The sequence below is a fragment of the Phyllobates terribilis genome, unplaced genomic scaffold, assembly GCF_046119375.1.
Source record: "Phyllobates terribilis strain yellow unplaced genomic scaffold, ASM4611937v1 Scaffold_4__5_contigs__length_816908805, whole genome shotgun sequence".
Lineage (NCBI taxonomy): Eukaryota > Metazoa > Chordata > Amphibia > Anura > Dendrobatidae > Phyllobates > Phyllobates terribilis.
Window position 1 is genome coordinate 337,290,783 of NW_027362764.1, and position 72,089 is coordinate 337,362,871.

The window sequence follows — 72,089 nt, forward strand, 5'->3', positions numbered from 1 at the left end:
AAATTCATGTCGCATGTCATAGGGGCCCCACGTGCATTCCGCATGACATGGGGGCCCCAAATGCATGCCGCATGTCATGGTGGCCCCACGTGCATGCCGCATGTAATGGGGGATTCAAATGCATGCCGCATGTCATGGGGGTCCCACATGCATGCCACATGTCATTGGGGCCCCGCAGGCATTCCGCATGTCATGGGGGACTCACGTGCATTCCGCATGTCATGTGGGCCCCACGTGCATGCTGCATGTCATTGTGGCACCATGTGCATGCCGCATGTCACGGGGGCCCCGCAGGCATTCCACATGTCATGGGGGCCCCAAATAAATGCCGCATTTCATGGGGGCCCCACATGCATGCCGCATGTCACGGGGTCCCCGCAGGCATTCAACATGTCATGGGGGCCCCAAATAAATGCCGCATTTCATGGGGACCCCATGTGCATGCCACATGTCTTGGGGCCCACAAATGCATGCCGCATGTCATAGGGGCCCCACATGCATGGCGCATTTCATGGGGGCCCCAAATGCGTGCCGCATATCATGGGGGCCCCAAATGCATGCAGCATGTCATGGGGGAACCAAATGCATGCCGCATGTCCTGGGGGCCCCACATGCATGACACATTTCATGGGGGACCCAAATGCATGCCGCATGTCATGGGGTCCCAAAATGCATGCCGCATGTCATGAGGGCCCCACGTGCATGCTGCATGTCATGGGGACCCCACTTGCATGCCGCATGTCATGGGGGCCCCACGTGCATGTCGCATGTCATGGGGGCCCAAAATGCATGCCGCATGTCATGAGGGTGCCGCATGCATGCCGCATGTCTTGGGGCCCACAAATGCATGCCGCATGTCATAGGGGCCCCACATGCATGGTGCATTTCATGAGGGCCCAAATGCATGCCGCATGTCATGGGAGCCCCACATGAATGTCGCATGTCAAGGGGGCCCAACGTGCATGCCGCATGTATTGGGGGCCCCAAATTCATGCCGCATATCATGAGGGCCCTGCATGCATGCCGCATGTACTGGGGGCCCCACGTGCATGCTGCATGTCATGGGGCCCCAAATGCATGCCGCATGTCATGGGGCCCCCCAAATGCATGCAGCATGTCTTGGGGCCCACAAATGCATGCCACATGTCATAGGGGTCCCACATGCATGGCACATTTCATGGGGGTCCCACATGCATTCGCATGTCATGGGGCCCCCAAATGCATGCCGCATATCATGGGGGCCCCAAATGCATGCCGCATGTCATAGGGGCCCCACATGCATGGCGCATGTCATGGGGGCCCCACATTCATACCGCATGTCATGGAGGCCCCAAATGCATGTCGCATGTAATGGGAGCCCCCATGCATGCCACCTGTCATGGGGGCCCCAAATGAATGTCGCATGTCAAGGGAGCCCCACGTGCATGCCGCATGTCATGGGGGCCCCAAATGCATGCCGCATGTTCAGGGGGCCCACGTGCATGCCGCATTTCATGGGGGACCCAAATGCATGCCGCATGTCATGGGGGCCATAAATGCATGCGGCATGTCATGGGGCCCCACGTGCATACCACATGTCATGGGGGCCCCAAATGCATGCCGCATGTCATGGGGGCCCCACATGCATGCCGCATGTCATGGGGGCACCACTTGCATGCAGCATGTAATGGGGGATCCAACTGCATGACGCATGTCATGGGGGTCCCACATGCATACCACATGTCATGGGGGAACCAAATGCATGCCGCATGTCCTGGGGGCCCCACATGCATGACACATTTCATGGGGGACCCAAATGCATGCCGCATGTCATGGGGGGGCAAATGCTTGCCGCATGTCATGAGGGCCATAAATGCATGCCGCATGTCATGGGAGCCCCACATGCATGCCACATGTCATGGGGGCCCCAAATGAATGTCGCATGTCAATGGGGCCCCAGGTGCATGCCGCATGTCATGGGTCCCCAAATGCATGCCGCATGTCATGGGGGCCGCAAATGCATGCCGCATGTCATGGGGCCCCCCAAATGCATGCAGCATGTCTTGGGGCCCACACATGCATGCCGCATGTCATAGGGGTCCCACATGCATGGCACATTTCATGGGGGTCCCACATGCATGGCGCATTTCATGGGGGCCCCAAATGTATACCGCATGTCATAGGGGCCCCACATGCATGGCGCATGTCATGGGGGCCCCACATTCATACCGCATGTCATGGAGGCCCCAACTGCATGCCGCATGTAATGGGAGCCCCCATGCATGCCACATGTCATGGGGGCCCCAAATGAATGTCGCATGTCAAGGGGGCCCCACGTGCATGCCGCATGTCATGGGGGCCCCAAATGCATGCCGCATGTACAGGGGGCCCCACGTGCATGCCGCATTTCATGGGGGACGCAAATGCATGCCGCATGTCATGGGGCCGCCAAATGCATGCAGCATGTCTTGGGGCCCACAAATGCATGCCACATGTCATAGGGGTCCCACGTGCATACTGCATGTCAAGGGGGTCCCACATGCATGCCACATGTCATAGGGGCCCCACATGCATGGCGCATGTCATGGGGGGCCCACATGCGTGCCGCATGTCATGGGGGCCCCAAATGCATGCCGCATGTCATGGGGGCCCAAATGCATGCCGCATGTCATGGGGGCCATAAATGCATGCCGCATGTCATGGGTGCCCAACGTGCATGCCGCATGTATTGGGGGCCCCAACTGCATGCCGCATATCATGGGGCCCCACATGCATGCCACATGTCATGGGGGCCCCACATGCATGCCGCATTTCATGGGGGGCCCAAATGCATGCTGCATGTTATGGGGGCCCCAAATGCATGCAGCATGTCATGGCGGCCCCAAATGCATGACTCATGTCATGGAGGCCCCACGTGCATGCCACATGTCATGGGGGATCCAAACTCATGCCGCATGTCATTGGGGCCCCAAGCGTATGCCGCATGTCATGGGGGCCCCATGTGCATGCCGCATGTCTCGGGCACACCAAATGCATGCAGCATGTCATGGGGGCCCCACGTGCATGCCGCATGTCATCGGGGCCCCAATTGCAAACCGCATGTCATAGGGGCCCCACATGCATGGCGCATGTCATGGTGTCCCACATGCATGCCGCATGTCATGGGGGCCCCAAATGCATGTCGAATGTCATGGGGGCCCTAAATGCATGCCGCATGTAATTGGGGCCCCACGTGCATGCCGCATGTCATGGGGGCCCCATGTGCATGCCGCATGTCATGGGGCCCCAAAATGCATGCCTAAAGTCATGGGGCCCCAAATGCATGCCGCATATCATGGGGCCCCACATGCATGCCGCATGTATTGGGGGCCCCAAATGCATGCCGCATGTCATGAGGGCGCCGCATGCATGCCGCATGTCATGTTGGCCCCAAATGCATGCCGCATTTCATGGGGGCCCCACGTGCATGCTGCATGTCATGGGGCCCCCCAAATGCATGCAGCATGTCTTAGGGCCCACAAATGCATGCCGCATGTCATTGGGGCCCCACATGCATGGCTCATTTCATGGGGGCCCCACATGCATGCCTCATGTCATGGGGGCCCCAAATGCGTGCCGCATATCATGGGGGCCACAAATGCATGCAGCATGTCATGGGGCACATGCATGCCACATGTCTTGGGGCCCACAAATGCATGCCGCATGTCATACGGGTCCCACATGCATGGCGCATTTCATGGGGGCCCAACGTACATGCTGCATGTCATTGGGGCCCCACGTGCTTGTCGCATGTCATGTGTCATGGGGGCCCCACGTGCATGCCTCATGTAACGGTGCCACAAATGTATGCCGCATTTCATGGGGTCCCCACTTGCATGCAGCATGTAATGGGGGATCCAAATGCATAACACATGTCATGGGGCCCGCAAATGCATGCCACATGTCATGGGGGCCCCACATGCATGCCGCATGTCATGGGGGCCCAAATGCATGCCGCATGTCATGGGGGCCATAAATGCATGCCACCTGTCATGGGTGCCCAACGTGCATGCCGCATGTATTGGGGGCCCCAACTGCATGCCGCATATCATGGGGCCCCACATGCATGCCACATGTCATGGGGGCCCCACATGCATGCCGCATTTCATGGGGGGCCCAAATGCATGCCTGATGTCATGGCGGCCCCAAATGCATGACTCATGTCATGGGGCCCCACGTGCATGCCACATGTCATGGGGGATCCAAACTCATGCCGCATGTAATATGGGCCCCACATGCATGGCGCATGTCATGGTGCCCCACATGTATGCCGCATGTCATGGGGCCCCCCAAATGCATGCCGCATGTCATAGGGGCCCAACATGCATGGAGCATGTCATGGGGGCCCCGCACGCATGCCGCATGTCATAGGGGCCCCACGTACATGGCGCATGTCATGGGTGCCCCACATGCATGCCGCTTGTCATCGGGGCCCCAATTGCATGCCGCATGTCATAGGGGCCCCACATGCATTGCGCATGTCATGGGTCCCCCCAAATGCATGCCGCATGTCATAGGGGCCCAACATGCATGGAGCATGTCATGGGGGTCCCAAATGCATGCGGCATGTCATAGGGGCCCAAAATGCATGCCTCAAGTCATGGGGCCCCAAATGCATGCCGCAAATCATGGGGGCCCGACGTGCATGCCGCATGTATTTGCCCCCCAAATGCATGTCGCATGTCATGAGGGCGTCACATGCATGCCGCATGTCATGGGGGCCCTAAATGCATGCCGCATGTCATGGGGCCCCAAATGCATGCCGCATTTCATGGGGGCCCCACGTGCATGCCGCATGTCATGGGGCCCCAATTGCATGCCGCATGTAATAGGGGCCCCACATGCATGGCGCATGTCATGGTGCCCCACATGTATGCCACATGTCATGGGGGCCCCAAATGCATGCCGCATGTCATGGGGGCCCCAAATGCATGCCGCATGTAATGGGGGCCCCACGTGCTTTCCGCATGTCATGGTGGCCATAAATGCATGCCGCATGTCATGGGTGCCCAACGTACATGCTGCATGTCATGGGGGCCCCACGTGCATGCCTCATGTCACGGGGGCCACAAATGTATGTGTCATGTCATGGGGGCCCCACGTGCATGCCGCATGTCATGGGGCCCCCCAAATGCATGCCGCATGTCATAGGGGCCCAACATGCATGGAGAATGTCATGGGGGCCCCGCACGCATGCCGCATGTCATAGGGGCCCCACGTACATGGCGCATGTCATGGGTGCCCCACATGCATGCCGCTTGTCATCGGGGCCCCAATTGCATGCCGCATGTCATAGGGGCCCCACATGCATTGCGCATGTCATGGGTCCCCCCAAATGCATGCCGCATGTCATAGGGGCCCAACATGCATGGAGCATGTCATGGGGGTCCCAAATGCATGCGGCATGTCATAGGGGCCCCACGTGCATAACACATGTCATGGGGCCCGCAAATGCATGCCACATGTCATGGGGGCCCCACATGCATGCCGCATGTAATGGGGGCCCCACGTGCATGCCGCATGTCATGGGGGCCCCATGTGCATGCCGCATGTCATGGGGGCACAAAATGCATGCCTCAAGTCATGGGGCCCCAAATGCATGCCGCATATCATGGGGGCCCCACGTGCATGCCGCATGTATTGGGGGCCCCAAATGCATGCCGCATGTCATGAGGGCGCCACATGCATGCCGCATGTCATGGGGGCCATAAATGCATGCCGCATGTCATGGGGGCCCCAAATGCATGCCGCATTTCATGGGGGCCCCACGTGCATGCTGCATGTCATGGGGCCCCCCAAATGCATGCAGCATATCTTGGGGCCCACAAATGCATGCCGCATGTCATAGGGGCCCCACATGCACGGCTCATTTCATGGGGGCCCCACATGCATGCCTCATGTCATGGGGGCCCCAAATGCGTGCCGCATATCATGGGGGCCCCAAATGCATGCAGCATGTCATAGGGGCCCCACATGCATGGTACATGTCATGGGGGCCCCACATGCTTGCCTCAAGTCATGGGGGCCAGAAATGCATGCCGCATGTCATGGGGGCCATAAATGCATGCCGCATGTCATGGGTGCCCAACGTACATGCTGCATGTCATTGGGGCCCCACGTGCTTGTCGCATGTCATGGGGGCCCCACGTGCATGCCTCATGTCACGGTGCCACAAATGTATGCGGCATGTCATGGGGGACCCACTTGCATAACACATGTCATGGGGCCCGCAAATGCGTGGCACATTTCATGGGGGCCCTACATGCATGTTTCATGTCATTGCGGCCCCACGTGCATGCCGCATGTCATGGGTGCCCACATGCATGCCACATGTCATGGGGGCCATAAATGCATGCCACATGTCATGGGTGCCCAACGTGCATGCCGCATGTATTGGGGGCCCCAACTGCATGCCGCATATCATGGGGCCCCACATGCATGCCACATGTCATGGGGGCCCCTCATGCATGCCGCATTTCATGGGGGGCCCAAATGCATGCCGCATGTTATGGGGGCCCCAAATGCATGCAGCATGTCATGGCGGCCCCAAATGCATGACTCATGTCATGGAGGCCCCACGTGCATGCCACATGTCATGGGGGATCCAAACTCATGCCGCATGTCATTGGGGCCACAAGCGTATGCCGCATGTCATGGGGGCCCCATGTGCATGCCGCATGTAATGGGGGCCCCAAATGCATGCGGCATGTCATAGGGGCCCCACGTGCATTCCGCATGTCTCGGACACAACAAATGCATGCAGCATGTCATGGGGGCCAAAGCCAAACGTGCATGCCGCATGTCATCGGGGCCCCAATTGCAAGCCGCATGTCATAGGGGCCCCACATGCATGGCGCATGTCATGGGGGCCCACATGCATGCCGCATGTCATGGGGGCCCCAAATGCATGTCGCATGTCATGGGGGCCCTAAATGCATGCCACATGTAATGGGGGCCCCACGTGCATGCCGCATGTCATGGGGGCCCCATGTGCATGCCGCATGTCATGGGGGCCCAAAATGCATGCCTCAACTCATGGGGCCCCAAAAGAATGCCGCATATCATGGGGGCCCCACGTGCATGCCTCATGTATTGGGGGCCCCAAATGCATGCCGCATTTCATGAGGGCGCCGCATGCATGCCGCATGTCATGGGGGCCCTAAATGCATGCCGCATGTCATGGGGGCCCCAAATGCATGCCACATTTCATGGGGGCCCCACGTGCATGCTGCATGTCATGGGGCCCCCCAAATGCATGCAGCATGTCTTATGGCCCACAAATGCATGCCACATGTCATAGGGGCCCCACATGCATGGCTCATTTCATGGGGGCCCCACATGCATGCCTCATGTCATGGGGCCCCCAAATGCATGCCTCAAGTCTTGGGGGCCCCAAATGCATGCAGCATGTCATAGGGGCCCCACATGCATGGTGCATGTCATGGGGGCCCCACATGCTTGCCTCAAGTCATGGGGGCCCCAAATGCATGCCGCATGTCATGGGGGCCATAAATGCATGCCGCATGTCATGGGTGCCCAACGTACATGCTGCATGTCATTGGGGCCCCACGTGCTTGTTGCATGTCATGGGGGCCCCGCGTGCATGCCTCATGTCACGGTGCCACAAATGTATGTGGCATGTCATGGGGGCCCCACTTGCATGCAGCATGTAATGGGGGATCCAAATGCATAACGCATGTCATAGGGGCCCCACGTGCATAACACATGTCATGGGGCCCGCAAATGCATGCCACATGTCATGGGGGCCCCACATGCATGCCGCATGTCATGGGGACCCAAATGCATGCCACATGTCATGGGGGCCCAACGTGCATGCCGCATGTATTGGGGCCCCAAATTCATGCCGCATGTCATGGGGGCCCCACAGGCATTCCGCATGTCATGGGGGCCCCAAATGCATGCCGCATGTCATGGGGGCCCCACGTGCATGCCGCATGTAATGGGGGCCCCAAATGCATGCCGCATGTCATAGTGGCCCCAAATGCATGCTGCATGTCATGAGGTCCCCACGTGCATGCCGCATGTCATGGGGCCCCCAAATGCATGCCGCATGTCATGGGGGCCCAAAAGGCATGCCGCATGTCTCAGGTACCCCAAATGCATGCAGCATGTTATGCAGGCCCCAAATGCATGCCGCATGTCATGGGGGCCCAAATGCATGCCGCATGTCATGGGACCCACATTCATGCCGCATGTCATGGGGGCCCCCAATGCATGCCACATGTCATGGGGACCCAAATGCATGCCACATGTCATGGGGGCCTCAAATTCATGCCGCATGTCATGAGGGCCCCGCATGCATGCCGCATGTCATGGGGGCCCCGCAGGCATTCCGCATGTCATGGGGGCCCCAAATGCATGCCGCATGTCATGGGGGCCCCACGTGCATCCGTCATGTAATGGGGGATTCAAATGCATGCTGCATGTCATGGGGGCCCCACATGCATGCCGCATGTCACGGGGGCCCCAAATGTATGCTGCATGTCATGGGGGCCCCACAAGCATGCCGCATGTTATAGAGGCCCCACATGCATGCAGCATGTCTTGGGGCCATCAAATGCATGTCGCATGTCATAGGGGCCCCACGTGCATGCCACATGTCTTGGGGCCTACAAATACATGCCGCATGTCATAGGTGCCAAACATGCATGGCACATTTCATGGGGGCCCTACATGCATGCCGCATGTCATGGGGGCCCCACATGCATGCTTCATGTCATTGGGGGCCCACGTGCATGCCGCATGTCATAGGGGCACCACGAACATGGCACATGTCATGGGTGCCCCACATGCATGCCGCATGTCATCGGGGCCCCAATTGCATGCCGCATGTCACGGGGGCCCCAAATGCATGCCGCATGTCATGGGGGCCCTAAATGCATGCCGCATTTAATGGGGGCCCCACGTGCATGCCGCATGTCTTGGGGGCCCCATGTGCATGCCGCATGTCATGGGGGCCCAAAATGCATGCCTCAATCATGGGGGCCCCAAATGCATGTCGCATATCATGGGGGCCCCACGTGCATGCCGCATGTCTTGGGGCCCACAAATGCATGCCGCATGTCATAGGGGCACCACATGCATGGCACATTTCTTGGGGGCCCTACATGCATGCCGCATGTCATGGGGGCCCCAAATGCATGCCTCAAGTCATGGGGGCCCCAAATGTATGCAGCATGTCATAGGGGCCCCAAATGCATGCAGCATGTCATAGGGGCCCCACATGCATGGTGCATGTCATGGGGGCCCCACATGCATGCCTCAAGTCATGGGGGCCCCAAATACATGCCGCATGACATGGGGGCCATAAATGCATGCCGCATGTCATGGGTGCCCAACGTACATGCTGCATGTCATTGGGGCCCCACGTGCTTGTCGCATGTCATGGGGGCCCCACGTGCATGCCTCATGTCACGGGGGCCACAAATGTATGCGGCATGTCATGGGGGCCCCACATGCATGCCGCATGTCATGGGGGCCCCACGTGCATGCCGCATGTCAAGGGGGTCCCACATGCATGCCGCATGTCATAGGGGCCCCACATGCATGGCGCATGTCATGGGGGGCCCACATGCGTGCCGCATGTCATGGGGGCCCCACTTGCATGCAGCATGTAATGGGGGATCCAATTGCATGACGCATGTCATGGGGGTCTCACATGTATGCCGCATGTCATGATGGCCCAAATGCGTGCCGCATGTCATGGGGGCCATAAATGCATGCCGCATGTCATGGTTGCCCAACGTGCATGCCACATGTATTGGGGGCCCCAACTGCATGCCGCATATCATGGGGCCCCACATGCATGCCACATGTCATGGGGGCCCCACATGCATGCCGCATTTCATGGGGGGCCCAAATGCATGCCGCATGTTATGGGGGCCCCAAATGCATGCAGAATGTCATGGCGGGCCCAAATGCATGACTCATGTCATGGAGGCCCCACGTGCATGCCACATGTCATGGGGGATCCAAACTCATGCCGCATGTCATTGGGGCCCCAAGCGTATGCCGCATGTCATGGGGGCCCCATGTGCATGCCGCATGTAATGGGGGCCCCAAATGCATGTGGCATGTCATAGGGGCCCCACGTGCATGCCGCATGTCTCGGGCACACCAAATGCATGCAGCATGTCATGGGGGCCCCACGTGCATGCCGCGTGTCATCGGGGCCCAATTGCAAACCGCATGTCATAGGGGCCCCACATGCATGGCGCATGTCTTGGTGTCCCACATGCATGCCGCATGTCATGGGGGCCCGAAATGCATGTCGAATGTCATGGGGGCCCTAAATGCATGCCGCATGTAATTGGGGCCCCACGTGCATGCCGCATGTCATGGGGGCCCCATGTGCATGCCGCATGTCATGGGGGCCCAAAATGCATGCCTCAAGTCATGGGGCCCCAAATGCATGCCGCATATCATGCGGGCCACACATGCATGCCGCATGTATTGGGGGCCCCAAATGCATGCCGCATGTCATGAGTGCGCTGCATGCATGCCACATGTCATGGGGGCCCCAAATGCATGCCGCATTTCATGGGGGCCCCACGTGCATGCTGCATGTCATGGGGCCCCCCAAATGCATGCAGCATGTCTTGGGGCCCACAAATGCATGCCGCATGTCATTGGGGCCCCACATGCATGGCTCATTTCATGGGGGCCCCACATGCATGCCGCATGTCATGGGGGCCCCAAATGCATGCCACATTTCATGGGGGCCCCACGTGCATGCTGCATGTCATGGGGCCCCCCAAATGCATGCAGCATGTCTTATGGCCCACAAATGCATGCCACATGTCATAGGGGCCCCACATGCATGGCTCATTTCATGGGGGCCCCACATGCATGCCTCATGTCATGGGGGCCCCAAATGCATGCCTCAAGTCTTGGGGGCCCCAAATGCATGCAGCATGTCATAGGGGCCCCACATGCATGGTGCATGTCATGGGGGCCCCACATGCTTGCCTCAAGTCATGGGGGCCCCAAATGCATGCCGCATGTCATGGGGGCCATAAATGCATGCCGCATGTCATGGGTGCCCAACGTACATGCTGCATGTCATTGGGGCCCCACGTGCTTGTTGCATGTCATGGGGGCCCCGCGTGCATGCCTCATGTCACGGTGCCACAAATGTATGTGGCATGTCATGGGGGCCCCACTTGCATGCAGCATGTAATGGGGGATCCAAATGCATAACGCATGTCATAGGGGCCCCACGTGCATAACACATGTCATGGGGCCCGCAAATGCATGCCACATGTCATGGGGGCCCCACATGCATGCCGCATGTCATGGGGACCCAAATGCATGCCACATGTCATGGGGGCCCAACGTGCATGCCGCATGTATTGGGGCCCCAAATTCATGCCGCATGTCATGGGGGCCCCACAGGCATTCCGCATGTCATGGGGGCCCCAAATGCATGCCGCATGTCATGGGGGCCCCACGTGCATGCCGCATGTAATGGGGGCCCCAAATGCATGCCGCATGTCATAGTGGCCCCAAATGCATGCTGCATGTCATGAGGTCCCCACGTGCATGCCGCATGTCATGGGGCCCCCAAATGCATGCCGCATGTCATGGGGGCCCAAAAGGCATGCCGCATGTCTCAGGTACCCCAAATGCATGCAGCATGTTATGCAGGCCCCAAATGCATGCCGCATGTCATGGGGGCCCAAATGCATGCCGCATGTCATGGGACCCACATTCATGCCGCATGTCATGGGGGCCCCCAATGCATGCCACATGTCATGGGGACCCAAATGCATGCCACATGTCATGGGGGCCTCAAATTCATGCCGCATGTCATGAGGGCCCCGCATGCATGCCGCATGTCATGGGGGCCCCGCAGGCATTCCGCATGTCATGGGGGCCCCAAATGCATGCCGCATGTCATGGGGGCCCCACGTGCATCCGTCATGTAATGGGGGATTCAAATGCATGCTGCATGTCATGGGGGCCCCACATGCATGCCGCATGTCACGGGGGCCCCAAATGTATGCTGCATGTCATGGGGGCCCCACAAGCATGCCGCATGTTATAGAGGCCCCACATGCATGCAGCATGTCTTGGGGCCATCAAATGCATGTCGCATGTCATAGGGGCCCCACGTGCATGCCACATGTCTTGGGGCCTACAAATACATGCCGCATGTCATAGGTGCCAAACATGCATGGCACATTTCATGGGGGCCCTACATGCATGCCGCATGTCATGGGGGCCCCACGTGCATGCTTCATGTCATTGGGGGCCCACGTGCATGCCGCATGTCATAGGGGCACCACGTACATGGCACATGTCATGGGTGCCCCACATGCATGCCGCATGTCATCGGGGCCCCAATTGCATGCCGCATGTCACGGGGGCCCCAAATGCATGCCGCATGTCATGGGGGCCCTAAATGCATGCCGCATTTAATGGGGGCCCCACGTGCATGCCGCATGTCTTGGGGGCCCCATGTGCATGCCGCATGTCATGGGGGCCCAAAATGCATGCCTCAATCATGGGGGCCCCAAATGCATGTCGCATATCATGGGGGCCCCACGTGCATGCCGCATGTCTTGGGGCCCACAAATGCATGCCGCATGTCATAGGGGCACCACATGCATGGCACATTTCTTGGGGGCCCTACATGCATGCCGCATGTCATGGGGGCCCCAAATGCATGCCTCAAGTCATGGGGGCCCCAAATGTATGCAGCATGTCATAGGGGCCCCAAATGCATGCAGCATGTCATAGGGGCCCCACATGCATGGTGCATGTCATGGGGGCCCCACATGCATGCCTCAAGTCATGGGGGCCCCAAATACATGCCGCATGACATGGGGGCCATAAATGCATGCCGCATGTCATGGGTGCCCAACGTACATGCTGCATGTCATTGGGGCCCCACGTGCTTGTCGCATGTCATGGGGGCCCCACGTGCATGCCTCATGTCACGGGGGCCACAAATGTATGCGGCATGTCATGGGGGCCCCACATGCATGTCGCATGTCATGGGGGCCCCACGTGCATGCCGCATGTCAAGGGGGTCCCACATGCATGCCGCATGTCATAGGGGCCCCACATGCATGGCGCATGTCATGGGGGGCCCACATGCGTGCCGCATGTCATGGGGGCCCCACTTGCATGCAGCATGTAATGGGGGATCCAATTGCATGACGCATGTCATGGGGGTCTCACATGTATGCCGCATGTCATGATGGCCCAAATGCGTGCCGCATGTCATGGGGGCCATAAATGCATGCCGCATGTCATGGTTGCCCAACGTGCATGCCACATGTATTGGGGGCCCCAACTGCATGCCGCATATCATGGGGCCCCACATGCATGCCACATGTCATGGGGGCCCCACATGCATGCCGCATTTCATGGGGGGCCCAAATGCATGCCGCATGTTATGGGGGCCCCAAATGCATGCAGAATGTCATGGCGGGCCCAAATGCATGACTCATGTCATGGAGGCCCCACGTGCATGCCACATGTCATGGGGGATCCAAACTCATGCCGCATGTCATTGGGGCCCCAAGCGTATGCCGCATGTCATGGGGGCCCCATGTGCATGCCGCATGTAATGGGGGCCCCAAATGCATGTGGCATGTCATAGGGGCCCCACGTGCATGCCGCATGTCTCGGGCACACCAAATGCATGCAGCATGTCATGGGGGCCCCACGTGCATGCCGCGTGTCATCGGGGCCCAATTGCAAACCGCATGTCATAGGGGCCCCACATGCATGGCGCATGTCTTGGTGTCCCACATGCATGCCGCATGTCATGGGGGCCCGAAATGCATGTCGAATGTCATGGGGGCCCTAAATGCATGCCGCATGTAATTGGGGCCCCAGGTGCATGCCGCATGTCATGGGGGCCCCATGTGCATGCCGCATGTCATGGGGGCCCAAAATGCATGCCTCAAGTCATGGGGCCCCAAATGCATGCCGCATATCATGCGGGCCACACATGCATGCCGCATGTATTGGGGCCCCAAATGCATGCCGCATGTCATGAGTGCGCCGCATGCATGCCACATGTCATGGGGGCCCCAAATGCATGCCGCATTTCATGGGGGCCCCACGTGCATGCTGCATGTCATGGGGCCCCCCAAATGCATGCAGCATGTCTTGGGGCCCACAAATGCATGCCGCATGTCATTGGGGCCCCACATGCATGGCTCATTTCATGGGGGCCCCACATGCATGCCTCATGTCATGGGGGCCCCAAATGCGTGCCGCATATCATGGGGGCCACAAATGCATGCAGCATGTCATGGGGCACATGCATGCCACATGTCTTGGGGCCCACAAATGCATGCCGCATGTCATAGGGGTCCCACATGCATGGCGCTTTTCATGGGGGCCCTACATGCATGCCGCATGTCATGGGGGCCCCACATGCATGGTGCATGTCATGGGGGCCCCACATGCTTTCCTCAAGTCATGGGGGCCCCAAATGCATGCCGCAAGTCATGGGGGCCATAAATGCATGCCGCATGTCATGGGTGCCCAACGTACATGCTGCATGTCATTGGGGCCCCACGTGCTTGTCGCATGTCATGGGGGCCACACGTGCATGCCTCATGTCACGGTGCCACAAATGTATGCGGCATGTCATGGGGGCCCCACTTGCATGCAGCATGTAATGGGGGATCCAAATGCATAACGCATGTCATGGGGGTCCCACATGCATGCCGCATGTCATGGGGGCCCCAAATGCATGCGGCATGTCATAGGGGCCCCACGTGCATAACACATGTCATGGGGCCCGCAAATGCATGCCACATGTCATGGGGGCCCCACATGCATGCCGCATGTCATGGGGGCCCAAATGCATGCCGCATGTCATGGGGGCCATAAATGCATGCCGCATGTCATGGGTGCCCAACGTGCATGCCGCATGTATTGGGGGCCCCAACTGCATGCCGCATATCATGGGGCCCCACATGCATGCCACATGTCATGGGGGCCCCACATGCATGCCGCATTTCATGGGGGCCCCAAATGCATGCCTGATGTCATGGCGGCCCCAAATGCATGACTCATGTCATGGGGGCCCCATGTGCATGTCGCATGTCATGGGGGCCCAAAATGCATGCCTCAAGTCATGGGGCCCCAAATGCATGCCGCATATCATGGGGGCCCGACGTGCATGCCGCATGTATTGGGGGCCCCAAATGCATGCAGCATGTCATAGGGGCCCCACATGCATGGTGCATGTCATGGGGCCCCACATGCTTGCCTCAAGTCATGGTGCCCCACATGCATGCAGCATGTCATGGGGGCCCCAAATGCATGCCGCATGTCATGGGGGCCCCACGTGCATGCCGCATGTCATAGGGGCACCACGTATATGGCGCATGTCATGGGTGCCCCACATGCATGCCGCATGTCATCGGGGCCCCAATTGCATGCCGCATGTCATAGGGGCCCCACATGCATGGCGCATGTCATGGTGCCCCACATGCATGCAGCATGTCATGGGGGCCCCACGTGCATGTCGCATGTCTTGGGGGCCCCACGTGCATGCCGCATGTCTTGGGGGCCCCATGTGCATGCCGCATTTCATGGGGGCCCAAAATGCATGCCTCAATCATGGGGGCCCCAAATGCATGTCGCATATCATGGGGGCCCCACGTGCATGCCGCATGTGATTGGGCCCCCCAAATGCATGCAGCATGTCTTGGGGCCCACAAATGCATGCCGCATGTCATAGTGGCCCCACATGCATGGCTTATTTCATGGGGGCCCCACATGCATGCCGCATGTCATGGGGGCCCCAAATGCATGCCGCATATCATGGGGGCCACAAATGCATGCAGCATGTCATGGGGCACCACGTGCATGCCACATGTCTTGGGGCCCACAAATGCATGCCGCATTTCATAGGGGCACCACATGCATGGCACATTTCTTGGGGGCCCTACATGCATTCCGCATGTCATGGGGGCCCCAAATGCATGCCTCAAGTCATGGGGGCCCCAAATGCATGCAACATGTCATAGGGGCCCCAAATGCATGCAGCATGTCATAGGGGCCCCACATGCATGGTGCATGTCATGGGGGCCCCACATGCATGCCTCAAGTCATGGGGGCCCCAAATGCATGACTCATGTCATGGAGGCCCCACGTGCATGCCACATGTCATGGGGGCCCCACATGCTTGCCGCATTTCATGGGGGGCCCAAATGCATGCCGCATGTTATGGGGGCCCCAAATGCATGCAGCATGTAATGGTGTCCCAAATGCATGACTCATGTCATGGAGGCCCCACGTGCATGCCACATGTCAAGGGGGATCCAAACTCATGCCGCATGTCATTGGGGCCCCAAGCGTATGCCGCATGTCATGGGGGCCCCATGTGCATGTCGCATGTAATGGGGGCCCCAAATGCATGCGGCATGTCATAGGGGCCCCACGTGCATGCCGCATGTCTCGGGTACACCAAATGCATGCAGCATGTCATGGGGGCCCCACGTGCATGCCGCATGTCATCGGGGCCCCAATTGCAAGCCGCATGTCATAGGGGCCCCACATGCATGGCGCATGTCATGGTGTCCCACATGCATACCGCATGTCATGGGGGCCCCAAATGCATGTTGAATGTCATGGGGGCCCTAAATGCATGCCGCATGTAATGGGGGCCCCACGTGCATGCCGCATGTCATGGGGGCCCCATGTGCATGCCGCATGTCATGGGGGCCCAAAATGCATGCCTCAAGTCATGGGGCCCCAAATGCATGCCGCATATCATGGGGGCCCCACGTGCATGCCACATGTATTGGGGGCCACAAATGCATGCCGCATTTCATGGGGGCCCCACGTGCATGCTGCATGTCATGGGGCCCCAAATGCATGTCGAATGTCATGGGGGCCCTAAATGCATGCCGCATGTAATGGGGGCCCCACGTGCATGCCGCATGTCATGGGGGCCCCATGTGCATGCCGCATGTCATGGGGGTCCAAAATGCATGCCTCATGTCATGGGGGCCCTAAATGCATGCCGCATGTCATGTGGGCCCCAAATGCATGCCGCATTTCATGGGGGCCCCACGTGCATGCTGCATGTCATGGGGCCCCCCAAATGCATGCAGCATGTATTGGGGCCCACAAATGCATGCCGCATGTCATAGGGGCCCCACATGCATGGCTCATTTCATGGGGGCCCCACATGCATGCCTCATGTCATGGGGGCCCCAAATGCGTGCCGCATATTATGGGGGCCACAAATGCATGCAGCATGTCATGGGGCCCCACGTGCATGCCACATGTCTTGGGGCCCACAAATGCATGCCGCATGTCATAGGGGTCCCACATGCATGGCGCATTTCATGGGGGCCCTACATGCATGCCGCATGTCATGGGGGCCCCAAATGCATGCCTCAAATCTTGGGGGCCCCAAATGGATGCAGCATGTCATAGGGGCCCCACATGCTTGGTGCATGTCATGGGGGCCCCACATGCTTGCCTCAAGTCATGGGGGCCCCAAATGCATGCCGCATGTCATGGGGGCCATAAATGCATGCCGCATGTCATGGGTGCCCAACGTACATGCTGCATGTCATTGGGGCCCCACGTGCTTGTCGCATGTCATGGGGGCCCCACGTGCATGCCTCATGTCACGGTGCCACAAATGTATGCGGCATGTCATGGGGGCCCCACTTGCATGCAGCATGTAATGGGGGATCCAAATGCATAACGCATGTCATGGGGGTCCCACATGCATGCCGCATGTCATGGGGGCCCCAAATGCATGCGGCATGTCATAGGGGCCCCACGTGCATGCCGCATGTCATAGGGGCCCCACATACATGCCGAATGTCATGGGGGTCCCACGTGCATGCCGCATGTCATAGGGGCACCACATGCATGGCGCATGTCATGGGGGTCCACATGCATGCCGCATGTCATGGGGGCCCCACTTGCATGCAGCATGTCATGCCGCATGTCATGGGGGCCCCGCAGGCATGGCGCATGACATGGGGGTCCACATGCATGCCGCATGTCATGGGGGCCCCTCTTGCATGCAGCATGGAATGAGGAATCCAAATGCATGCCGCATGTCATGGGGCCCCAAATGCATGCGGCATGTCATAGGGGCCCCACGTGCATGCCGCATGTCTCGGGCATTCCAAATGCATGCAGCATTTTATGGGGGCACCACATGCATGGCGCATGTCATGGGGGTCCACATGCATGCCGCATGTCATGGGGGCCCCTCTTGCATGCAGCATGGAATGAGGGATCCAAATGCATGCCGCATGTAATGGGGCCCCCAAATGCATGCCACATGTCATAGGGGCCCCACGTGCATGGCGCATGTAATGGGTGCCCCACATGCATGCCGCATGTCATCGGGGCCCCACGTGCATGCCGCATGTATTGGGGCCCCAAATTCATGCCGCATGTCATGAGGGCCCCACATGCATGCCGCATGTCTTGGGGCCCACAAATGCATGCGGCATTTCATAGGGGTCCCACATGCATGGCGCATTTCATGGGGGCCCCAAATGCATGCCTTAAGTCATGGGGGGCCCAAATGCATGCCGCATATCATGGGGGCCCACGTGCATGCCGCATGTATTGGAGCCCCAAATGCATGCCGCATGTCATGAGGGCACCGCATGCATGCCGCATGTCATGGGGGCCCCGCAGGCATTCCGCATTTCATGGGGGCCCCACGTGCATGCCGCATTTCATGGGGGCCCCACGTGCATGCCGCATGTCATGGGGGCCCAATTGCATGCCGCATGTAATAGGGGCCCCACATGCATGGCGCATGTCATGGTGCCCCAAATGTATGCCGCATGTCTTGGGGCCCACAAATGCATGCCGCATGGCATAGGGGCCCCACATGCATGGCGCATTTCATGGGGGCCCTACATGCATGCCGCATGTCATGGGGGCCCCAAATGCATGCCTCAAGTCATGGGGGCCCCAAATGTATGCAGCATGTCATAGGGGCCCCAAATGCATGCAGCATGTCATAGGGGCCCCACATGCATGGTGCATGTCATGGGGGCCCCACATGCATGCCTCAAGTCATGGGGGCCCCAAATACATGCCGCATGACATGGGGGCCATAAATGCATGCCGCATGTCATGGGTGCCCAACGTACATGCTGCATGTCAATGGGGCCCCACGTGCTTGCCGCATGTCATGGGGGCCCCACGTGCATGCCTCATGTCACGGGGGCCACAAATGTATGTGTCATGTCATGGGGGCCCCACGTGCATGCCGCATGTCATGGGGCCCCCCACATGCATGCCGCTTGTCATCGGGTCCCTAATTGCATGCCGCATGTCATAGGGGCCCCACATGCATTGCGCATGTCATGGGGGCCCAAAATGCATGCCTCAACTCATGGGGGCTCCAAATGCATGCCGCATATAATGGCGGCCCCACGTGCATGCCGCATGTATTGGGGGCCCCAAATGCATACCGCATGTCATGAGGGCAACGCATGCATGCCGCATGTTATGGGGGCCTAAAATGCATGCCGCATGTCATGGGGGCCCCAAATGCATGCAGCATGACTTGGGGCCCACAAATGCATGCCGAATGTCATAGGGGCCCCACATGCATGGCTCATTTCATGGGGGCCCCACATGCAAGCCTCATGTCATAGGGGCCCCACGTACATGGCGCATGTCATGGGTGCCCCACATGCATGCCGCTTGTCATCGGGTCCCCAATTGCATGCCGCATGTCATAGGGGCCCCACATGCATTGCGCATGTCATGGGGGCCCAAAATGCATGCCTCAAGTCATGGGGGCTCCAAATGCATGCCGCATATAATGGCGGCCCCACGTGCATGCCGCATGTATTGGGGGCCCCAAATGCATGCCGCATGTCATGAGGGCAACGCATGCATGCCGCATGTTATGGGGGCCTAAAATGCATGCCACATGTCATGGGGGCCCCAAATGCATGCAGCATGACTTGGGGCCCACAAATGCATGCCGAATGTCATAGGGGCCCCACATGCATGCCTCATGTCATGGGGGCCCCAAAGGCGTGCCGCATATCATGGGGGCCACAAATGCATGCAGCATGTCATGGGGGTCCCACATGCATGCCGCATGTCATGGGGGGCCCCACTTGCATGCAGCATGTAATGAGGGATCCAAATGCATGCTGCATCTCATGGGGGTCCCACATGCATGCCGCGTGTCATGGGGGCCCCGAATGGGGGCCCCAGGTGCATGCCGCATGTCTCGGGCATCCCAAATGCATGCAGCATTTTATGGGGGCCCCACGTGCATTCCGCATATCTCAGGTACCCCAAATGCATGCAGCATGTTATGCAGGCCCCAAATGCATGCCGCATGTCATGGGGGCCCAAATGCATGCCGCATGTCATGGGGGCCCCACATGCATGCCGTATGTCATGGGTGCCCCAAATGCATGCCGCATGTCATGGGTGCTCCACGTGCATGCCGCATGTAATGGGGCCCCCAAATGCATGCCACATGTCTTGGGGCCCAAGAATGCATGCCGAATGTCATAGGGGCCCCACATGCACGGCGCATATCATGGGGGCCCCACGTGCATGCTGCATATATTGGGGGCCCCAAATTCATGCCACATATCATGAGGGCACCGCATGCATGCCGCATGTCATGGGGCCCCGCAGGCATTCCGCATGTCATGGGGGCCCCAAATGCATGCCAAATGTCATGGGGGTCCCACGTGCATGCCGCATGTCATAGGGGCCCCACATACATGCCGAATGTCATGGGGGTCCCACGTGCATGCCGCATGTCATAGGGGCACCACATGCATGGCGCATGTCATGGGGTCCACATGCATGCCGCATGACTCAGGTACCCCAAATGCATGCATCATGTTATGCAGGCCCCAAATGCATGCCGCATGTCTTGGGGGCTCCACGTGCATGCCGCATGTAATGGGGCCCCCAAATGCATGCCACATGTCATAGGGGCCCCACGTGCATGGCGCATGTCATGGGTGCCCCACATGCATGCCGCATGTCATCGGGGCCCCACGTGCATGCCGCATGTATTGGGGCCCCAAATTCATGCCGCATGTCATGAGGGCCCCACATGCCTGCCGCATGTCTTGGGGCCCACAAATGCATGCGGCATTTCATAGGGGCCCCACATGCATGGCACATTTCATGGGGGCCCCAAATGCATGCCTTAAGTCATGGGGGCTCCAAATGCATGACGCATATCAAGGGGGCCCACGTGCATGCCGCATGTATTGGGGTCCCAAATGCATGCCGCATGTCATGAGGGCACCGCATGCATGCCACATGTCATGGGGGCCCCGCAGGCATTCGGCATGTCATGGGGGACCCATATGCATGCCGCATGTCATGAGGGCCCCGCATGCATGCCGCATGTCATTGGGGCCCCACAGGCATTCCGCATGTCATGGGGGCCTCACGTGCATTCCGCATGTCATGGGGGCCCCACATGCATGCTTCATGTCATTGGGGCCCCACGTGCTTGCCGCATGTCATGGGGGCCCAAATGCGTTCCACATATCATGGCGGCCACAAATGCATTTAGCATGTCATGGGGGCCCCACGTGCATGCCACATGTCTTGGGGCCCACAAATGCATGCCGCATGGCATAGGGGCCCCACATGCATGGCGCATTTCATGGGGGCCCTACATGCATGCCGCATGTCATGGGGGCCCCAAATGCATGCCTCAAGTCATGGGGGCCCCAAATGCATGCCACATATCATGGGGGCCCCACGTGCATGCCGCATATATTGGGGGCCCCAAATGCATGCCGCATGTCATGAGGGCCCCGCATGCATGCCGCATGTCATTGGGGCCCCACAGGCATTCCGCATGTCATGGGGGCCTCACGTGCATGCTTCATGTCATTGGGGCCCCACGTGCTTGCCGCATGTCATGGGGGCCCCACGTGCATGCTTCATGTCATTGGGGCCCCACATGCTTGCCGCATGTCATGGGGGCCCAAATGCATGCCGCATGTCATGGGGGCCATAAATGCATGCCGCATGTCATGGGTGCCCAACGTACATGCTGCATGTCAATAGGGCCCCACGTGCTTGCCGCATGTCATGGGGGCCCCACGTGCATGCCTCATGTCACGGGGGCCACAAATGTATGTGTCATGTCATGGGGGCCCCACGTGCATGCCGCATGTCATGGGGCCCCCCAAATGCATGCCGCATGTCATAGGGGCCCAACATGCATGGAGCATGTCATGGGGGCCCCGCATGCATGCCGCATGTCATAGGGGCCCAACGTACATGGCGCATGTCATGGGTGCCCCACATGCATGCCGCTTGTCATCGGGTCCCCAATTGCATGCCGCATGTCATAGGGGCCCCACATGCATTGCGCATGTCATGGGGGCCCAAAATGCATGCCTCAAGTCATGGGGGCTCCAAATGCATGCCGCATATAATGGCGGCCCCACGTGCATGCCGCATGTATTGGGGGCCCCAAATGCATGCCGCATGTCATGAGGGCAATGAATGCATGCCGCATGTTATGGGGGCCTAAAATGCATGCCGCATGTCATGGGGGCCCCAAATGCATGCAGCATGACTTGGGGCCCACAAATGCATGCCGAATGTCATAGGGGCCCCACATGCATGCCTCATGTCATGGGGCCACAAATGCATGCAGCATGTCATGGGGGGCCCCACTTGCATGCAGCATGTAATGAGGGATCCAAATGCATGCTGCATCTCATGGGGGTCCCACATGCATGCCGCGTGTCATGGGGGCCCCAAATGGGGGCCCCAGGTGCATGCCGCATGTCTCGGGCATCCCAAATGCATGCAGCATTTTATGGGGGTCCCACGTGCATGCCGCATGTCATAGGGGCCCCACATACATGCCGAATGTCATGGGGGTCCCACGTGCATGCCGCATGTCATAGGGGCACCACATGCATGGCGCATGTCATGGGGTCCACATGCATGCCGCATGTCATGGGGGCCCCACTTGCATGCAGCATGGAATGAGGGATCCAAATGCATGCCGCATGTCATGGGGGCCCCAAATGCATGCGGCATTTCATAGGGGCCCCACGTGCATGCCGTATGTCTCGGGCATTCCAAATGCATGCAGCATTTTATGGGGCCCCACGTGCATGCCGCATGACTCAGGTACCCCAAATGCATGCAGCATGTTATGCAGGCCCCAAATGCATGCCGCATGTCTTGGGGGCTCCACGTGCATGCCGCATGTAATGGGGCCCCCAAATGCATGCCACATGTCATAGGGGCCCCACGTGCATGGCGCATGTCATGGGTGCCCCACATGCATGCCGCATGTCATCGGGGCCCCACGTGCATGTCGCATGTCATGAGGGCCCCACATGCATGCCGCATGTCTTGGGGCCCACAAATGCATGCGGCATTTCATAGGGGCCCCACATGCATGGCGCATTTCATGGGGGCCCCAAATGCATGCCTTAAGTCATGGGGGCTCCAAATGCATTACGCATATCAAGGTGGCCCACGTGCATGCCGCATGTATTGGGGCCCCAAATGCATGCCGCATGTCATGAGGGCACCACATGCATGCCACATGTCATGGGGGCCCCGCAGGCATTCGGCATGTCATGGGGGACCCATATGCATGCCGCATTTCATGGGGGCCCCACGTGCATGCCGCATGTCATGGGGCCCCAATTGCATGCCGCGTGCAATAGGGGCCCCACATGCATGGCGAATGTCATGGTGCCCCACATGTATGCCGCATGTCATGGGGGCCCCAAATGCATGCCGCATGTCATGGGGGCCCCAAATGCATGCCTCATGTCATGGGGGCCCCGTAGGCATTCCGCATGTCATGGGGCCCCAAATGCATGCCACATTTCATGGGGGCCACACATGCATTCCGCATGTCATGGGGGCCCCACGTACATGCTGCATGTCATTGGGGCCCCACGTGCTTGCCGTAAGTCATGGGGCCCAAATGCGTGCCACATATCATGGCGGCCACAAATGCATGCAGCATGTCATGGGGGCCCCACGTGCATGCCACATGTCTTGGGGCCCACAAATGCATGCCGCATGGCATAGGGGCCCCACATGCATGGCACATTTCATGGGGGCCCCCATGACATGCGGAATGCCTGTGGGGCCCCAAATGCATGCCTCAAGTCATGGGGGCCCCAAATGCATGCCACATATCATGGGGGCCCCACATGCATGCCGCATATATTGGGGGCCCCAAATGCATGCCGCATGTCATGAGGGCCCCGCATGCAAGCCGCGTGTCATTGGGGCCCCACAGGCATTCCGCATGTCATGGGGGCCTCACGTGCATTCCGCATGTCATGGGGGCCCCACGTGCATGCTTCATGTCATTGGGTCCCCACGTGCTTGCCGCATGTCATGGGGGCCCAAATGCATGCCGCATGTCATGGGGGCCATAAATGTATGCCGCATGTCATGGGTGCCCAACGTACATGCTGCATGTCATTGGGGCCCCACGTGCTTGCCGCATGTCATGGGGGCCCCACGTGCATGCCTCATGTCACGGGGGCCACAAATGTATGTGTCATGTCATGGGGGCCCCACGTGCATGCCGCATGTCACGGGCACACCAAATGCATGCAGCATGTCATGGGGGCACCACGTGCATGCCGCATGTCATCGGGGACACAATTGCAAGCCGCATGTCATAGGGGCCCCACATGCATGCCGCATGTCATGGTGTCCCACATGCATGCCTCATGTCATGGGGGCCCCAAATGCATGTTGCATGTCATGGGGGCCCTAAATGCACGCCGCATGTAATGGGGGCCCCACGTGCATGCCGCATGTCATGGGGGCCCCATGTGCATGCCGCATGTCATGGGGGCCCAAAATGCATGCCTCAAGTCATGGGGCCCCAAATGCATGCCGCATATCATGGGGGCCCCACGTGCATGCCGCATGTATTGTGGGCCCCAAATGCATGCCGCATGTCATGAGGGCGCCGCATGAATGCCGCATGTCATGGGGGCCCTAAATGCATGCCGCATGTCATAGGGGCCCCACATGCATGGCTCATTTCATGGGGGCCCCACATGCGTGCCTCATGTCATGGGGGCCCCAAATGCGTGCCGCATATCATGGGTGCCACAAATGCATGCAGGATGTCATGGGGGCCCCACGTGCATGCCACATGTCTTGGGGCCCACAAATGCATGCCACATGTCATAGGGGTCCCACATGCATGGCACATTTCATGGGGGCCCTACATGCATGCCGCATGTCATGGGGGCCCCAAATGCATGCCTCAAGTCTTGGGGGCCCCAAATGCATGCAGCATGTCATAGGGGCCCCACATGCATGGTGCATGTCATGGGGGCCCCACATGCTTGCCTCAAGTCATGGGGGCCCCAAATGCATGCCGCATGTCATGGGGGCCCCACGTGCATGCCGCATGTAATGGGGGCCCCAAATGCATGCCACATGTCATAGTGGCCCCAAATGCATGCTGCATGTCATGAGGGCCCCACATGCATGCCGCATGTCATGGGGCCCCCAAATGCATGCCGCATGTCATGGGGGCCCAACAGGCATCCCGCATGTCATTGGGGCCCCAAATGCATGCCGCATGTCTCAGGTACCCGAAATGCATGCAGCATGTTATGCAGGCCCCAAATGCATGCCACATGTCATGGGGGCCCAAATGCATGCCGCATGTCATGGGGGCCCCAAACGCATGCCGCATGTCATTGGGGCCCCAAGCGTATGCCGCGTGTCACGGGTGCCCCATGTGCATGCCGCATGTAATGGGGGCCCCAAATGCATGCGGCATGTCATAGGGGCCCCACATGCATGCCGCATCTCTTAGGTACCCCAAATACATGCAGCATGTTATGCAGGCCCCAAATGCATGCCGCATGTCATGGGGGCCCAAATGCATGCCGCATGTCATGGGACCCACATTCATGCCGCATGTCATGGGGGCCCCCAATGCATGCCACATGTCATGGGGACCCAAATGCATGCCACATGTCATGGGGGCCTCAAATTCATGCCGCATGTCATGAGGGCCCCGCATGCATGCCGCATGTCATGGGGGCCCCGCAGGCATTCCGCATGTCATGGGGGCCCCAAATGCATGCCGCATGTTATGCAGGCCCCAAATGCATGCCACATGTCATGGGGGCCCAAATGCATGCCGCATGTCATGGGGGCCCCACATGGATGCCGCATGTCATGGGGACCCAAATGTATGCCACATGTCAGGGGGCCTCAAATTCATGCCGCATGTCATGAGGGCCCCGCATGCATGCCGCATGTCATGGGGGCCCCGCAGGCATTCCGCATGTCATGGGGGCCCCAAATGCATGCCGCATGTCATGGGGGCCCCACGTGCATCCGTCATGTAATCATGTAATGGGGGATTCAAATGCATGCTGCATGTCATGGGGGCCCCACGTGCATGCCGCATGTCACGGGGGCCCCAAATGTATGCTGCATGTCATGGGGGCCCAACAAGCATGCCGCATGTTATAGATGCCCCACATGCATGCAGCATGTCTTGGGCCCACAAATGCATTCCGCATGTCATAGGGGCCCTACGTGCATGCCACATGTCTTGGGGCCTACAAATGCATGCCACATGTCATAGGTGCCAAAGATGCATGGCACATTTCATGGGGGCCCTACATGCATGCCGCATGTCATGGGGGCCCCACGTGCATGCTTCATGTCATTGGGGCCCCACGTGCATGTCGCATGTCATGGGGGCCCAAATGCATGCCGCATGTCATTGGGGCCCCACGTGCATGCCGCATTTCATGGGGGCCCAAATGCATGCCGCATGTCATGGGGGCCATAAATGCATGCCGCATGTCATGGGTGCCCAACGTGCATGCCGCATGTATTGGGGGCCCCAACTGCATGCCGCATATCATGGGGCCCCACATGCATGCCACATGTCATGGGGGCCCCACATGCATGCCGCATTTCATGGGGGGCCCAAATGCATGCCGCATGTTATGGGGGCCCCAAATGCATGCAGCATGTCATGGCGGCCCAAAATGCATGCCTCAAGTCATGGGGCCCCAAATGCATGCCGCATATCATGGGGGCCCCACGTGCATGCCGCATGTATTGGGGGCCACAAATGCATGCCGCATGTCATGAGGGCGCCACATGCATGCCGCATGTCATGGGGGCCCTAAATGCATGCCGCATGTCATGGGGGCCCCAAAAGCATGCCGCATTTCATGGGGGCCCCACGTGCATGCTGCATGTCATGGGGCCCCCCAAATGCATGCAGCATGTCTTGGGGCCCACAAATGCATGCCGCATGTCATAGGGGCCCCAAATGCGTGCCGCATATCATGGGGGCCACAAATGCATGCAGCATGTCATGGGGGCCCCACGTGCATGCCACATGTCTTGGGGCCCACAAATGCATGCCGCATGTCATAGGGGTCCCACATGCATGGCACATTTCATGGGGACCCTACATGCATGCCGCATGTCATGGGGGCCCCAAATGCATGCCTCAAGTCTTGGGGGCCCCAAATGCATGCAGCATGTCATAGGGGCCCCACATGCTTGGTGCATGTCATGGGGGCCCCACATGCTTGCCTCAAGTCATGGGGGCCCCAAATGCATGCCGCATGTCATGGGGGCCATAAATGCATGCCGCATGTCATGGGTGCCCAACGTACATGCTGCATGTCATTGGGGCCCCACGTGCTTGTCGCATGTCATGGGGGCCCCACGTGCATGCCTCATGTCACGGTGCCACAAATGTATGCGGCATGTCATGGGGGCCCCACTTGCATGCAGCATGTAATGGGGGATCCAAATGCATAACGCATGTCATGGGGGTTCCACATGCATGCCGCATGTCATGGGGGCCCCAAATGCATGCGGCATGTCATAGGGGCACCACATACATGCCGAATGTCATGGGGGTCCCACGTGCATGCCGCATGTCATAGGGGCACCACATGCATGGCGCATGTCATGGGGGTCCACATGCATGCCGCATGTCATGGGGGCCCCACTTGCATGCAGCATGTCATGCCGCATGTCATGGTGGCCCTGCAGGCATGGCGCATGTCATGGGGGTCCACATGCATGCCGCATGTCATGGGGGCCCCTCTTGCATGCAGCATGGAATGAGGGATCCAAATGCATGCCGCATGTCATGGGGCCCCAAATGCATGCGGCATGTCATAGGGGCCCCACGTGCATGCCGCATGTCTCGGGCATTCCAAATGCATGCAGCATTTTATGGGGGCACCACATGCATGGCGCATGTCATGGGGGTCCACATGCATGCCGCATGTCATGGGGGCCCCTCTTGCATGCAGCATGGAATGAGGGATCCAAATGCATGCCGCATGTAATGGGGCCCCCAAATGCATGTCACATGTCATAGGGGCCCCACGTGCATGGCGCATGTCATGGGTGCCCCACATGCATGCCGCATGTCATGGGGGCCCAAAATGCATGCCGCATGTCATGGGGGCCCCGCAGGCATTCCGCATGTCATGGGGGACCCAAATGCATGTCGCATTTCATGGGGGCCCCACGTGCATGCCGCATGTCATGGGGCCCCAGTTGCATGCCGCATGTAATAGGGCCCCCACATGCATGGCGCATGTCATGGTGCCCCACATGTATGCCGCATGTCATGGGGGCCCCAAATGCATGCCGCATGTCATGGGGGCCCCAAATGCACGCCACATGTAATGGGGGCCCCATGTGCATGCCCCATGTCATTGGGGCCCCACGTGCATGCCTCATGTCATGGGGGCCCCGCAGGCATTCCGCATGTCATGGGGGCCCCAAATTCATGCCACATTTCATGGGGGCCTCACATGCATTCCGCATGTCATGGGGGCCCCACGTGCATACTGCATGTCATTGGGGCCCCACGTGCTTGCCGCATGTCATGGGGGCCCAAATGCGTGCCACATATCATGGCGGCCACAAATGCATTTAGCATGTCATGGGGGCCCCACGTGCATGCCACATGTCTTGGGGCCCACAAATGCATGCCGCATGGCATAGGGGCCCCACATGCATGGCACATTTCATGGGGGCCCTACATGCATGCCGCATGTCATGGGGGCCCCAAATGCATGCCTCAAGTCATGGGGGCCCCAAATGCATGCCACATATCATGGGGGCCCCACGTGCATGCCGCATATATTGGGGGCCCCAAATGCATGCCGCATGTCATGGGGCCCCCCAAATGCATGCCGCTTGTCATAGGGGCCCAACATGCATGGAGCATGTCATGGGGGCCCCGCATGCATGCCGCATGTCATAGGGGCCCCACGTACATGGCGCATGTCATGGGTGCCCCACATGCATGCCGCTTGTCATCGGGTCCCCAATTGCATGCCGCATGTCATAGGGGCCCCACATGCATTGCGCATGTCATGGGGGCCCAAAATGCATGCCTCAAGTCATGGGGGCTCCAAATGCATGCCGCATATCATGGCGGCCCCACGTGCATGCCGCATGTCATGGGGACCCAAATGCATGCCACATGTCAGGGGGCCTCAAATTCATGCCGCATGTCATGAGGGCCCCACATGCATGCCGCATGTCATGGGGGCCCCGCAGGCATTCCGCATGTCATGGGGGCCCCAAATGCATGCCGCATGTAATGGGGGCCCCAAGTGCATCCGTCATGTAATGGGGGATTCAAATGCATGCTGCATGTCATGGGGGCCCCACGTGCATGCCGCATGTCACGGGGGCCCCAAATGTATGCTGCATGTCATGGGGGCAACACAAGCATGCCGCATGTTATAGATGCCCCACATGCATGCAGCATGTCTTGGGCCCACAAATGCATTCCGCATGTCATAGGGGCCCCACGTGCATGCCACATGTCTTGGGGCCTACAAATGCATGCCGCATGTCATAGGTGCCAAAGATGCATGGCACATTTCATGGGGGCCCTACATGCATGCCGCATGTCATGGGGGCACCACGTGCATGCTTCATGTCATTGGGGCCCCACGTGCATGCCGCATGTCTCGGGCACACCAAATGCATGCAGCATGTCATGGGGGCCCCATGTGCATGCCGCATGTCATCGGGGCCCCAATTGCAAGCCGCATGTCATAGGGGCCCCACATGCATGGCGCATGTCATGGTGTCCCACATGCATGCCGCATGTCATGGGGGCCCCAAATGCATGCCTCAAGTCATGGGGGCCCCACGTGCATGCCACATGTCTTGGGGCCCACAAATGCATGCCACATGTCATAGGGGTCCCACATGCATGGCACATTTCATGGGGGCCCTACATGCATGCCTCATGTCATGGGGGCCCCAAATGCATGCCTCAAGTCTTGGGGGCCCCAAATGCATGCAGCATGTCATAGGGGCCCCACATGCATGGTGCATGTCATGGGGGCCCCACATGCTTGCCTCAAGTCATGGGGGCCCCAAATGCATGCCGCATGTCATGGGGGCCATAAATGCATGCCGCATGTCATGGGTGCCCAACGTACATGCTGCATGTCATTGGGGCCCCACGTGCTTGTCGCATGTCATGGGGGCCCCACGTGCATGCCTCATGTCACGGTGCCACAAATGTATGCGGCATGTCATGGGGGCCCCACTTGCATGCAGCATGTAATGGGGGATCCAAATGCATAACGCATGTCATGGGGGTCCCACATGCATGTCGCATGTCATGGGGGCCCCAAATGCATGCGGCATGTCATAGGGGCCCCACGTGCATAACACATGTCATGGGGCCCGCAAATGCATGCCACATGTCATGGGGGCCCCACATGCATGCCGCATGTCATGGGGGCCCAAATGCATGCCACATGTCATGGGGGCCCAACGTGCATGCCGCATGTATTGGGGCCCCAAATTCATGCCGCATGTCATGGGGGCCCCACAGGCATTCCGCATGTCATGTGGGCCCCAAATGCATGCCGCATGTCATGGAGGCCCCAAATGCATGCCGCATGTCATAGTGGCCCCAAATGCATGCTGCATGTCATGAGGGCCCCACGTGCATGCAGCATGTCATGGGGCCCCCAAATGCATGCCGCATGTCATGGGGGCCCAACAGGCATGCCGCATGTCATTGGGGCCCCAAATGCATGCCGCATGTCTCAGGTACCCCAAATGCATGCAGCATGTTATGCAGGCCCCAAATGCATGCCACATGTCATGGGGCCCCAAATGCATGCCGCATGTCATGGGGGCTCCACGTGCATGCCGCATGTCACGGGGGCCCCAAATGCATGACTCATGTCATGGGGGCCCCACCTGCATGCCGCATGTCATGGGGGACCCAAACGCATGCCGCATGTCATTGGGGCCCCAAGCGTATGCCGCGTGTCACGGGTGCCCCATGTGCATGCCGCATGTAATGGGGGCCCCAAATGCATGCGGCATGTCATAGGGGCCCCACATGCATGCCGCATCTCTCAGGTACCCCAAATGCATGCAGCATGTTATGCAGGCCCCAAATGCATGCCGCATGTCATGGGGGCCCAAATGCATGCCGCATGTCATGGGACCCACATTCATGCCGCATGTCATGGGGGCCCCCAATGCATGCCACATGTCAAGGGGACCCAAATGCATGCCACATGTCATGGGGGCCTCAAATTCATGCCGCATGTCATGAGGGCCCCGCATGCATGCCGCATGTCATGGGGGCCCCGCAGGCATTCCGCATGTCATGGGGACCCCAAATGCACGCCGCATGTCATGGGGGCCCCACGTGCATCCATCATGTAATGGGGGATTCAAATGCATGCTGCATGTCATGGGGGCCCCACGTGCATGCCGCATGTCATTGGGGCCCCACGTGCATGCCGCATGTCATAGGGGCACCACGTACATGGCGCATGTCATGGGTGCCCCACATGCATGCCGCATGTCTTGGGGCCCACAAATGCATGCCGCATGTCATAGGGGCCCCACGTGCATGCCACATGTCTTGGGGCCTACAAATGCATGCCGCATGTCATAGGTGCCAAACATGCATGGCACATTTCATGGGGGCCCTACATGCATGCCGCATGTCATGGGGGCCCCACGTGCATGCTTCATGTCATTGGGGCCCCACGTGCATGCCGCATGTCATAGGGGCACCACGTACAATGCGCATGTCATGGGTGCCCCACATGCATGCCGCATGTCATAGGGGCCCCACATGCATGGCGCATGTCATGGTGCCCCACATGCATGCAGCATGTCATGGGGGCCCCAAATGCATGCCGCATGTCATGGGGGCCCTAAATGCATGTCGCATATCATGGGGGCCCCACGTGCATGCCGCATGTCATGGGGCCCCCCAAATGCATGCAGCATGTCTTGGGGCCCACAAATGCATGACGCATGTCATAGGGGCCCCACATGCATGGCTTATTTCATGGGGGCCCCACATGCATGCCGCATGTCATGGGGGCCCCAAATGCGTGCCGCATATCATGGGGGCCACAAATGCATGCAGCATGTCATGGGGGCCCCACGTGCATGCCACATGTCTTGGGGCCCACAAATGCATACCGCATGTCATAGGGGCACCACATGCATGGCACATTTCTTGGGGGCCCTACATGCATGCCGCATGTCATGGGGGCCCCAAATGCATGCCTCAAGTCATGGGGGCCCCAAATGCATGCAGCATGTCATAGGTGCCCAACGTACATACTGCATGTCATTGGGGCCCCACGTGCTTGCCGCATGTCATGGGTGCCCCACGTGCATGCCTCATGTCATGGGGGCCACAAATGTATGCGGCATGTCATGGGGGCCCCACATGCATGCCGCATGTCATGGGGGCCCCACGTGCATGCCGCATGTCATGGGGGTCCCACATGCATGCCGCATGTCATGGGGGCCCCACATGCATGGCGCATGTCATGGGGGGCCCACATGCGTGCCGCATGTCATGTGGGCCCCACTTGCATGCAGCATGTAATGGGGGATCCAAATGCATGACGCATGTCATGGGGGTCCCACATGCATGCCGCATGTCATGAGGGTCCAAATGCATGCGGCATGTCATAGGGGCCCCACGTGCATAACACATGTCATGGGGCCCGCATATGCATGCCGCATGTCATGGGGGCCCCACATGCATGCCGCATGTCATGGGGGCCCCACATGTATGCCGCATGTCATGAGGGCCATAAATGCATGCCGCATGTCATGGGTGCGAAACGTGCATGTCGCATGTATTGGGGGCCCCAGCTGCATGCTGCATATCATGGGGCCCCACATGCATGCCACATGTCATGGGGGCCCCACATGCATGCCGCATTTCATGGGGGGCCCAAATGCATGCCTGATGTCATGGCTGCCCCAAATGCATGACTCATGTCATGGGGGTCCCACGTGCATGCCACATGTCATGGGGGATCCGAACTCATGTCGCATGTCATTGGGGCCCCAAGCATATGCCGCATGTCATGAGGGCCCCATGTGCATGCCACATGTAATGGGGGCCCCAAATTCATGCCGCATGTCTCGGGCACCCCAAATGCATGCAGCATGTTATGGGGGCCCCACGTGCATGCCACATGTCTCGGGCACCCCAAATGCATTGCGCATGTCATGGGGGCCCCACAGGCATTCCGCATGTCATGGGGGCCCCAAATGCATGCCGCATGTAATGGGGGCCCCACGTGCATGCCGCATGTCTCAGGTACCCCAAGTGCATGCAGCATGTTATGCAGGCCCCAAATGCATGCCGCATGTCATGGGGGCCCAAATGCATGACGCATGTCATGGGGGCCCCATGCATGCCGCATGTAATGGGGCCCCCAAATTCATGCCGCATGTCAAAGGGGCAACACGTGCATGCCGCATGTCATGGGGCCCCGCAAATGCATGCCTCATGTCATGGAGGCGACAAATGCATGCCGCATGTCATAGGGGCCCCACATGCATGCCGCATGTCATGGGGGCCCAAATGCATGACGCATGTCATGGGGGCCCCACATGCATGCCGCATGTAATGGGGCCCCCAAATTCATGCCGCATGTCAAAGGGGCCCCACGTGCATGGCGCAAGTCATGGGGGCCCAACATGTATGCCGCATTTCATGGGGGCCCAAATGCTTGCCACATGTCATGGGTTCCATAAATGCAAGCCGCATGTCATTGGGGCCTCACATGCAGGCTGCATATCATGGGGGCCCCACGTGCATGCCGCTTGTCATGGGGCTCCATGTGCATGCCGCATGTCATGGGGGCCCCGCATGCATGCCGCATGTCATGGGGGCCCCACATGCATGCTGCATGTCATGGGGCCCCCCAAATGCATGCAGCATGTCTTGGGGCCCACAAATGCATGCCGCATGTCATAGGGGAACCACATGCATGGCTCATTTCATGGGGGCCCCACATGCATGCCTCATGTAATGGGGGCCCCAAATGCGTGCCGCATATCATGGGGGCCACAAATGCATGCAGCATGTCATGGGGGCCCCACGTGCATGCCACATGTCTTGGGGCCCACAAATGCATGCCGCATGTCATAGGGGTCCCACATGCATGGCGTATTTCATGGGGACCCTACATGCATGCCGCATGTCATGGGGGCCCCAAATGCATGCCTCAAGTCTTGGGGGCCCCAAATGCATGCAGCATGTCATAGGGGCCCCACATGCTTGGTGCATGTCATGGGGGCCCCACATGCTTGCCTCAAGTCATGGGGGCCCCAAATGCATACCGCATGTCATGGGGGCCATAAATGCATGCCGCATGTCATGGGTGCCCAACGTACATGCTGCATGTCATTGGGGCCCCACGTGCTTGTCGCATGTCATGGGGGCCCCACGTGCATGCCTCATGTCACGGTGCCACAAATGTATGCGGCATGTCATGGGGGCCCCACTTGCATGCAGCATATAATGGGGGATCCAAATGCATAACGCATGTCATGGGGGTTCCACATGCATGCCGCATGTCATGGGGGCCCCAAATGCATGCGGCATGTCATAGGGGCCCCACGTGCATGCCGCATGTCATAGGGGCCCCACATACATGCCGAATGTCATGGGGGTCCCACGTGCATGCCGCATGTCATAGGGGCACCACATGCATGGCGCATGTCATGGGGGTCCACATGCATGCCGCATGTCATGGGGGCCCCAATTGCATGCAGCATGTCATGCCGCATGTCATGGTGGCCCTGCAGGCATGGCGCATGTCATGGGGGTCCACATGCATGCCGCATGTCATGGGGGCCCCTCTTGCATGCAGCATGGAATGAGGGATCCAAATGCATGCCGCATGTCATGGGGCCCCAAATGCATGCGGCATGTCATAGGGGCCCCACGTGCATGCCGCATGTCTCGGGCATTCCAAATGCATGCAGCATTTTATGGGGGCACCACATGCATGGCGCATGTCATGGGGGTCCACATGCATGCCGCATGTCATGGGGGCCCCTCTTGCATGCAGCATGGAATGAGGGATCCAAATGCATGCCGCATGTAATGGGGCCCCCAAATGCATGCCACATGTCATAGGGGCCCCACGTGCATGGCGCATGTCATGGGTGCCCCACATGCATGCCGCATGTCATGGGGGCCCAAAATGCATGCCGCATGTCATGTGGGCCCCAAATGCATGCCGCATGTCATGGAGGCCCCAAATGCATGCCGCATGTCATAGTGGCCCCAAATGCATGCTGCATGTCATGAGGGCCCCACGTGCATGCCGCATGTCATGGGGCCCCCAAATGCATGCCGCATGTCATGGGGGCCCAACAGGCATGCCGCATGTCATTGGGGCCCCAAATGCATGCCGCATGTCTCAGGTACCCCAAATGCATGCAGCATGTTATGCAGGCCCCAAATGCATGCCACATGTCATGGGGCCCCAAATGCATGCCGCATGTCATGGGGGCTCCACGTGCATGCCGCATGTCACGGGGGCCCCAAATGCATGACTCATGTCATGGGGGCCCCACCTGCATGCCGCATGTCATGGGGGACCCAAACGCATGCCGCATGTCATTGGGGCCCCAAGCGTATGCCGCGTGTCACGGGTGCCCCATGTGCATGCCGCATGTAATGGGGGCCCCAAATGCATGCGGCATGTCATAGGGGCCCCACATGCATGCCGCATCTCTCAGGTACCCCAAATGCATGCAGCATGTTATGCAGGCCCCAAATGCATGCCGCATGTCATGGGGGCCCAAATGCATGCCGCATGTCATGGGACCCACATTCATGCCGCATGTCATGGGGGCCCCACGTGCATGCCACATGTCTTGGGGCCTACAAATGCATGCCGCATGTCATAGGTGCCAAACATGCATGGCACATTTCATGGGGGCCCTACATGCATGCCGCATGTCATGGGGGCCCCACGTGCATGCTTCATGTCATTGGGGCCCCACGTGCATGCCGCATGTCATAGGGGCACCACGTACAATGCGCATGTCATGGGTGCCCCACATGCATGCCGCATGTCATAGGGGCCCCACATGCATGGCGCATGTCATGGTGCCCCACATGCATGCAGCATGTCATGGGGGCCCCAAATGCATGCCACATGTCATGGGGGCCCTAAATGCATGTCGCATATCATGGGGGCCCCACGTGCATGCCGCATGTCATGGGGCCCCCCAAATGCATGCAGCATGTCTTGGAGCCCACAAATGCATGCCACATGTCATAGGGGCCCCACATGCATGGCTTATTTCATGGGGGCCCCACATGCATGCCGCATGTCATGGGGGCCCCAAATGCGTGCCGCATATCATGGGGGCCACAAATGCATGCAGCATGTCATGGGGGCCCCACGTGCATGCCACATGTCTTGGGGCCCACAAATGCATACCGCATGTCATAGGGGCACCACATGCATGGCACATTTCTTGGGGGCCCTACATGCATGCCGCATGTCATGGGGGCCCCAAATGCATGCCTCAAGTCATGGGGCCCCAAATGCATGCAGCATGTCATAGGTGCCCAACGTACATACTGCATGTCATTGGGGCCCCACGTGCTTGCCGCATGTCATGGGTGCCCCACGTGCATGCCTCATGTCATGGGGGCCACAAATGTATGCGGCATGTCATGGGGGCCCCACATGCATGCCGCATGTCATGGGGGCCCCACGTGCATGGCGCATGTCATGGGGGTCCCACATGCATGCCGCATGTCATGGGGGCCCCACATGCATGGCGCATGTCATGGGGGGCCCACATGCGTGCCGCATGTCATGTGGGCCCCACTTGCATGCAGCATGTAATGGGGGATCCAAATGCATGACGCATGTCATGGGGGTCCCACATGCATGCCGCATGTCATGAGGGTCCAAATGCATGCGGCATGTCATAGGGGCCCCACGTGCATAACACATGTCATGGGGCCCGCATATGCATGCCGCATGTCATGGGGGCCCCACATGCATGCCGCATGTCATGGGGGCCCCACATGTATGCCGCATGTCATGAGGGCCATAAATGCATGCCGCATGTCATGGGTGCGAAACGTGCATGCCGCATGTATTGGGGGCCCCAGCTGCATGCTGCATATCATGGGGCCCCACATGCATGCCACATGTCATGGGGGCCCCACATGCATGCCGCATTTCATGGGGGGCCCAAATGCATGCCTGATGTCATGGCTGCCCCAAATGCATGACTCATGTCATGGGGGTCCCACGTGCATGCCACATGTCATGGGGGATCCGAACTCATGTCGCATGTCATTGGGGCCCCAAGCATATGCCGCATGTCATGAGGGCCCCATGTGCATGCCACATGTAATGGGGGCCCCAAATGCATGCCGCATGTCTCGGGCACCCCAAATGCATGCAGCATGTTATGGGGGCCCCACGTGCATGCCACATGTCTCGGGCACCCCAAATGCATGGCGCATGTCATGGGGGCCCCACAGGCATTCCGCATGTAATGGGGGCCCCAAATGCATGCCGCATGTAATGGGGGCCCCACGTGCATGCCGCATGTCTCAGGTACCCCAAATGCATGCAGCATGTTATGCAGGCCCCAAATGCATGCCGCATGTCATGGGGGCCCAAATGCATGACGCAGGTCATGGGGGCCCCATGCATGCCGCATGTAATGGGGCCCCCAAATTCATGCCGCATGTCAAAGGGGCAACACGTGCATGCCGCATGTCATGGGGCCCCGCAAATGCATGCCGCATGTCATGGAGGCGGCAAATGCATGCCGCATGTCATAGGGCCCCCACATGCATGCCGCATGTCATGGGGGCCCAAATGCATGACGCATGTCATGGGGGCCCCACATGCATGCCGCATGTAATGGGGCCCCCAAATTCATGCCGCATGTCAAAGGGGCCCCACGTGCATGGCGCAAGTCATGGGGGCCCAACATGCATGCCGCATTTCATGGGGGCCCAAATGCTTGCCACATGTCATGGGTTCCATAAATGCAAGCCGCATGTCATTGGGGCCTCACATGCATGCTGCATATCATGGGGGCCCCACGTGCATGCCGCTTGTCATGGGGCTCCATGTGCATGCCGCATGTCATGGGGGCCCCGCATGCATGCCGCATGTCATGGGGGCCTCACATGCATGCTGCATATCATGGGGGCCCCACGTGCATGCCGCTTGTCATGGGGCTCCATGTTCATGCCGCATGTAATGGGGGCCCCAAATGCATGCCACATGTCATAGTGGCCCCAAATGCATGCTGCATGTCATGAGGGCCCCACATGCATGCCGCATGTCATGGGGCCCCCAAATGCATGCCGCATGTCATGGGGGCCCAACAGGCATCCCGCATGTCATTGGGGCCCCAAATGCATGCCGCATGTCTCAGGTACCCGAAATGCATGCAGCATGTTATGCAGGCCCCAAATGCATGCCACATGTCATGGGGGCCCAAATGCATGCCGCATGTCATGGGGGCCCCAAACGCATGCCGCATGTCATTGGGGCCCCAAGCGTATGCCGCGTGTCACGGGTGCCCCATGTGCATGCCGCATGTAATGGGGGCCCCAAATGCATGCGGCATGTCATAGGGGCCCCACATGCATGCCGCATCTCTTAGGTACCCCAAATACATGCAGCATGTTATGCAGGCCCCAAATGCATGCCGCATGTCATGGGGGCCCAAATGCATGCCGCATGTCATGGGACCCACATTCATGCCGCATGTCATGGGGGCCCCCAATGCATGCCACATGTCATGGGGACCCAAATGCATGCCACATGTCATGGGGGCCTCAAATTCATGCCGCATGTCATGAGGGCCCCGCATGCATGCCGCATGTCATGGGGGCCCCGCAGGCATTCCGCATGTCATGGGGGCCCCAAATGCATGCCGCATGTTATGCAGGCCCCAAATGCATGCCACATGTCATGGGGGCCCAAATGCATGCCGCATGTCATGGGGGCCCCACATGCATGCCGCATGTCATGGGGACCCAAATGTATGCCACATGTCAGGGGGCCTCAAATTCATGCCGCATGTCATGAGGGCCCCGCATGCATGCCGCATGTCATGGGGGCCCCGCAGGCATTCCGCATGTCATGGGGGCCCCAAATGCATGCCGCATGTCATGGGGGCCCCACGTGCATCCGTCATGTAATCATGTAATGGGGGATTCAAATGCATGCTGCATGTCATGGGGGCCCCACGTGCATGCCGCATGTCACGGGGGCCCCAAATGTATGCTGCATGTCATGGGGGCCCAACAAGCATGCCGCATGTTATAGATGCCCCACATGCATGCAGCATGTCTTGGGCCCACAAATGCATTCCGCATGTCATAGGGGCCCCACGTGCATGCCACATGTCTTGGGGCCTACAAATGCATGCCACATGTCATAGGTGCCAAAGATGCATGGCACATTTCATGGGGGCCCTACATGCATGCCGCATGTCATGGGGGCCCCACGTGCATGCTTCATGTCATTGGGGCCCCACGTGCATGTCGCATGTCATGGGGGCCCAAATGCATGCCGCATGTCATTGGGGCCCCACGTGCATGCCGCATTTCATGGGGGCCCAAATGCATGCCGCATGTCATGGGGGCCATAAATGCATGCCGCATGTCATGGGTGCCCAACGTGCATGCCGCATGTATTGGGGGCCCCAACTGCATGCCGCATATCATGGGGCCCCACATGCATGCCACATGTCATGGGGGCCCCACATGCATGCCGCATTTCATGGGGGGCCCAAATGCATGCCGCATGTTATGGGGGCCCCAAATGCATGCAGCATGTCATGGCGGCCCAAAATGCATGCCTCAAGTCATGGGGCCCCAAATGCATGCCGCATATCATGGGGGCCCCACGTGCATGCCGCATGTATTGGGGGCCACAAATGCATGCCGCATGTCATGAGGGCGCCACATGCATGCCGCATGTCATGGGGGCCCTAAATGCATGCCGCATGTCATGGGGGCCCCAAAAGCATGCCGCATTTCATGGGGGCCCCACGTGCATGCTGCATGTCATGGGGCCCCCCAAATGCATGCAGCATGTCTTGGGGCCCACAAATGCATGCCGCATGTCATAGGGGCCCCAAATGCGTGCCGCATATCATGGGGGCCACAAATGCATGCAGCATGTCATGGGGGCCCCACGTGCATGCCACATGTCTTGGGGCCCACAAATGCATGCCGCATGTCATAGGGGTCCCACATGCATGGCGCATTTCATGGGGACCTACATGCATGCCGCATGTCATGGGGGCCCCAAATGCATGCCTCAAGTCTTGGGGGCCCCAAATGCATGCAGCATGTCATAGGGGCCCCACATGCTTGGTGCATGTCATGGGGGCCCCACATGCTTGCCTCAAGTCATGGGGGCCCCAAATGCATGCCGCATGTCATGGGGGCCATAAATGCATGCCGCATGTCATGGGTGCCCAACGTACATGCTGCATATCATTGGGGCCCCACGTGCTTGTCGCATGTCATGGGGGCCCCACGTGCATGCCTCATGTCACGGTGCCACAAATGTATGCGGCATGTCATGGGGGCCCCACTTGCATGCAGCATGTAATGGGGGATCCAAATGCATAACGCATGTCATGGGGGTTCCACATGCATGCCGCATGTCATGGGGGCCCCAAATGCATGCGGCATGTCATAGGGGCCCCACGTGCATGCCGCATGTCATAGGGGCCCCACATACATGCCGAATGTCATGGGGGTCCCACGTGCATGCCGCATGTCATAGGGGCACCACATGCATGGCGCATGTCATGGGGGTCCACATGCATGCCGCATGTCATGGGGGCCCCACTTGCATGCAGCATGTCATGCCGCATGTCATGGTGGCCCTGCAGGCATGGCGCATGTCATGGGGGTCCACATGCATGCCGCATGTCATGGGGGCCCCTCTTGCATGCAGCATGGAATGAGGGATCCAAATGCATGCCGCATGTCATGGGGGCCCCAAATGCATGCGGCATGTCATAGGGGCCCCACGTGCATGCCGCATGTCTCAGGCATTCCAAATGCATGCAGCATTTTATGGGGGCACCACATGCATGGCGCATGTCATGGGGGTCCACATGCATGCCGCATGTCATGGGAGCCCCTCTTGCATGCAGCATGGAATGAGGGATCCAAATGCATGCCGCATGTAATGGGGCCCCCAAATGCATGTCACATGTCATAGGGGCCCCACGTGCATGGCGCATGTCATGGGTGCCCCACATGCATGCCGCATGTCATGGGGGCCCAAAATGCATGCCGCATGTCATGGGGGCCCCGCAGGCATTCCGCATGTCATGGGGGACCCAAATGCATGTCGCATTTCATGGGGGCCCCACGTGCATGCCGCATGTCATGGGGCCCCAGTTGCATGCCGCATGTAATAGGGCCCCCACATGCATGGCGCATGTCATGGTGCCCCACATGTATGCCGCATGTCATGGGGGCCCCAAATGCATGCCGCATGTCATGGGGGCCCCAAATGCACGCCACATGTAATGGGGGCCCCATGTGCATGCCCCATGTCATTGGGGCCCCACGTGCATGCCTCATGTCATGGGGGCCCCGCAGGCATTCCGCATGTCATGGGGGCCCCAAATTCATGCCACATTTCATGGGGGCCTCACATGCATTCCGCATGTCATGGGGGCCCCACGTGCATACTGCATGTCATTGGGGCCCCACGTGCTTGCCGCATGTCATGGGGGCCCAAATGCGTGCCACATATCATGGCGGCCACAAATGCATTTAGCATGTCATGGGGGCCCCACGTGCATGCCACATGTCTTGGGGCCCACAAATGCATGCCGCATGGCATAGGGGCCCCACATGCATGGCACATTTCATGGGGGCCCTACATGCATGCCGCATGTCATGGGGGCCCCAAATGCATGCCTCAAGTCATGGGGGCCCCAAATGCATGCCACATATCATGGGGGCCCCACGTGCATGCCGCATATATTGGGGGCCCCAAATGCATGCCGCATGTCATGGGGCCCCCCAAATGCATGCCGCTTGTCATAGGGGCCCAACATGCATGGAGCATGTCATGGGGGCCCCGCATGCATGCCGCATGTCATAGGGGCCCCACGTACATGGCGCATGTCATGGGTGCCCCACATGCATGCCGCTTGTCATCGGGTCCCCAATTGCATGCCGCATGTCATAGGGGCCCCACATGCATTGTGCATGTCATGGGGGCCCAAAATGCATGCCTCAAGTCATGGGGGCTCCAAATGCATGCCGCATATCATGGCGGCCCCACGTGCATGCCGCATGTCATGGGGACCCAAATGCATGCCACATGTCAGGGGGCCTCAAATTCATGCCGCATGTCATGAGGGCCCCACATGCATGCCGCATGTCATGGGGGCCCCGCAGGCATTCCGCATGTCATGGGGGCCCCAAATGCATGCCGCATGTCATGGGGGCCCCAAGTGCATCCGTCATGTAATGGGGGATTCAAATGCATGCTGCATGTCATGGGGGCCCCACGTGCATGCCGCATGTCACGGGGGCCCCAAATGTATGCTGCATGTCATGGGGGCAACACAAGCATGCCGCATGTTATAGATGCCCCACATGCATGCAGCATGTCTTGGGCCCACAAATGCATTCCGCATGTCATAGGGGCCCCACGTGCATGCCACATGTCTTGGGGCCTACAAATGCATGCCGCATGTCATAGGTGCCAAAGATGCATGGCACATTTCATGGGGGCCCTACATGCATGCCGCATGTCATGGGGGCACCACGTGCATGCTTCATGTCATTGGGGCCCCACGTGCATGCCGCATGTCATGGGGGCCCAAATGCATGCCGCATGTCATTGGGGCCCCACGTGCATGCCGCATGTCATGGGGGCCCAAATGCATGCCGCATGTCATGGGGGCCATAAATGCATGCCGCATGTCATGGGTGCCCAACGTGCATGCCGCATGTATTGGGGGCCCCAACTGCATGCCGCATTTCATGGGGGGCCCAAATGCATGCCGCATGTTATGGGGGCCCCAAATGCATGCAGCATGTAATGGCGGCCGCAAATGCATGACTCATGTCGTGGAGGCCCCAGGTGCATGCCACATGTCATGGGGGATCCAAACTCATGCCGCATGTCATTGGGGCCACAAGTGTATGCCGCATGTCATGGGGGCCCCATGTGCATGCCGCATGTATTGGGGGCCCCAAATGCATGCGGCATGTCATAGGGGCCCCACGTGCATGCCGCATGTCTCGGGCACACCAAATGCATGCAGCATGTCATGGGGGCCCCATGTGCATGCCGCATGTCATCGGGGCCCCAATTGCAAGCCGCATGTCATAGGGGCCCCACATGCATGGCGCATGTCATGGTGTCCCACATGCATGCCGCATGTCATGGGGGCCCCAAATGCATGCCTCAAGTCATGGGGGCCCCACGTGCATGCCACATGTCTTGGGGCCCACAAATGCATGCCACATGTCATAGGGGTCCCACATGCATGGCACATTTCATGGGGGCCCTACATGCATGCCTCATGTCATGGGGGCCCCAAATGCATGCCTCAAGTCTTGGGGGCCCCAAATGCATGCAGCATGTCATAGGGGCCCCACATGCATGGTGCATGTCATGGGGGCCCCACATGCTTGCCTCAAGTCATGGGGGCCCCAAATGCATGCCGCATGTCATGGGGGCCATAAATGCATGCCGCATGTCATGGGTGCCCAACGTACATGCTGCATGTCATTGGGGCCCCACGTGCTTGTCGCATGTCATGGGGGCCCCACGTGCATGCCTCATGTCACGGTGCCACAAATGTATGCGGCATGTCATGGGGGCCCCACTTGCATGCAGCATGTAATGGGGGATCCAAATGCATAACGCATGTCATGGGGGTCCCACATGCATGTCGCATGTCATGGGGGCCCCAAATGCATGCGGCATGTCATAGGGGCCCCACGTGCATAACACATGTCATGGGGCCCGCAAATGCATGCCACATGTCATGGGGGCCCCACATGCATGCCGCATGTCATGGGGGCCCAAATGCATGCCACATGTCATGGGGGCCCAACGTGCATGCCGCATGTATTGGGGCCCCAAATTCATGCCGCATGTCATGGGGGCCCCACAGGCATTCCGCATGTCATGTGGGCCCCAAATGCATGCCGCATGTCATGGAGGCCCCAAATGCATGCCGCATGTCATAGTGGCCCCAAATGCATGCTGCATGTCATGAGGGCCCCACGTGCATGCAGCATGTCATGGGGCCCCCAAATGCATGCCGCATGTCATGGGGGCCCAACAGGCATGCCGCATGTCATTGGGGCCCCAAATGCATGCCGCATGTCTCAGGTACCCCAAATGCATGCAGCATGTTATGCAGGCCCCAAATGCATGCCACATGTCATGGGGCCCCAAATGCATGCCGCATGTCATGGGGGCTCCACGTGCATGCCGCATGTCATGGGGGCTCCACGTGCATGCCGCATGTCACGGGGGCCCCAAATGCATGACTCATGTCATGGGGGCCCCACCTGCATGCCGCATGTCATGGGGGACCCAAACGCATGCCGCATGTCATTGGGGCCCCAAGCGTATGCCGCGTGTCACGGGTGCCCCATGTGCATGCCGCATGTAATGGGGGCCCCAAATGCATGCGGCATGTCATAGGGGCCCCACATGCATGCCGCATCTCTCAGGTACCCCAAATGCATGCAGCATGTTATGCAGGCCCCAAATGCATGCCGCATGTCATGGGGGCCCAAATGCATGCCGCATGTCATGGGACCCACATTCATGCCGCATGTCATGGGGGCCCCCAATGCATGCCACATGTCAAGGGGACCCAAATGCATGCCACATGTCATGGGGGCCTCAAATTCATGCCGCATGTCATGAGGGCCCCGCATGCATGCCGCATGTCATGGGGGCCCCGCAGGCATTCCGCATGTCATGGGGGCCCCAAATGCACGCCGCATGTCATGGGGGCCCCACGTGCATCCATCATGTAATGGGGGATTCAAATGCATGCTGCATGTCATGGGGGCCCCACGTGCATGCCGCATGTCATTGGGGCCCCACGTGCATGCCGCATGTCATAGGGGCACCACGTACATGGCGCATGTCATGGGTGCCCCACATGCATGCCGCATGTCTTGGGGCCCACAAATGCATGCCGCATGTCATAGGGGCCCCACGTGCATGCCACATGTCTTGGGGCCTACAAATGCATGCCGCATGTCATAGGTGCCAAACATGCATGGCACATTTCATGGGGGCCCTACATGCATGCCGCATGTCATGGGGGCCCCACGTGCATGCTTCATGTCATTGGGGCCCCACGTGCATGCCGCATGTCATAGGGGCACCACGTACAATGCGCATGTCATGGGTGCCCCACATGCATGCCGCATGTCATAGGGGCCCCACATGCATGGCGCATGTCATGGTGCCCCACATGCATGCAGCATGTCATGGGGGCCCCAAATGCATGCCGCATGTCATGGGGGCCCTAAATGCATGTCGCATATCATGGGGGCCCCACGTGCATGCCGCATGTCATGGGGCCCCCCAAATGCATGCAGCATGTCTTGGGGCCCACAAATGCATGCCGCATGTCATAGGGGCCCCACATGCATGGCTTATTTCATGGGGGCCCCACATGCATGCCGCATGTCATGGGGGCCCCAAATGCGTGCCGCATATCATGGGGGCCACAAATGCATGCAGCATGTCATGGGGGCCCCACGTGCATGCCACATGTCTTGGGGCCCACAAATGCATACCGCATGTCATAGGGGCACCACATGCATGGCACATTTCTTGGGGGCCCTACATGCATGCCGCATGTCATGGGGGCCCCAAATGCATGCCTCAAGTCATGGGGGCCCCAAATGCATGCAGCATGTCATAGGTGCCCAACGTACATACTGCATGTCATTGGGGCCCCACGTGCTTGCCGCATGTCATGGGTGCCCCACGTGCATGCCTCATGTCATGGGGGCCACAAATGTATGCGGCATGTCATGGGGGCCCCACATGCATGCCGCATGTCATGGGGGCCCCACGTGCATGCCGCATGTCATGGGGGTCCCACATGCATGCCGCATGTCATGGGGGCCCCACATGCATGGCGCATGTCATGGGGGGCCCACATGCGTGCCGCATGTCATGTGGGCCCCACTTGCATGCAGCATGTAATGGGGGATCCAAATGCATGACGCATGTCATGGGGGTCCCACATGCATGCCGCATGTCATGAGGGTCCAAATGCATGCGGCATGTCATAGGGGCCCCACGTGCATAACACATGTCATGGGGCCCGCATATGCATGCCGCATGTCATGGGGGCCCCACATGCATGCCGCATGTCATGGGGGCCCCACATGTATGCCGCATGTCATGAGGGCCATAAATGCATGCCGCATGTCATGGGTGCGAAACGTGCATGTCGCATGTATTGGGGGCCCCAGCTGCATGCTGCATATCATGGGGCCCCACATGCATGCCACATGTCATGGGGGCCCCACATGCATGCCGCATTTCATGGGGGGCCCAAATGCATGCCTGATGTCATGGCTGCCCCAAATGCATGACTCATGTCATGGGGGTCCCACGTGCATGCCACATGTCATGGGGGATCCGAACTCATGTCGCATGTCATTGGGGCCCCAAGCATATGCCGCATGTCATGAGGGCCCCATGTGCATGCCACATGTAATGGGGGCCCCAAATTCATGCCGAATGTCTCGGGCACCCCAAATGCATGCAGCATGTTATGGGGGCCCCACGTGCATGCCACATGTCTCGGGCACCCCAAATGCATGGCGCATGTCATGGGGGCCCCACAGGCATTCCGCATGTCATGGGGGCCCCAAATGCATGCCGCATGTAATGGGGGCCCCATGTGCATGCCGCATGTCTCAGGTACCCCAAGTGCATGCCGCATGTCATGGGGGCCCAAATGCATGACGCAGGTCATGGGGGCCCCATGCATGCCGCATGTAATGGGGCCCCCAAATTCATGCCGCATGTCAAAGGGGCAACACGTGCATGCCGCATGTCATGGGGCCCCGCAAATGCATGCCGCATGTCATGGAGGCGACAAATGCATGCCGCATGTCATAGGGGCCCCACATGCATGCCGCATGTCATGGGGGCCCAAATGCATGACGCATGTCATGGGGGCCCCACATGCATGCCGCATGTAATGGGGCCCCCAAATTCATGCCGCATGTCAAAGGGGCCCCACGTGCATGGCGCAAGTCATGGGGGCCCAACATGTATGCCGCATTTCATGGGGGCCCAAATGCTTGCCACATGTCATGGGTTCCATAAATGCAAGCCGCATGTCATTGGGGCCTCACATGCAGGCTGCATATCATGGGGGCCCCACGTGCATGCCGCTTGTCATGGGGCTCCATGTGCATGCCGCATGTCATGGGGGCCCCGCATGCATGCCGCATGTCATGGGGGCCCACATGCATGCTGCATGTCATGGGGCCCCCCAAATGCATGCAGCATGTCTTGGGGCCCACAAATGCATGCCGCATGTCATAGGGGAACCACATGCATGGCTCATTTCATGGGGGCCCCACATGCATGCCTCATGTAATGGGGGCCCCAAATGCGTGCCGCATATCATGGGGGCCACAAATGCATGCAGCATGTCATGGGGGCCCCACGTGCATGCCACATGTCTTGGGGCCCACAAATGCATGCCGCATGTCATAGGGGTCCCACATGCATGGCGTATTTCATGGGGACCCTACATGCATGCCGCATGTCATGGGGGCCCCAAATGCATGCCTCAAGTCTTGGGGGCCCCAAATGCATGCAGCATGTCATAGGGGCCCCACATGCTTGGTGCATGTCATGGGGGCCCCACATGCTTGCCTCAAGTCATGGGGGCCCCAAATGCATGCCGCATGTCATGGGGGCCATAAATGCATGCCGCATGTCATGGGTGCCCAACGTACATGCTGCATGTCATTGGGGCCCCACGTGCTTGTCGCATGTCATGGGGGCCCCACGTGCATGCCTCATGTCACGGTGCCACAAATGTATGCGGCATGTCATGGGGGCCCCACTTGCATGCAGCATATAATGGGGGATCCAAATGCATAACGCATGTCATGGGGGTTCCACATGCATGCCGCATGTCATGGGGGCCCCAAATGCATGCGGCATGTCATAGGGGCCCCACGTGCATGCCGCATGTCATAGGGGCCCCACATACATGCCGAATGTCATGGGGGTCCCACGTGCATGCCGCATGTCATAGGGGCACCACATGCATGGCGCATGTCATGGGGGTCCACATGCATGCCGCATGTCATGGGGGCCCCACTTGCATGCAGCATGTCATGCCGCATGTCATGGTGGCCCTGCAGGCATGGCGCATGTCATGGGGGTCCACATGCATGCCGCATGTCATGGGGGCCCCTCTTGCATGCAGCATGGAATGAGGGATCCAAATGCATGCCGCATGTCATGGGGCCCCAAATGCATGCGGCATGTCATAGGGGCCCCACGTGCATGCCGCATGTCTCGGGCATTCCAAATGCATGCAGCATTTTATGGGGGCACCACATGCATGGCGCATGTCATGGGGGTCCACATGCATGCCGCATGTCATGGGGGCCCCTCTTGCATGCAGCATGGAATGAGGGATCCAAATGCATGCCGCATGTAATGGGGCCCCCAAATGCATGCCACATGTCATAGGGGCCCCACGTGCATGGCGCATGTCATTGGTGCCCCACATGCATGCCGCATGTCATGGGGGCCAAAATGCATGCCGCATGTCATGTGGGCCCCAAATGCATGCCGCATGTCATGGAGGCCCCAAATGCATGCCGCATGTCATAGTGGCCCCAAATGCATGCTGCATGTCATGAGGGCCCCACGTGCATGCCGCATGTCATGGGGCCCCCAAATGCATGCCGCATGTCATGGGGGCCCAACAGGCATGCCGCATGTCATTGGGGCCCCAAATGCATGCCGCATGTCTCAGGTACCCCAAATGCATGCAGCATGTTATGCAGGCCCCAAATGCATGCCACATGTCATGGGGCCCCAAATGCATGCCGCATGTCATGGGGGCTCCACGTGCATGCCGCATGTCACGGGGGCCCCAAATGCATGACTCATGTCATGGGGGCCCCACCTGCATGCCGCATGTCATGGGGGACCCAAACGCATGCCGCATGTCATTGGGGCCCCAAGCGTATGCCGCGTGTCACGGGTGCCCCATGTGCATGCCGCATGTAATGGGGGCCCCAAATGCATGCGGCATGTCATAGGGGCCCCACATGCATGCCGCATCTCTCAGGTACCCCAAATGCATGCAGCATGTTATGCAGGCCCCAAATGCATGCCGCATGTCATGGGGGCCCAAATGCATGCCGCATGTCATGGGACCCACATTCATGCCGCATGTCATGGGGGCCCCACGTGCATGCCACATGTCTTGGGGCCTACAAATGCATGCCGCATGTCATAGGTGCCAAACATGCATGGCACATTTCATGGGGGCCCTACATGCATGCCGCATGTCATGGGGGCCCCACGTGCATGCTTCATGTCATTGGGGCCCCACGTGCATGCCGCATGTCATAGGGGCACCACGTACAATGCGCATGTCATGGGTGCCCCACATGCATGCCGCATGTCATAGGGGCCCCACATGCATGGCGCATGTCATGGTGCCCCACATGCATGCAGCATGTCATGGGGGCCCCAAATGCATGCCGCATGTCATGGGGGCCCTAAATGCATGTCGCATATCATGGGGGCCCCACGTGCATGCCGCATGTCATGGGGCCCCCCAAATGCATGCAGCATGTCTTGGAGCCCACAAATGCATGCCGCATGTCATAGGGACCCCACATGCATGGCTTATTTCATGGGGGCCCCACATGCATGCCGCATGTCATGGGGGCCCCAAATGCGTGCCGCATATCATGGGGGCCACAAATGCATGCAGCATGTCATGGGGGCCCCACGTGCATGCCACATGTCTTGGGGCCCACAAATGCATACCGCATGTCATAGGGGCACCACATGCATGGCACATTTCTTGGGGGCCCTACATGCATGCCGCATGTCATGGGGGCCCCAAATGCATGCCTCAAGTCATGGGGCCCCAAATGCATGCAGCATGTCATAGGTGCCCAACGTACATACTGCATGTCATTGGGGCCCCACGTGCTTGCCGCATGTCATGGGTGCCCCACGTGCATGCCTCATGTCATGGGGGCCACAAATGTATGCGGCATGTCATGGGGGCCCCACATGCATGCCGCATGTCATGGTGGTCCCACATGCATGCCGCATGTCATGGGGGCCCCACATGCATGGCGCATGTCATGGGGGGCCCACATGCGTGCCGCATGTCATGTGGGCCCCACTTGCATGCAGCATGTAATGGGGGATCCAAATGCATGACGCATGTCATGGGGGTCCCACATGCATGCCGCATGTCATGAGGGTCCAAATGCATGCGGCATGTCATAGGGGCCCCACGTGCATAACACATGTCATGGGGCCCGCATATGCATGCCGCATGTCATGGGGGCCCCACATGCATGCCGCATGTCATGGGGGCCCCACATGTATGCCGCATGTCATGAGGGCCATAAATGCATGCCGCATGTCATGGGTGCGAAACGTGCATGTCGCATGTATTGGGGGCCCCAGCTGCATGCTGCATATCATGGGGCCCCACATGCATGCCACATGTCATGGGGGCCCCACATGCATGCCGCATTTCATGGGGGGCCCAAATGCATGCCTGATGTCATGGCTGCCCCAAATGCATGACTCATGTCATGGGGGTCCCACGTGCATGCCACATGTCATGGGGGATCCGAACTCATGTCGCATGTCATTGGGGCCCCAAGCATATGCCGCATGTCATGAGGGCCCCATGTGCATGCCACATGTAATGGGGGCCCCAAATGCATGCCGCATGTCTCGGGCACCCCAAATGCATGCAGCATGTTATGGGGGCCCCACGTGCATGCCACATGTCTCGGGCACCCCAAATGCATGGCGCATGTCATGGGGGCCCCACAGGCATTCCGCATGTAATGGGGGCCCCAAATGCATGCCGCATGTAATGGGGGCCCCACGTGCATGCCGCATGTCTCAGGTACCCCAAATGCATGCAGCATGTTATGCAGGCCCCAAATGCATGCCGCATGTCATGGGGGCCCAAATGCATGACGCAGGTCATGGGGGCCCCATGCATGCCGCATGTAATGGGGCCCCCAAATTCATGCCGCATGTCAAAGGGGCAACACGTGCATGCCGCATGTCATGGGGCCCCGCAAATGCATGCCGCATGTCATGGAGGCGGCAAATGCATGCCGCATGTCATAGGGCCCCCACATGCATGCCGCATGTCATGGGGGCCCAAATGCATGACGCATGTCATGGGGGCCCCACATGCATGCCGCATGTAATGGGGCCCCCAAATTCATGCCGCATGTCAAAGGGGCCCCACGTGCATGGCGCAAGTCATGGGGGCCCAACATGCATGCCGCATTTCATGGGGGCCCAAATGCTTGCCACATGTCATGGGTTCCATAAATGCAAGCCGCATGTCATTGGGGCCTCACATGCATGCTGCATATCATGGGGGCCCCACGTGCATGCCGCTTGTCATGGGGCTCCATGTGCATGCCGCATGTCATGGGGGCCCCGCATGCATGCCGCATGTCATGGGGGTCCCACATGCATGCCACATGTCATGGGGGCCCCAAATGCATGCCGCCTGTCATGGGGGCCTCACATGCATGCTGCATATCATGGGGGCCCCACGTGCATGCCGCTTGTCATGGGGCTCCATGTTCATGCCGCATGTCATGGGGGCCCCAAATGCATGCCTCAAGTCATGGGGGCCCCAAATGCATGCCGCATATCATGGGGGCCTCACGTGCATGCCGCATTTATTGGGGGCCCCAAATTCATGCCACATGTCATAGGGGCCCCACGTGCATGGTGCATTTCAAGGGGCCCCACATGCATGGCGCATGTCATGGTGCCCCACATGCATGCAGCATGTCATGGGGGCCCCAAATGCATGCCGCATGTCATGGGGGCCCTAAATGCATGTCGCATATCATGGGGGCCCCACGTGCATGCCGCATGTCATGGGGCCCCCCAAATGCATGCAGCATGTCTTGGGGCCCACAAATGCATGCCGCATGTCATAGGGGCCCCACATGCATGGCTTATTTCATGGGGGCCCCACATGCATGCCGCATGTCATGGGGGCCCCAAATGCGTGCCGCATATCATGGGGGCCACAAATGCATGCAGCATGTCATGGGGGCAACACGTGCATGCCACATGTCTTGGGGCCCACAAATGCATGCCGCATGTCATAGGGGCACCACATGCATGGCACATTTCTTGGGGGCCCTACATGCATGCCGCATGTCATGGGGGCCCCAAATGCATGCCTCAAGTCATGGGGGCCCCAAATGCATGCAGCATGTCATAGGGGCCCCAAATGCATGCAGCATGTCATAGGGGCCCCACATGCATGGTGCATGTCATGGGGGCCCCACTTGCATGCCTTAAGTCATGGGGGCCCCAAATGCATGCCGCATGTCATGGGGGCCATAAATACATGCCGCATGTCATGGGTGCCCAACGTACATACTGCATGTCATTGGGGCCCCACGTGCTTGCCGCATGTCATGGGTGCCCCACGTGCATGCCTCATGTCATGGGGGCCACAAATGTATGCGGCATGTCATGGGGGCCCCACATGCATGCCGCATGTCATGGGGGGCCCACATGCGTGCCGCATGTAATGTGGGCCCCACTTGCATGCAGCATGTAATGGGGGATCCAAATGCATGACGCATGTCATGGGGGTCCCACATGCATGCCGCATGTCATGAGGGTCCAAATGCATGCGGCATGTCATAGGGGCCCCACGTGCATAACACATGTCATGGGGCCCGCATATGCATGCCGCATGTCATGGGGGCCCCACATGCATGCCGCATGTCATGGGGGCCCCACATGCATGCCGCATGTCATGAGGGCCATAAATGCATGCCGCATGTCATGGGTGCCCAACGTGCATGTCGCATGTATTGGGGGCCCCAGCTGCATGCTGCATATCATGGGGCCCCACATGCATGCCACATGTCATGGGGGCCCCACATGCATGCCGCATTTCATGGGGGGCCCAAATGCATGCCTGATGTCATGGCTGCCCCAAATGCATGACTCATGTCATGGGGGTCCCACGTGCATGCCACATGTCATGGGGGATCCAAACTCATGTCGCATGTCATTGGGGCCCCAAGCATATGCCGCATGTCATGAAGGCCCCATGTGCATGCCACATGTAATGGGGGCCCCAAATGCATGCGGCATGTCATAGGGGCCCCACATGCATGCCGCATGTCTTGGGCACCCCAAATGCATGCAGCATGTTATGGGGGCCCCACGTGCATGCCGCATGTCTCGGGCACCCCAAATGCATGGCGCATGTCATGGGGGCCCCACAGGCATTCCGCATGTCATGGGGGCCCCACGTGCATGCCGCTTGTCATGGGGCTCCATGTTCATGCCGCATGTCATGGGGGCCCCAAATGCATGCATCAAGTCATGGGGGCCCCAAATGCATGCCGCATATCAGGGGGGCCCCACGTGCATGCCGCATTTATTGGGGGCCCACAAATCATGCCGCATGTCATAGGGGCCCCGCGTGCCTGGTGCATGTCATGGGTGCCCCACATGCATGCCGCATGTCTTGGGGCCCACAAATATATGCCGCATGTCATAGGGGCCCCGCAGGCATTCCACATGTCATGGGGGCCCCAAATGCATGCCGCATGTCATAAGGGCCCCACATGCATTCCACATGTCAAGGGGGCCTCACGTGCATTCCGCATGACATGGGGGCCCCAAATGCATGTTGCATGTCATGGGGGCCCCACGTGCATGCCGCGTGTCACAGGGGCCCCAAATGCATGACTCATGTCATGGGGGCCCCACGTGCATGCCGCGTGTCACAGGGGCCCCAAATGCATGACTCATGTCATGGGGGCCCCACGTGCATGCCGCATGTCATGGAGAATCCAAACTCATGCCGCATGTCATTGGGGCCCCAAGAGTATGCCGCATGTCATGGGGGCCCCATGTGCATGCCGCATGTAATGGGGGCCCCATGTGCATGCCGCATGTCATGGGGGCCCAAAATGCATGCCTCAAGTCATGGGGCCCCAAAAGCATGCCGCATATCATGGGGGCCCCACGTGCATGCCGCATGTATTGGGGGCCCCAAATGCATGCCGCATGTCATAGGGGCCCCACATGCATGGCTCATTTCATGGGGGCCCCACATGCATGCCTCATGTCATGGGGGCCCCAAATGCGTACCGCATATCATGGGGGCCACAAATGCATGCAGCATGTCATGGGGGCCCCACGTGCATGCCACATGTCTTGGGGCCCACAAATGCATGCCACATGTCATAGGGGTCCCACATGCATGGAACATTTCATGGGGGCCCTACATGCATGCCGCATGTCATGGGGGCCCCAAATGCATGCCTCAAGTCTTGGGGGCCCCAAATGCATGCAGCATGTCATAGGGGCGCCACATGCATGGTGCATGTCATGGGGGCCCCACATGCTTGCCTCAAGTCATGGGGGCCCCAAATGCATGCCGCATGTCATGGGGGCCATAAATGCATGCCACATGTCATGGGGGCCCCACATGCATGCCGCATGTCATGGGGACCCAAATGCATGCCACATGTCATGGGGGCCCAACGTGAATGCCGCATGTATTGGGGCCCCAAATTCATGCCGCATGTCATGGGGGCCCCACAGGCATTCCGCATGTCATGGGGGCCCCAAATGCATGCCGCATGTCATGGGGCCCCACGTGCATGCCGCATGTAATGGGGGCCCCAAATGCATGCCGCATGTCATAGTGGCCCCAAATGCATGCTGCATGTCATGAGAGCCCCACGTGCATGCCGCATGTCATGGGGCCCCCAAATGCATGCCGCATGTCATGGGGGCCCAACAGGCATGCCGCATGTCATTGGGGCCCCAAATGCATGCCGCATGTCTCAGGTACCCCAAATGCATGCAGCATGTTATGCAGGCCCCAAATGCATGCCACATGTCATGGGGGCCCAAATGCATGCCGCATGTCATTGGGGCCCCAAGCGTATGCCGCGTGTCACGGGTGCCCCATGTGCATGCCGCATGTAATGGGGGCCCCAAATGCATGCGGCATGTCATAGGGGCCCCACATGCATGCCGCATCTCTCAGGTACCCCAAATGCATGCAGCATGTTATGCAGGCCCCAAATGCATGCCGCATGTCATGGGGCCCAAATGCATGCCGCATGTCATGGGGACCCAAATGCATGCCACATGTCATGGGGGCCTCAAATTCATGCCGCATGTCATGAGGGCCCCGCATGCATGCCGCATGTCATGGGTGCCCCGCAGGCATTCCGCATGTCATGGGGGCCCGCAAATGCATGCCACATGTCATGGGGGCCCCACATGCATGCCGCATGTCATGGGGGCCCAAATGCATGCCACATGTCATGGGGGCCCAACGTGCATGCCGCATGTATTGGGGCCCCAAATTCATGCCGCATGTCATGGGGGCCCCACAGGCATTCCGCATGTCATGTGGGCCCCAAATGCATGCCGCATGTCATGGGGGGCCCACGTGAATGCCGCATGTAATGGGGGCCCCAAATGCATGCCACATGTCATAGTGGCCCCAAATGCATGCTGCATGTCATGAGGGCCCCACGTGCATGCCGCATGTCATGGGGCCCCCAAATGCATGCCGCATGTCATGGGGGCCCAACAGGCATGCCGCATGTCATTGGGGCCCCAAATGCATGCTGCATGTCTCAGGTACCCCAAATGCATGCAGCATGTTATGCAGGCCCCAAATGCATGCCACATGTCATGGGGCCCCAAATGCATGCCGCATGTCATTGGGGCCCCAAGCGTATGCCGCGTGTCACGGGTGCCCCATGTGCATGCCGCATGTAATGGGGTCCCCAAATGCATGCGGCATGTCATAGGGGCCCCACATGCATGCCGCATCTCTCAGGTACCCCAAATGCATGCAGCATGTTATGCAGGCCCCAAATGCATGCCGCATGTCATGGGGGCCCAAATGCATGCTGCATGTCATGGGACCCACATTCATGCCGCATGTCATGGGGGCCCCCAATGCATGCCACATGTCATGGGGACCCAAATGCATGCCACATGTCATGGGGGCCTCAAATTCATGCCGCATGTCATGAGGGCCCCGCATCCGTCATGTAATGGGGGATTCAAATGCATGCTGCTTGTCATGGGGGCCCCACATGCATGCCGCATGTCACGGGGGCCCCAAATGTATGCTGCATGTCTTGGGGGCCCCACAAGCATGCCGCATGTTATAGAGGCCCCACATGCATGCAGCATGTCTTGGGGCCATCAAATGCATGCCGCATGTCATAGGGGCCCCACGTGCATGCCACATGTCTTGGGGCCTACAAATGCATGCCGCATGTCATAGGTGCCAAACATGCATGGCACATTTCATGGGGGCCCTACATGCATGCCGCATGTCATGGGGGCCCCACATGCATGCTTCATGTCATTGGGGGCCCACGTGCATGCCGCATGTCATAGGGGCACCACGTACATGGCGCATGTCATGGGTGCCCCACATGCATGCCGCATGTCATCGGGGCCCCAATTGCATGCCGCATGTCATAGGGGCCCCATATGTATGGCACATGTCATGGTGCCCCACATGCATGCAGCATGTCATGGGGGCCACAAATGCATGCCTCATGTCATGGGGGCCCTAAATGCATACCGCATTTAATGGGGGCCCCACGTGCATGCCGCATGTCTTGGGGGCCCCATGTGCATGCCGCATGTCATGGGGGCCCAAAATGCATGCCTCAATCATGGGGCCCCAAATGCATGTCGCATATCATGGGGGCCCCACGTGCATGCCGCATGTCATGGGGCCCCCCAAATGCATGCAGCATGTCTTGGGGCCCACAAATGCATGCCGCATGTCATAGGGGCCCCACATGCATGGCTTATTTCATGGGGGTCCCACATGCATGCCGCATGTCATGGGGGCCCCAAATGCGTGCCGCATATCATGGGGGCCACAAATGCATGCAGCATGTCATGGGGGCCCCACGTGCATGCCACATGTCTTGGGGCCCACAAATGTATACAGCATGTCATAGGGGCACCACATGCATGGCACATTTCTTGGGGGCCCTACATGCATGCCGCATGTCATGGTGGCCCCAAATGCATGCCTCAAGTCATGGGGGCCCCAAATGCATGCAGCATGTCATAGGGGCCCCAAATGCATGCAGCATGTCATAGGTGCCCAACGTACATGCTGCATGTCATTGGGGCCCCACGTGCTTGCCGCATGTCATGGGGGCCCCAACGTGCATGCCTCATGTCACGGGGGCCACAAAAGTATGCGGCATGTCATGGGGGCCCCACATGCATGCCGCATGTCATGGGGCCCCACGTGCATGCCGCATGTCAAGGGGGTCCCACATGCATGCCGCATGTCATAGGGGCCCCACATGCATGGCGCATGTCATGGGGGCCCCACTTGCATGCAGATGTAATGGGGGATCCAATTGCATGATGCATGTCATGGGGGTCCCACATGCATGCCGCATGTCATGGGGGCTCCACGTGCATGCCGCATGTCATGTAATGGGGCACCCAAATTCATGCCGCATGTCAAAGGGGCCCCACGTGCATGGCGCAAGTCATGGGTGCCCCACATGCATGCCGCATGTCAAAGGGGCCCCACATGCATGGTGCATGTCATGGGGGCCCCAAATGCATGCGGCATGTCATAGGGGCCCCACGTGCATGCCACATGTCTCTGGCACACCAAATGCATGCAGCATGTCATGGGGCCCCACGTGCATGCCGCATGTATTGGGGGCCCCAAATTCATGCCGCATGTCATGAGGGCCCACATGCATGTTGCATGTCAAAGGGGCCCCGCAGGCATTGCGCATGTCATGGGTGCCCCAAATGCATGCCGCATGTCATGGGGGCCCCACGTGCATGCCGCATTTCATGGGAAACCCAAACGCATGCCGCATGTCATGGGGGTCCCACATGCATGCCGCATGACATGGGGGCCCCACGTGCATGCCACATGTAATGGGGGATTCAAATGCATGCCGCATGTCATGGGGGTCACACATGCATGCCGCATGTCATGGGGGGCCCACATGCATGCCGCATGTCATGGGGCACCCAAATGCATGTTCCATGTCATGGGGTCCCCACTTGCATGCCGCATGTCATGGGGGCCCCACATGCATTCCGCATGTCAAGGTGGCCTCACGTGCATTCCGCATGACATGGGGGCCCCAAATGCATGCCACATGTCATGGGGGCCCCAAATGCATGCCACATGTCATGGGGGCCCCACGTGCATGCAGCATGTAATGGGGGATCCAAATGCATGCCGCATGTCATGGGGGCCATAAATGCATGGCGCATGTCATGGGGGCCCCACGTGCATGCCACATGTATTGGGGACCCAAATTCATGACGCATGTCATGAGGGCCCCGCATGCATGCCGCATGTCATGGGGGCCCCAAATGCATGCCGCATGTCATGGGGGCCCCACGTGCATGCCGCATGTAATGGGGGATTCAAATACATGCCGCATGTCATGGGGGTCCCACATGCATGCCGCATGTCATGGGGGCTCCACGTGCATGCCGCATGTAATGGGCACCCAAATTCATGCCGCATGTCAAAGGGGCCCCACGTGCATGGTGCAAGTCATGGGTGCCCCACATGCATGCCGCATGTCATAGGGGGCCCACGTGCATGCCACATGTGTCTGGCACACCAAATGCATGCAGCATGTCATGGGGCCCCACGTGCATGCCGCTTGTCTCAGGTACCCCAAATGCATGCAGCATGTTATGCAGGCCCCAAATGGATGCCGCATGTCATGGGGGTCCCGCAGGTATTCCGCATGTCACAGGGGCCCCAAATGCATGCAGAATGTCATGGGGGTCCCACATGCATGCAGCATGTCATAGGGGCCCCACATGCATGGCGCATGTCATGGGGGCCCCAAATGCATGCCGCCTGTCTTGGGGGCTCCACGTGCATGCCGCATGTAATGGGGCCCCAAATGCATGCCTCATATCATGGGGGCCCCACGTGCATGCCACATGTATTGGGGGCCCCAAATTCATGCCGCATGTCATGAGGGCCCCACATGCATGTTGCATGTCATGGGGGCCCCGCAGGCATTCCGCATGTCCTGGGTGCCCCAAATGCATGCCGCATGTCATAGGGGCCCCACGTGCATGCCGCATTTCAAGGGAAACCCAAACGCATGCCGCATGTCATTGGGGCCCCAAGAGTATGCCGCATGTCATGGGGGCCCCATGTGCATGCCGCATGTAATGGGGGCCCCAAATGCATGCGGCATGTCATAGGGGCCCCACGTGCATGCCACATGTCTCTGGCACACCAAATGCATGCAGCATGTCATGGGGCCCAACGTGCTTGCCGCATGTCTCAGGTACCCCAAATGCATGCAGCATGTTATGCAGGCCCCAAATGGATGCCGCATGTCATGGGGCTCCCTCAGGTATTCCGCATGTCAAAGGGGCCCCAAATGCATGCAGAATGTCATAGGGGCCACATGCATGGCGCATGTCATGGGGCCCCAAATGCATGCCGCATGTCTTGGGGGCTCCACGTGCATGCCGCATGTAATGGGGCCCCAAATGCATGCCTCATATCATGGGGGCCCCACGTGCATGCCACATGTATTGGGGGACCGAAATTCATGCCGCATGTCATGAGGGCCCCACATGCATGTTGCATGTCATGGGGGCCCCGCAGGCATTCCGCATGTCATGGGTGCCCCAAATGCATGCCGCATGTCATGGGGGCCCCACGTGCATGCCGCATGTAATGGGGGATTCAAATGCATGCCGCATGTCATGGGGGTCCCACATGCATGCCGCATGTCATGGGGGCCCCACATGCATTCCGCATGTCAAGGTGGCCTCACGTGCATTCCGCATGACATGGGGGCCCCACATGCATGCCGCATGTCTTGGTTCACCCAAATGCATGCCGCATGACATGGGGGCCCCACATGCATGCCGCATGTCATGGGGCACCCAAATGCATGCCGCATGTCATGGGGTCCCCACATGCATGCCACATGTCATGGGGTCCCCACATGCATGCCGCATGTCATGGGGGCCCCAAATGCATGCCGCTTGTCATGGGGACTCCACGTGCATGCCGCATGTAATGGGGCCCCCAAATGCATGCCACATGTCATAGGGGCCCCACGTGCATGCCGCATTTCATAGGAGCCCACATGCATGGCGCATTTCATGAGTCCCCACATACATGCTGCATGTCATGGGGGCCCCAAATGCATGCCTCAAGTCATAGGGGCCCCAAATGCATGCCGCATATCATGGGGGCCTCACGTGCATGCCACATTTCTTGGGGGCCCCGCATGCATGCCTCATGTCATGGGGGCCCCGCAGGCATTCCACATGTCATGGGGGCCCCGCAGGCATTCCACATGTCATGGGGGCCCCACATGCATTTCACATGTCAAGGGGGCCTCACGTGCATTCCGCATGACATGGGGGCCCCAAATGCATGTTGCATGTCATGGGTCCCCACGTGCATGCCACATGTCATGGGGGCCCCAAATGCAGGCCGCATGTCATGGGGGCTCCACATGCATGTCGCATGTCATGGGGTACCCAAACGCATGCCGCATGTCATTGGGGCCCCAAGCGTATGCCGCATGTCATGGGGGCCTCACGTGCATTCCACATGTCATGGGGGCCCCACGTGCATGCTGCATGTCATGGGGCCCCACATGCATGCCGCATGTCATGGGGGCTCCACATGCATGCCGCATGTCATGGGGGCCCCAAATGCATGCCACATATCATGGGGGCCCCACGTTCATGCCGCATATATTGGGGGCCCCAAATGTATGCCGCATGTCATGAGGGCCCTGCATGCATGCCGTATGTCATGGGGGCCCCGCAGGCATTCCGCATGTCATTGGGCCCCAAAATGCATGCCGCATTTCATGGGGGCCACACGTGCATGCCGCATGTAAGGGGGGATCCAAACGCATGCTGCATGTTATGGGGGTCCCACATGCATGCCGCATGTCATGGGGCCCCCAAATGCATGCCGCATGTCATGGCGGCCCCAAATGCATGCCGCATGTCATGGGGGCCCCACATGCATTCCGCATGTCAAGGTGGCCTCACGTGCATTCCGCATGACATGGGGGCCCCACATGCATGCCGCATGTCTTGGTTCACCCAAATGCATGCCGCATGTCATGGGGTCCCCACATGCATGCCGCATGTTATGGGGGCCCCACATGCATTCCGCATGTCAAGGTGGCCTCACGTGCATTCCGCATGACATGGGGGCCCCACATGCATGCCGCATGTCATGGGGCACCCAAATGCATGCCGCATGTCATGGGGTCCCCACATGCATGCCACATGTCATGGGGTCCCCACATGCATGCCGCATGTCATGGGGGCCCCAAATGCATGCCACTTGTCATGGGGACTCCACGTGCATGCCGCATGTAATGGGGCCCCCAAATGCATGCCACATGTCATAGTGGCCCCACGTGCATGCCGCATGTCATAGGAGCCCACATGCATGGCGCATTTCATGAGTCCCCACATACATGCCGCATGTCATGGGGGCCCCAAATGCATGCCTCAAGTCATAGGGGCCCCAAATGCATGCCGCATATCATGGGGGCCTCACGTGCATGCCGCATTTCTTGGGGGCTCCGCATGCATGCCGCATGTCATGGGGGCCCCGCAGGCATTCCACATGTCATGGGGGCCCCACAGGCATTCCACATGTCATGGGGGACCCACATGCATTTCACATGTCAAGGGGGCCTCACGTGCATTCCGCATGACATGGGGGCCCCAAATGCATGTTGCATGTCATGGGGGCCCCACGTGCATGCCGCATGTCATGGGGGCCCCAAATGCAGGCCGCATGTCATGGGGGCTCCACATGCATGTCGCATGTCATGGGGTACCCAAACGCATGCCGCATGTCATTGGGGCCCCAAGCTATGCTGCATGTCATGGGGCCCCACATGCATGCCGCATGTCATGGGGGCTCCACATGCATGCCGCATGTCATGGGGGCCCCAAATGCATGCCACATATCATGGGGGCCCCACGTTCATGCCGCATATATTGGGGGCCCCAAATGTATGCGGCATGTCGTGAGGGCCCCGCATGCATGCCGTATGTCATGGGGGCCCCGCAGGCATTCCGCATGTCATTGGGCCCCAAAATGCATGCCGCATTTCATGGGGGCCACACGTGCATGCCGCATGTAAGGGGGGATCCAAACGCATGCTGCATGTTATGGGGGTCCCAAATGCATGCCACATATCATGGGGGCCCCACGTGCATGCCGCATATATTGGGGGCCCCAAATGTATGCGGCATGTCGTGAGGGCCCCGCATGCATGCCGTATGTCATGGGGGCCCCGCAGGCATTCCGCATGTGATTGGGCCCCAAAATGCATGCCGCATTTCATGGGGGCCACACGTGCATGCCGCATGTAAGGGGGGATCCAAACGCATGCTGCATGTTATGGGGGTCCCACATGCATGCCGCATGTCATGGGGGCCCCAAATGCATGCCGCATGTCATGGCGGCCCCAAATGCATGACTCATGTCATGGGGGCCCCATGTGCATGCCGCATGTAATGGGGGCCCCAAATGCGTGCCGCATGTCTCAGGTACCCCAAATGCATGCAGCATGTTATGCAAGCCCCAAATGCATGCCGCATGTAATGGGGGCCCAAATGCATGCCGCATGTCATGGGGGCCCCACACGCATGCCGCATGTCATGGGGGCCCCAAATGCATGCCGCATGTCATGGGGTCTCCACGTGCATGCCACATGTAATGGGGCCCCCAAATTCATGGCGCATGTCAAAGGGGCCCCACGTGCATGGCGCAAGTCATGGGTGCCCCACATGCATGCCGCATGTCATCGGGGCCCCACATGCATGCCGCATTTCATAGGGCACCACATGCATGCCACATGTCATGGAGGCCCCAAAAGCACGCCTCAAGTCATGGGGGCCCCAAATCCATGCCGCATATCACGCGGGCCTCACGTGCATGCCGCCTTTATTGGGGGCCCCAAATTCATGCCGCATGTCATGAGGGCCCCGCATGCATGCTGCATGTCATGGGGTCCCCGCAGGCATTCCACATGTCATGGGGGCCCCAAATGCATGCCGCATGTCATGGGGGCCCCACATGCATGCCACATGTCATGGGGCCCCCAAATGCATGCCGCATGTCATGGGGGGCCCACATGCATGCCGCATGTAATGGGGGCCCAAATGCTAGCCGCATGTCATGGGTTCCATAAATGCCCAACGTACATGCCGCATGTATTGGCGGCCCCTAATTCATGCCGCATGTCATGAGGGCCCCGCATGCATGCTGCATGTCATGGGGTCCCCGCAGGCATTCCACATGTCATGGGGGCCCCAAATGCATGCCGCATGTCATGGGGGCCCCACATGCATGCCACATGTCATGGGGCCCCCAAATGCATGCCGCATGTCATGGGGGGCCCACATGCATGCCGCATGTAATGGGGGCCCAAATGCTAGCCGCATGTCATGGGTTCCATAAATGCCCAACGTACATGCCGCATGTATTGGCGGCCCCAAATTCATGCCGCATGTCATGAGGGCCCCGCATGCATGACGCATGTCATGGGGGCCCCGCAGGCATTCCGCATGTAATGGGGGATTCAAAAGAATGCCGCATGTCATGGGGGTCTCCACGTGCATGCCGCATGTAATGAGGCCCCCAAATGCATGCCACATGCCATAGGGGCCCCACGTGCATGGTGCATGTCATGGGTGCCCCAAATGAATGCCGCATGTGTTGGAGCCCACAAATGCATGCCGCATGTCATAGGGGCCCCACATGCATGGCGCATTTCATGGAACCCCACGTGCATGCCGCATGTAATGGGGGCCCCAAATGCATGCGGCATGTTATGCAGTCCCCAAATGCATGCCGCATGTCATGGGGGCCCAAATGCATGCCGCATGTCATAGGGGCCTCAAATTCATGTCGCATGTCATGAGGGCCCCGCATGCATGCTGCATGTCATGGGGTCCCCGCAGGCATTCCACATGTCATGGGGGCCCCAAATGCATGCCGCATGTCATGGGGGCCCCACATGCATGCCACATGTCATGGGGCCCCCAAATGCATGCCGCATGTCATGGGGGGCCCACATGCATGCCGCATGTAATGGGGGCCCAAATGCTAGCCGCATGTCATGGGTTCCATAAATGCCCAACGTACATGCCGCATGTATTGGCGGCCCCTAATTCATGCCGCATGTCATGAGGGCCCCGCATGCATGCTGCATGTCATGGGGTCCCCGCAGGCATTCCACATGTCATGGGGGCCCCAAATGCATGCCGCATGTCATGGGGGCCCCACATGCATGCCACATGTCATGGGGCCCCCAAATGCATGCCGCATGTCATGGGGGGCCCACATGCATGCCGCATGTAATGGGGGCCCAAATGCTAGCCGCATGTCATGGGTTCCATAAATGCCCAACGTACATGCCGCATGTATTGGCGGCCCCAAATTCATGCCGCATGTCATGAGGGCCCCGCATGCATGACGCATGTCATGGGGGCCCCGCAGGCATTCCGCATGTAATGGGGGATTCAAAAGAATGCCGCATGTCATGGGGGTCTCCACGTGCATGCCGCATGTAATGAGGCCCCCAAATGCATGCCACATGCCATAGGGGCCCCACGTGCATGGTGCATGTCATGGGTGCCCCAAATGAATGCCGCATGTGTTGGAGCCCACAAATGCATGCCGCATGTCATAGGGGCCCCACATGCCTGGCGCATTTCATGGAACCCCACGTGCATGCCGCATGTAATGGGGGCCCCAAATGCATGCGGCATGTTATGCAGTCCCCAAATGCATGCCGCATGTCATGGGGGCCCAAATGCATGCCGCATGTCATAGGGGCCTCAAATTCATGTCGCATGTCATGAGGGCCCCGCATGCATGCCACATGTCATGGGGGCCCCGAAGGAATTCCGCATGTCATGGGGGCCCCAAATGCATGCCGCATGTCATGGGGGCCCCACGTGCATCCCGCATGTAATGGGGGATTCAAATGCATGTTGCATGTCATGGGGGCCCCACGTGCATGCCGCATGTCACGGGGTCCCCAAATGTATGCTGCATATAATGGGGGCCCCACAAGCATGCCGCATGTTATAAAGGCCCCACATGCATGGCGCATGTCATGGGCGGCCCCACTTGCATGCAGCATGTAATGAGGGATCCAAATGCATGCCGCATCTCATGGGGGTCCCACATGCATGCCGCATGTCATGGGGGCCCCAAATGCATGCGGCATGTCATAGGGGCCCCACGTGCATGCCGCATGTCTCGGGCATCCCAAATGCATGCAGCATTTTATTGGGGCCCCACGTGCATGCCGCATGTCTCAGGTACCCCAAATGCATGCAGCATGTTATGCAGGCCCCAAATGCATGCCGCATGTTATGGGGGGCCCCAATGCATGCCGACTGTCATGGGGGCCCAAATGCATTCCGCATGTCATGGGGGCCTCAAATTCATGCCGCATGTCATGAGGGCCCCGCATGCATGCCGCATGTCATGGGGGCCCCAAATGCAGGCCGCATGTCATGGGGGCTCCACATGCATGCCGCATGTCATGGGGGCCCCACGTGCATGCTTCATGTCATTGGGGCCCCAAGTGCATGCTTCATGTCATTGGGGCCCCACGTGCTTTCCGCATGTCATGGGGGCCCAAATGCATGCCGCATGTCATGGGGGCCAAATGCATGCCGCATGTCATAGTGGCCCCAAATGCATGCTGCATGTCATGAGGGCCCCACGTGCATGACGCATGTCATAGGGGCCCCACGTACATGGCGCATGTCATGGGTGCCCCACATGCATGCCGCTTGTCATCGGGGCCCCAATTGCATGCCGCATGTCATAGGGGCCCCACATGCATTGCGCATGTCATGGGGGCCCAAAATGCATGCCTCAAGTCATGGGGGCCCCAAATGCATGCCGCATTTCATGGCGGCCCCACGTGCATGCCGCATGTATTGGGGGCCCCAAATGCATTCCGCATGTCATGAGGGCGCCGCATGCATGCCGCATGTCATGGGGGCCATAAATGCATGCCGCATGTCATGGGGGCCCCAAATGCATGCTGCATTTCATGGGGGCCCCACGTGCATGCTGCATGTCATGGGGCCCCCCAAATGCATGCAGCATATCTTGGGGCCCACAAATGCATGCCGCATGTCATAGGGGCCCCACATGCATGGCTCATTTCATGGGGGCCCCACATGCATTCCTCATGTCATGGGGTCCCCAAATGCGTGCCGCATATCATGGGGGCCCCAAATGCATGCAGCATGTCATAGGGGCCCCACATGCATGGTACATGTCATGGGGGCCCCACATGCTTGCCTCAAGTCATGGGGGCCCCAAATGCATGCCGCATGTCATGGGGGCCATAAATGCATGCCGCATGTCATGGGTGCCCAACGTACATGCTGCATGTCATTGGGGCCCCACGTGCTTGTCGCATGTCATGGGGGCCCCACGTGCATGCCTCATGTCACGGTGCCACAAATGTATGCGGCATGTCATGGGGGCCCCACTTGCATGCAGCATGTAATGGGGGATCCAAATGCATAACGCATGTCATGGGGGTCCCACATGCATGCCGCATGTCATGGGGGCCCCAAATGCATGCGGCATGTCATAGGGGCCCCACGTGCATAACACATGTCATGGGGCCCGCAAATGCATGCCACATGTCATGGGGGCCCAACGTGCATGCCGCATGTCATGGGGCCCCCAAATGCATGCCGCATGTCATGGGGGCCCAACAGGCATGCCGCATGTCATTGGGGCCCCAAATGCATGCCTCATGTCTCAGGTACCCCAAATGCATGCAGCATGTTATGCAGGCCCCAAATGCATGCCACATGTCATGGGGCCCCAAATGCATGCCGCATGTCATGGGGGCCCCAAATGCATGCCGCATGTCTTGGGGGCTCCACGTGCATGCCGCATGTAATGGGGCCCCAAATGCATGCCTCATATCATGGGGGCCCCACGTGCATGCCACATGTATTGGGGGCCCCAAATTCATGCCGCATGTCATGAGGGCCCCACATGCATGTTGCATGTCATGGGGGCCCCGCAGGCATTTTGCATGTCATGGGTGCCCCAAATGCATGCCGCATGTCATGGGGGCCCCACGTGCATGCCGCATTTCATGGGAAACCCAAACGCATGCCGCATGTCATTGGGGCCCCAAGCGTATGCCGCATGTCATGGGGGCCCCATGTGCATGCCGCATGTAATGGGGGCCCCAAATGCATGCGGCATGTCATAGGGGCCCCACGTGCATGCCACATGTCTCTGGCACACCAAATGCATGCAGCATGTCATGGGGCCCCACGTGCATGCCGCATGTATCAGGTACCCCAAATGGATGCCGCATGTCATGGGGGTCCCGCAGGTATTCCGCATGTCAAAGGGGCCCCAAATGCATGCAGAATGTCATAGGGGCCACATGCATTCCGCATGTCAAGGTGGCCTCACGTGCATTCCGCATGACATGGGGGCCCCAAATGCATGCCACATGTCATGGGGGCCCCACGTGCATGCAGCATGTAATGGGGGATCCAAATGCATGCCGCATGTCATGGGGGTCCCATATGCATGTCGCATGTCATGGGGGCCCCGAAGGCATTCCGCATGTCATGGGTGTCCCACATGCATGCCGCATGTCATGGGGGCCCCACGTGCATGCCGCATGTAATGGGGGATTCAAATGCATGCCGCATGTCATCGGGGCCCCAAATGCATGCCGCATGTCACAGGGGCCCCACATGCATGGCGCATGTCATGGGGGCCCCACATGCATGACGCATGTCATGGAGGCCCCAAATGCATGCCGCATGTCATGGGAGCCCCACATGCATGCCGCATGTCATGGGGGCCCCAAACTAATGTCGCATGTCAAGGGGGCCCCACATGCATGCCGCATGTCATCGGGGCCCCAAATGCATGCCGCCTATCATGGGGCCCCACATGCATGCCGCATTTCATGGGGGCCCAAATGCATGTCGCATGTCATGGGGGCCCCAAATGCATGCTGCATGTCATGAGGGCCCCACGTGCATGCCGCATGTCATTGGGGCCCCACGTACATGGCGCATGTCATGGGTGCCCCACATGCATGCCGGTTGTCATGGGGGCCCCAATTGCATGCCGCATGTCATAGGGGCCCCACATGCATTGCGCATGTCATGGGGGCCCAAAATGCATGCCTCAAGTCATGGGGGCCCCAAATGCATGCCGCATATCATGGCGGCCCCACGTGCATGCCGCATGTATTGGGGGCCCCACGTGCATGCCGCATGTCATGAGGGCAACGCATGCATGCCGCATGTTATGGGGGCCCTAAATGCATGCCGCATGTCATTCGGGCCCCAAATGCATGCAGCATGACTTGGGGCCCACAAATGCATGCCGAATGTCATAGGGGCCCCACATGCATGGCTCATTTCATAGGGGCCCCACATGCATGCCTCATGTCATGGTGGCCCCAAAGGCGTGCCGCATATCATGGGGGCCACAAATGCATGCAGCATGTCATGGGTGTCCCACATGCATGCCGCATGTCATGGGGGGCCCCCCTTGCATGCAGCATGTAATGAGGGATCGAAATGCATGCTGCATCTCATGGGGGTCCCACATGCATGCCGCATGTCATGGGGGCCCCAAATGGGGGCCCCAGGTGCATGCCGCATGTCTCGGGCATCCCAAATGCATGCAGCATTTTATGGGGGCCCCACGTGCATGCCGCATGTCTCAGGTACCCCAAATGCATGCAGCATGTTATGCAGGCCCCAAATGCATGCCGCATGTCATGGGGGCCCAAATGCATGCCGCATGTCATGAGGGCCCCACATGCATGACGTATGTCATGGGGCCCCCAAATGCATGCCACATGTCTTGGGGCCCACAAATGCATGCCGAATGTCATAGGGGCCCCACATGCACGGCGCATATCATGGGGGCCCCACGTGCATGCTGCATATATTGGGGGCCCCCAAATTCATGCCGCATATCATGAGGCCACCGCATGCATGCCGCATGTCATGGGGGCCCCGCAGGCATTCCGCATGTCATGAGGGCCCCAAATGCATGCCGAATGTCATGGGGGTCCCACGTGCATGCAGCATGTCATAGGGGCACCAGATGCATGGCGCATGTCATGGGGGTCCACATGCATGCCGCATGTCATGGGGGCCAAACTTGCATGCAGCATGGAATGAGGGATCCAAATGCATGCCGCATGTCATGGGGGCCCCAAATGCATGCGGCATGTCATGGGGGCCCAACGTGCATGCCGCATGTATTGAGGCCCCAAATTCATGCCGCATGTCATGGGGGCCCCAAATGCATGCGGCATGTCATGGGGGCCCAACGTGCATGCCGCATGTATTGAGGCCCCAAATTCATGCCGCATGTCATGGGGGCCCCGCAGGCATTCCGCATGTCATGGGGGCCCCAAATGCATGCCGCATGTCATGGGGCCCCCAAATGCATGCCGCATGTCATGGGGGCCCAACAGGCATGCCGCATGTCATTGGGGCCCCAAATGCATGCCGTATGTCATGGGGGCTCCACGTGCAAGCCGCATGTAATGGGGCCCCCAAATTCATGCGGCATGTCAAAGGGGCCCCGCGTGCCTGGTGCAAGTCATGGGTGCCCCAAATGCATGCCGCATGTCATCGGGGCCCCACGTGCATGCCGCATGTCACGGGGGCCCCAAATGCATGACTCATGTCATGGGGGCGCCACCTGCATGCCGCATGTCATGGGGGAACCAAAGGCATGCCGCATGTCATTGGGGCCCCAAGCGTATGCCGCTTGTCACGGGTGCCCCATGTGCATGCCGCATGTAATGGGGGCCCCAAATGCATGCGGAATGTCATAGGGGCCACACATGCATGCTGCATCTCTTAGGTACCCCAAATGCATGCAGCATGTTATGCAGGCCCCAAATGCATGCCGCATGTCATGGGTGCCCAACGTACATGCTGCATGTCATTGGGGCCCCAAGTGCTTGTCGCATGTCATGGGGGCCCCACGTGCATGCCTCATGTCACGGTGCCACAAATGTATGCGGCATGTCATGGGGGCCCCACTTGCATGCAGCATGTAATGGGGGATCCAAATGCATAACGCATGTCATGGGGGTCCCACATGCATGCCGCATGTCATGGGGGCCCCAAATGCATGCGGCATGTCATAGGGGCCCCACGTGCATAACACATGTCATGGGGCCCGCAAATGCATGCCACATGTCATGGGGGCCCAACGTGCATGCCGCATGTCATGGGGCCCCCAAATGCATGCCGCATGTCATGGGGGCCCAACAGGCATGCCGCATGTCATTGGGGCCCCAAATGCATGCCTCATGTCTCAGGTACCCCAAATGCATGCAGCATGTTATGCAGGCCCCAAATGCATGCCACATGTCATGGGGGCCCAAATGCATGCCGCATGTCATGGGGGCCCCAAATGCATGCCGCATGTCTTGGGGGCTCCACGTGCATGCCGCATGTAATGGGGCCCCAAATGCATGCCTCATATCATGGGGGCCCCACGTGCATGCCACATGTATTGGGGGCCCCAAATTCATGCCGCATGTCATGAGGGCCCCACATGCATGTTGCATGTCATGGGGGCCCCGCAGGCATTTTGCATGTCATGGGTGCCCCAAATGCATGCCGCATGTCATGGGGGCCCCACGTGCATGCCGCATTTCATGGGAAACCCAAACGCATGCCGCATGTCATTGGGGCCCCAAGCGTATGCCGCATGTCATGGGGGCCCCATGTGCATGCCGCATGTAATGGGGGCCCCAAATGCATGCGGCATGTCATAGGGGCCCCACGTGCATGCCACATGTCTCTGGCACACCAAATGCATGCAGCATGTCATGGGGCCCCACGTGCATGCCGCATGTCTCAGGTACCCCAAATGGATGCCGCATGTCATGGGGGTCCCGCAGGTATTCCGCATGTCAAAGGGGCCCCAAATGCATGCAGAATGTCATAGGGGCCACATGCATTCCGCATGTCAAGGTGGCCTCACGTGCATTCCGCATGACATGGGGGCCCCAAATGCATGCCACATGTCATGGGGGCCCCACGTGCATGCAGCATGTAATGGGGGATCCAAATGCATGCCGCATGTCATGGGGGTCCCATATGCATGTCGCATGTCATGGGGGCCCCGAAGGCATTCCGCATGTCATGGGTGTCCCACATGCATGCCGCATGTCATGGGGGCCCCACTTGCATCCCGCATGTAATGGGGGATTCAAATGCATGCCGCATGTCATCGGGGCCCCAAATGCATGCCGCATGTCACAGGGGCCCCACATGCATGGCGCATGT